The sequence below is a fragment of the Alligator mississippiensis genome, chromosome 8 (assembly GCF_030867095.1).
Source record: "Alligator mississippiensis isolate rAllMis1 chromosome 8, rAllMis1, whole genome shotgun sequence".
Taxonomy (NCBI): Eukaryota; Metazoa; Chordata; order Crocodylia; family Alligatoridae; genus Alligator; species Alligator mississippiensis.
This window is the reverse complement of record NC_081831.1, coordinates 47,161,586-47,233,674: the sequence shown is the minus strand read 5'-3', so window position 1 is coordinate 47,233,674 and position 72,089 is coordinate 47,161,586. Positions and strand designations below refer to the sequence as shown.

The window sequence follows — 72,089 nt, the reverse complement described above, 5'->3', positions numbered from 1 at the left end:
ACTGATCAGTAGTGATGTGTACGGGGTGCACATATACCCCCTGAGAGTGCTGATGTAGGATGTCAGGCCACACTCCCAGTTTAGGCAATGGGCAGGGGGGCAGGCGGGAGAGCTTGTGCACCCCCTGTGAGTGCCAGCTGGGGAGTGGGGCTGCCAGCAAAAGTGGCTGCATTGCTTCTGGAAGTGGCTGCAGGACCATGGTGAGTGAGATTGGCCTCAGGGGGACACCCCCCCCCCATCAGCGCAATCAGCCCCCATCAGTGCAATCAGATGCTGGGCCCCCCCCCCAGCATCGCCGACTGGTGTCCCCCCCTCCCCCGACTCGAGGCACCAGTCGCCCATCACACTGGTTGTTGGCTGCAGCCAAGGCAGGGGATTTTTACTGGGGTGTGGCAAGGCTTTTAGCAGGACTTAAACCAAGAGGTTCCTGGATAGAGGGTCTTGCCCCTTTACTCAGGGTCAGACCAACTACTATATTTGGGATCAGGATGGAATTTCACCCCATGGTGAGACTGGGATGGATTGTGGGGATTTTTGGCTTCCTCTGTAGCAGGGGTTGTGGCCATCTTCCTGGGATCTCTCCAGCATAGTTTGCAACCCCCTGCAGCAGCAGGAAATCGGCTATCAAGGTCCTCCGCTTTCCTAGTGGCAGTGTGCTGGCATTATGTCTTGTCATGTCAGTCATGTGGCTAAGAGGTTAGACTATGAATTTGTACAGGATGGTTTGGATAGGGATGATCCTGGCTCAGGCAAAGGGTTGGACTAGAAAACCTCTTGAAATCCTTTCTAATCCTACTTTTCTGTGAATCTGACTCTCTGCTGAGCCTGGCATCAAGGATGCATTCAGCTATGTTGACTGGATTTAGTTATGTGGCTGTTATTCTGAACCTGGAAGAAGTCTCTAACTTTGACAAAGCTGCTTGACATGAGTCAATCCCTTAGCTTGTGGAAACTGAAGTCAATGCTGCTGTGCCAATTTAAATCATCTGATCTTTCCATTCAGTAATTTTAGGCCGTGTTTGATTTTCTGATTCACACTAAAATTAGCAGCCTAAGGATAAAATGCTCGGTAAGATTATATAAATTGCACAGCCACCATGGGTTCACAGCTGTCGGTCTGTGTTGGATAATGGAGGAGGAAAATAGACTGTTCCAAAAGTTTAAAAGTAAATGAATAAAGGAAGATAGAGTGGTGGTGTTTTAGTCATTGGGTTTGAATGCTGAGGCTACAACATCAGTTGAGAAAAAGAAAAGTAAATACGTTTCCCAACCTAATAAGCAGGGCACAAGAGAGCAATAAAGCCTATGGCAGTTGCTTCTATTTCACTTAGATAACGATGGGTTCACATGCCATGTCAACTCATCTGAATGTCATTAGCTCTGTGTTGCTTAAGTAATTGCACCATCAGGTATCCTGTGTGATGCCAGGATTATCTAACATTATTTTTTTTTTCAAGTTTAAATGTGAGAGGTGAGGGCTGTTCTTCCTAAAATAAGCAAATTTTCAGTTGCTCTGAGCTTTAAGGGAGTCTCTCATAGGCTCAAAAATGCCACACTTCTCTAATCCACATTTCCCAAAAGGAAAGAAAATTGCTTTAGTCAAAAACCCAGGGGGAGTTTGGCATATAACAGCATTTAAGATCATTATATCCCTCTGAAGTGGGGAGAGAATTAGCCAAAATCATGGTATTCCTCTGTTTATTCAAGCAAACTGTTGTCCAGTAACACAATCTTTTCAGCCCCAAATGAGGTGATAGGGGAACAGAGGGTCATCATGCAGGACACAAGCTTTGCCAGATTGCTGTCCATTCAGATCTAAACCAGATTAATGTAGATTAAAAGCGGTTGTTGTGCAAGAGCTATTTAGTACTTTATGGGAAAGAAGTAGGTATCTTCAGTCCACGGCTAAGTGGATGGCTACCTACATCATACAGATTGTCCGCAGAACTGTCATTCACTGTTGAGAGCTGAGGACCTGACCTGACCTTCCTCACTGGTAATCTTTGCATCCATTTGCATGCGAGTTGGCTTAGATCTTAAACTAAGGGTGGGCATGTAGTTCTTTTCTCTTACCCTCAAAGCTTCCCTTTCAGGACAAAAAGTAACGTTGGCCTGTGTTTAGATAAGCAATTTCAAGCACCTGACATCTGGTAAATAGCTGTAATCTCTTGAGAAGAACAAGTCCATTAGTTAGGAATGATAATTGAAGCAATAGCTGTGAGCACAAGTTGAACGGGACATTCCTAGGAGTCAAAGCTCTAAATCCTGAGTGTGAGTGTTCACAACTGAAGTCCAGGTCTAAGCATTGTTATTTCCTGAATGGATGATGATTCAATAGTGGGATGAAGATATTGTTTAGAAACCTCAACTGGAGCCCTTTCACTTAGGTATTTTCTTCAAGGATTACATGTACTGGTCCATTGTATTGTGAGAAATGAGAAAACAGGCCTTGTTCCAGAGATACTAAAAAAATTATAATAAGGAGCTACAGACAAAGCATAGACCACAAAGAAACAATGAGATAGTACTGGTCTGCGTGGCCTCAGCACTCCAGTGGCCTAACCACCTTCTATCTTTTTTACATTTATCATGCAAAAAGAGAATCTTTTGGGGGGGTGGAGGTGGAGGGAGGGAGGAAGGTAATAAATTAATTCTGCAGATATTCATAGGGTGCCTCTTCTGAGCATGAGTGGCATGGGAGAACATGTGAAGGTGTTAATTTGAAAACTGAAATAGTGGCTGGTAGGAGCAGGCATCTTTGAATGATCAGAGGTAGTAGTGCAGTAGTATGTAAAAAATGCTATGTCGGGATTATGGCATAGAAAGACCTTAAGAGGGAAGCTATGAAACTTGTTTGTGATGAGAAGGAACTAGCTAAGGAGAGATGCCAAGAGAGTCAAGTGCCAGGCAAGACAAGGGTCTTAGAGTGATCAACCAAGGCATATTTAAAAACAGGGCCTGGAGAAGAATATTAGGAGACCTATTGTGTAGCCATGTTGAGCTTGAGTAGATGCCTAAACAGCTATGAGGAGATGCCAGGGTCAGGATTTTAATGTGGATACAAAGGCACTGGTTGGAAGAAGACGAATAGACCTGTGAGCCATCAGCACAGATGCAGTAATTGAATTTGGTTTGCGGATGAGATGGTCAAGAGAGAATGCCTATCATTTAAGGCATTGCATATGCACATAATCATTGGCAGTGCTTCCCTAAGAAGAGCTTACAGTCTAAATAGATGAAAGAGACTGTGTCCCCATTTCGCAGATAAAGAAATGAGTCAGAGAAAATTTTAACTTGCCGCTACCGACCCTATATAGGAGTCTGTGGCAGATGCACAAACTGAACCCCCATTTCAAGCCCTTTCCACTACCTTCACAAAACCATATGCCCTCATAATCTAGGCATCCATTTTTCAGATGCCATTCTATGGTACTGTGTCCATGTTCTTGATATACAGATCAGGAATTATTCATGGAAAGCTTTCGATGAATTATTTTTGAGAGAGTATCATAATCTGTTCACAGATGGAAAAAAATGCCAACTAAATCATTTTTAATCAAATATTCACTCTTCTGTAACATAAATAATCATTAAAATAAAATAAAAAATGACTTAGCATGGAATGGCCCATTCTTCCAGATGTAATGTACTAACGAGAGGGGAAGTTTAGGGTCGGATTTTTTCAAAGGGAGTGCAGTATCTAACTCCGTAGCCAGGGGTGGACAACCCAACCTTAGCTTTTCTTGAAAATAAATGCATGAAATTACAGCAAGATTCTCGCACTACAATGCACTAATGCATTGTATTAAGTAGCTCATACTCTAAATGAGACTTGTCTATTGTTTCTCCATGCTGGCTTGATATATAGCATTTTAGTTGTTTTTTTTTTTTATTATTATTATTCATAGATGTTGGGGTCAGAAGGGACCTCAATAGATCATCAAGTCCGACCCCCTGCATAAGCAGGAAAGAGTGCTGGGTCTAAATGACCCCAGCTAGATACTCGTCTAACCTCCTCTTGAAGACCCCCAGGGTAGGGGAGAGCACCACCTCCCTTGGGAGCCCGTTCCAGACCTTGGCCACTCGAACTGTGAAGAAGTTCTTCCTAATGTCCAGTCTAAATCTGCTCTCTGCTAGCTTGTGGCCATTGTTTCTTGTAACCCCCGGGGGCGCCTTGGTGAATAAATCCTCACCAATTCCCTTCTGTGCCCCCGTGATGAACTTATAGGCAGCCACAAGGTCGCCTCTCAACCTTCTCTTGCGGAGGCTGAAAAGGTCCAGTTTCTCTAGTCTCTCCTCATAGGGCTTGGTCTGCAGGCCCTTGACCATACGAGTTGCCCTTCGCTGTACCCTCTCCAGGTTATCCGCATCCTTCTTGAAGTGTGGCGCCCAGAATTGGACGCAGTACTCCAACTGCGGTCTGACCAACTCCCTATAGAGGGGAAGTATCACCTCCCTGGACCTATTTGTCATGCATCTGCTGATGCACGATAAAGTGCCATTGGCTTTTCTGATGGCTTCGTCACACTGCCGGCTCATGTTCAACTTGGAGTCCACTAGGACTCCAAGATCCCTTTCCACCTCCGTGCCACCCAGCAGGTCATTCCCTAGGCTGTAGGTGTGCTGGACATTTTTCCTCCCTAGGTGCAGCACTTTGCATTTCTCCTTGTTGAACTGCATCCTGTTGTTTTCTGCCCACTTGTCCAGCCTATCCAGGTCTGCCTGCAGCTGTTCCCTGCCCTCCGGCGTGTCCACTTCTCCCCATAGCTTTGTGTCATCTGCAAACTTGGACAGAGTACATTTCACTCCCACGTCCAAGTTGCTGATGAAGACATTAAAGAGTATCGGTCCAAGGACCGAACCCTGCGGAACCCCACTGCCCACACCCTTCCAGGTCGAGACCGACCCATCTACCACGACTCTTTGGGTGCGACCCTCTAGCCAATTCGCCACCCACCGGACTGTGCAGTCATCCACATCACAGCCTCTTAATTTGTTCACCAGTATGGGGTGGGATACCATATCAAAGGCCTTCCTGAAGTCCAGGTATACGACATCCACCCCTCCTCCTGTGTCCAGGCGTTTCGTAACCTGGTCATAGAAAGAGACTAGGTTGGTCAGGCACGATCTGCCCGCCACAAACCCATGCTGGTTTCCCCTCAGCATAATTTGTCCTGCCGGGCTCTCACAAATGTGAGCCTTGATAATTTTTTCAAATACTTTACCAAGGATGGAGGTGAGACTGACCGGCCTATAGTTGCCCGGGTCCTCCTTCCTCCCCTTTTTGAAAATGGGGACCACGTTAGCCCTTTTCCAGTCCTCCGGGACTTGGCCTGTGCGCCATGAGCATTCGAATATTCCCGCCAGTGGCTCTGCAATGACGTCGGCCAGTGCCTTCAGCACCCTGGGATGGAGCCCATCCGGGCCTGCCGACTTAAAGGCATCCAGTTCTTCCAAGTGACTCTGCACCACCTCAGGATCTACGCATGGAAGTCTGGCACCTTGCTGCTGCCTCTCTACAACCCCAGTGAGAGACTTGTCGTGCCCCTCGCTTAGGAACACTGAGGCAAAGAACTCGTTGAGGAGTTCAGCCTTGTCCCCTCTATCTGTCACCAATTGTTTGTGCCCATTTAGCAGGGGTCCTATTCCTCCCTGGGCCTTCCTTTTACTCCCAATATATCTAAAAAACAATTTCTTGTTGTCTTTTACTTGGGTTGCCATCCTCAGCTCCATGGTAGCTTTGGCCCGCCTAACTGCCTCCCTACAAGCACGAGCAGAGGAGGTATATTCATCTTTAGTGATCTCACCCTGTTTCCACTTTTTATGTGCTCCCCTTTTGGCCCTTAGGCTGCCCTGGATTTCTCTGGTCAGCCATGGAAGCCTCCTGGCCCCTTTCCCTCTTTTGCCTCGCTCGGGGATCGTCTTGCTTTGTGCCCAAAGGATCGTTTCCTTTAGGCACAGCCACCCTTCTTGGGCACCCATCCCATCAAAACTCCTACTCTGCAGTGCTTCCTTGACTAATCGCCTGAGTGCAATGAGATCAGCTTTCCTAAAGTCTAGCACTTTCACCCTACTAGTTACCTTACCCACTCGCCGTCTTATGTTGAATTCTATCATAAGGTGATCACTGTCTCCCAGATAGCTACCGATTTGGAGGTCCCCTATCATGTCATCTCCCGTTGCCAATACCAGATCCAGTATGGCATTCCCCCTAGTGGGACCATACACCTCCTGTGTCAGGTGGAGGTCCTGTACACAAGTTAGAAACCTGCGTGAGCGATGGGACCTTGCTGTCTGCGTCTCCCAGCAGATGTCCGGGTAGTTTAGGTCCCCCATGACTACCGCCTCTTTAGCTTTTATGGTCTCCGAGAGTTGCCTCAGGAGCCCCGCATCTATTTCTTCCCCTTGGTGTGGGGGTCTGTAACAGACCCCTACCACCAAATCCCTTTCTCCTTGCCCCCCATGTAGCCTAACCCACAATCCTTCTACTTCCTCAGCCTCGGATTCTGTCTTGATGAGGGTTGATGTATATTGCTCACTGACATAAAGTACAACCCCCCCCCCCTTTCTTCCCCGACCTGTCCTTTCTGTACAATCTATTCTATGGCATATTACTTATCTAGTAAGTTCCTACACTGAATGGGTTAACACGGGAGCTTCCTGGCCTTGTCTGGGGAATGCTTTTGCTCTGTTTCCTAATTCAGTTTTGCTAATCTAATATCTCCCATAAATCAAGAGATAAGAGCTTGGGTATGGTATGTCTTTTTGATAAATCTACTGTGATTCCATAGAGAAATAGCTCGTATTCCACTTCAGTGTAGTTTTAGAACATCAGTGGTCTGCTCTCTAAATGAGAATGAACAAAATACCTCAGTCCTATGGTTGGGAACATGACTAGTTGTTTAGTTGCTCTAGTAGCTGACACTTAGACACTTATCCCATAACTTGGCAAAATAAACCATTGTCAAAATTGGTGAACTAAATATTTAAAGTCAGGTCATTGGATGGTGTAAATCAGTACTGTTTATATCAGTTTAAACTTGCAGAGGATCTGGTTTCTAGTGCTGGAGTCTTTTCTATCTTGAAATTAGACGTTAAGAGCTTGGGTTTATTTTTGGAAGCACATAGTGGTAGGGTTTACCAGATAAGGGTTTACCCTACCTATGTTTTAATCTCTTGTTTTATGGTGTTTCAAAGTGTGGCTCTACTCTGAATGGCCACACTATGAATTTCCATCAAAAGAGAGTTTGCTCGTTGGTTTCTTTTTTAACATGTATATTACCAAAAAGCCTTCATATAAACCCTTGAAAGGTGCCATTTACATTGCCATTCAAAACTAGAGTGAATTGCATTGATGCAAAATACATTGAACTAAATTGGGAAATCAACACTAGTAACTGGCTGAGGTGGGAGCAAAACTCTGACATAGGTTCATGAGCTGTTTTCTGTATCTAATGGTGCAGTTATTTTCTCCAAGGGAATTTACTTCCATTTTCTCATGGCTTTCATTTAAATAGGTTGTCTTATTCCAACCCTTCTAAAATGTATGCAAGCTGTTGCACCTTGGCAGAAAAAGCATACTCCTCGTGTGTGTTTTTTATTTGAATGCATAAACATGCAGTTATCTTAGCATGTCCTATTATATTGATTCATTTCTCTGAAGCTTGGCCCTGGAAAGTCATCTCTCTGGCAACATAAATATTCACACAAACAAAAGCAGAATATTAAACAGAGTATACACATCTGACACATGTGCATGAGAAATAGGAGCTTCTGTATTGTAGAACGAAGCACGGTTCGGGGGAAGGGGAGATCTTCAAAAGGTCAGAAATCTGCTTTACCAGAGTACAGTCTAAAGGCCCATTCATTGCCGTGTTGTTCAAGCAGAGTGACAGTGAGCGATTTCAATGGTATGATACAGGTATAACAGGGATACAAAGCAGTGAGTCGGGCCAAGATCTGGAATCCGCCCTGGTGTCTTGGGTTTCTGTTTCTCATATATTTTCATTAGCCAGGAAATCACCTGAAATTGTCCAAGCATCTTCCTTGTTCAGGTAGACCAAACATTTCAGATGGCAATGATATGTCTGTATTTATATAGGACAAGGAAGGACTTCAGTATTTCCTGGTACCCAACATGAGGCACTTGAAAACAGTCTGATTCACAGAGGGTAAATGCTTGGTTCTTTTCTGAAAGAATAAAAAAAGGACACTCCTTTAAGGCACATACAGTTGAGGTCCAAAAAACTCCCGAGTCCCCTAGAAATGACATTAGTGACTTATAAATAGTCTGGACCTAGGCTTAAAATTGAACAAAAACAGGCAAAACATCTAGTTTTGCACTAAGAATTGAGCAAGTTTATACCTATATTCAAAGTTTACATTTTTGACTATCACTACTTTTTTATGCATGGGAGAAATAGACATTCTCTTACCCACAGGATTGATTGTCGGACAAAAGGAAAATTTCCTTCCTGCCCAGACAGGGGGTCGGACTTGAAGATCTACAAGGTCCCTTCCGACCCTACTTCTATGATTCTATGATAAACCAGTTTCAGCCATTTTGAAACTGGTTTATGTGCGCTGAACTTCTAGGCTAGGGATAGAAATTGCACACAAATGAGTTTGTGATCAGAATCTGGTTTAAACTTGTACCAGAGCAGATGTTCAGTGTATATAAACCAGTTTCAAAATGGTTGAAACTAGTTTAAAATAAAGCTCGTTGAATTTAGTATCAGACTTAACTGACTTGGGTCAAATTGGTTTATGGAACTTCTGTCCCAGACCCCTTCTTGGTTCAAATCAAATCGGTCCCCCAGCATCCCAGCATGATTTTCAGCCCTGGGCTGGGCCGTGCTGTCTGGTCCAGAGAGTAGAGCTGGCTCTGCCCCTCTGCTCCATAGCTGGAGCAGTGTGGGCTGACTGACAAGGGGGTGGATGAGGCAAGCCCAGCTGAGGATACAATTCAGTCTTGGGGGGAAGGGGGGGAGACTTTCCTCCTCCTCCCTCCAGGGAAACCCTGTCTGGGGACCAGGGAGGGGGAGTTAAACACCCCTTCCCCTGCTTAAACTTACTGCTGGCTGCAACTCTGGACTACAAATCCCAGAGGCATCTGAAAGTAGGAAGAGGAAGTAATGAGCAACACTGCAGAGTCCTGCTGGTGCAACTCTGGAGTTCAAATCCCAGAGACCTTGGGGACAGCAAGAAGAGTGAACACACAGCCAGAGAGCTGTGTTCTAGTGTCCCCGGCTTCTGGCCTGACCCACTGCTGGCACATGGCTGCATTTCCTGAATCAAAAGGGAAATGTCTGTTCACTTCCATTTCAATTTAATCTGCATAGTTTAGACTAACCCACAGACTGCATCTATTCAGTCTCAGGCTTTTTGACTGTTTGTACTTAGCCCTATTCTGTTGCAGGTTTAAACCCACTGCTGATCACTTAAACTGGTTTATGTGTAACTCCTGTCACTAGCCAGTGAGTTTTCATAGGCTTGTAGCTGTTAGAGGCTGGAAGGGACCTTACAGATCACTGGACCAGGATCACAGCTCCTCTGCACTCAGGAAGGAAAAACTGCTGGGATCAGATGTCTGTAAAATATAATATGCTGTTATTTTCTTGCAGAAAAATATATATTTTTTAAAGACAGTTATTGTTTTCAGTAAAGTGTGATAACAACAAATGAATTCAATACATTTTCCAATTAAGAGAAATGGGGGGAAGCCTCTTCCCCTTGACAAACTAAGGTGTTGAAACTGCACTTGCCCTGTGCTCACCAGGTTATTTCAAATGTCTGATCATTTGCATTGTGATAACAGCTGGAAACCCTAATCATAGAGCAGCATAAATCAAATGCTAATACTTTGGTTTGTTCAGGATGGTTTTTGGTGTTTAGTGACAGTAAACACCAAAGTGAGAGTAAGGGTACTGGCTCTGTTCCATAGTTTACCATTGTCTCCTTTGCAAAGAGAATAGCAACAAGAAACAATCCCATAATGCCCTATCTGGCCTTCTAGTTAAGTTCAAACCCTAGATTGAAACTAGTAAGACCTCTGGTCAGGGCTCTGTGTGTCCTGACATTCTGGATGACACAAAGTCCCAGCAGCATCTATCATTTCAACAGCAACTCAGTCACTTAAGTGCCTAGCACACCTTTGCTTGTCTTGGATGCATCCCCTCAACCACAGGTACAGACAGGACGTGATCGATCTGAGCAAGACAAAGCAATCCTCTTTGCCCTATAAAATTTGCTCTTTCTACTGCAGTTCATACCTGTCATGGTGACAGCTATTCTTTGCTTTGGAATAGGCTGACAGCGTTACTCTCATTATAGCTGAGGTTTAGACCAGTGTTTCCCAACCTTTTTCACCATACGGCACACTTACTTGGCCTCTCTCCCAAGGGTGTGGAGCAGGTGGTGCAGCACCTGAATTACTGGCTGGAGCCATGCTCCCCACCTGGCTGGCTGGGGGCATGGCGGGGGGCTTGGCTTCAACCCAAAATGATGCAGCACACTTGGACATGCCTAGCAGATGGTATACCCGTGTGCCGCAGCACAGCAGTTGGGAAACATTGGTTTAGACATTGCTTTTAGGTCTGATTCAGCAAGATAGGTAGGCTTCCACCTATTTTTAGCAATCCCACTAAAATTAATAGGACTATCCATGCATTTTATGTCAGATAAATGTTTAAATACATTGGTGAATTGGACTGTTATCAATGAGACTGAAAACACAGCATGCTTGTGATAAACATAATTTTCCTCACTTATTAAGGCCCAGGTTGGCCAGGGGGTTTGCTAAAGGTCAGAACAAGAATCGGTGGCAACACTGGAAAACAAACTTGTCTTGCTGTTCTTCTGTCAGTGTTTAAAATTGTTGATTGTGCTACCGAACCACGTTATAACGCATCTGCTCTCATGAAGATATATGGCTCCATTTCTAAATGCCATCAATCCTATATGACATGACATTATAGCTCTCCATAAAAAGCAGCTTATTCCTCATCTAGTGCATTCAGCTTGTGTTTCACTCTTCCAAATACACCCAATGTGGAATGACATCCAGAATATTTCACCATCCAGGAATAGAGAAGTGCACTTGCCTAATCATAATATTGAAATATGGACAAATGCATTCCTTTGGGGTAACTATTTATAAATAAAAGAATTTCCAGCTTCTAGCTGAGTAAATGAATGGAAATACTGCTGTTACACTTATGCCTTGTAGTTATTATGACTAGTTCTTTTTTTCTGTATAATGGTTGTAATCATGCTAATGACAGCAAGTGTTACCCAGAGCATCTCAAGTGCTCCAGCGCTTCCTACTGATAAGTCAATTCCCTTAACAGTTGGTGTAGGAGAACTGTATAGATCTAAACCTGCTAAATCAGAGTTGAATAGCAAGTATTTTGAGCTGTGTTATGTTTAGGGACCTGCATAAATAGCAGTGAGACAAAGGGTTTGTCACAGCTTGCAGCACACCGAGCTAACTTTGTGGGCATTTTGCAACAGCCCTGCCCCTCACTGCTCATTGGCAGAGGGGCCTTGGTGACCCCACCCCTCACCACTAATTGGTGGTGGTTGCTTGGTTGCATCTCCTTGATGTGACCATCTTGGTTCAGGGTGAAAATTACTTGCATCTTGTTGGGGTATCCTAAGATGAAAATGTCATCTGGCCAGCACTTCTTCTTGGTTACATCTCCTTGTCAAGGAGATGTAACCAATGTGGTTGGTTACATCAATAATCTACAGGTATTTGGGGGGGGGGGGGTGGAGGAGGCTAATTTTGCAGGAAACCACAACCAATACCAGATTTCCTGGCAATTGTGGACTTTTTTTTGCAGTTTCTGCAAAATCTGTGAAACTGTGATTTAGGTAGGTCCCTGGCTACATATGATGGTGCACAGTGATTGCCAGCATCTTATATCTAGCTTGTGGGATAAATTTGCATTCGAGTAATATTCAGTCTCTTCTATTTAGAATAAAATTGAAACAATAGTGCCTGATGAGACTGTTGGGGCAAAAGCCCTCAGTCTTGCCCAGATCTAACATAATTCAGGAGGAGAATGCAAAACCAGCAGAAAGTTCAGTTTCACATTTTTATTTCCTGAGCTGGCTAGGTACCAAGCCTAGTCCCCAGCAGGCTGCTCTAATTTATATTAGCTGTCACTGGCCATCGTTATTTTAACTGCCAAAACTGACTAGTGTACAAGATTACGTTCATTCAGGATTCTGCCCTTTTCTGCATTTGAAGCCTGCAAGTGGGAATGGCATAATCTTTGTGAAACATAGGTGGAGATTGACATAGTGAAATACATCAGAATAATGATTTCCGACCACCAAGACCTGAATAACATATAAATAATTTAAGAAAGCCCATTAGCCCAACTGGGATCTACTGATTATCTAGAAATTGTTACATGATCTCTCTCTTCTAGATACTACAGCAAGCAGCAAAATCCATGAAGATCCTGAAATGAGTTCCTGCAGACACAGAGGCAGTGCCACTAACTCTTGATTTTAATGCGAGTGTCATAATCTCCAGGGATTCTGCTTTTCACTGTTTAAAAGTTGCAAACTCTCTGATAAAAATAGCAAATTCTCCAATTAAAAACCTAAAATTTCAGCTTTCCCATGATTTAAATGACCACCATTATATTTGTATATGCATATGTGTAGCCGTGTGTGTGTGTTTGTGCGTGTGCGCACGTGCATGTGTGTGTATATCACTTGAACACAATGTTTTATTGATATATTTACAATTTTAAAGCAATTTGGAAGCCTACCAGTTTCTCAATCACTATAACAAACTAAATTCTAAATGCCTATAAATTTTAGCATTTGATTTTGGGTTTCTTATCTTGGAAAATCAGAGCTTCCCCTGTCCCTTTCGTTCACCAGAATGCAGGTTCAGCTGCAGCTGTCCTCCCCAGCTGCTTTGTGGCAGTGAGCAGCCCTGATAGGCTGGTACCCAGCTCATGCCATTAACCCTCACTCCCCACCCACAGCCCCTGCACCCCACAGCCCTGCGAGGGCGGGACGCAAGCTGCCAGGGCTATGGGGCTGGGAACCCAGGTCTGAAGCCTTCTGCCCCCCACCAACAGTGCCTGAGCACTGGCTGCCAACCATGGGAGGCAGGGGCTGCTGCAGCCTGAACAGAGCGCGGAGCCCAGCTCCCCCTCCCCATGAGTGGCACCAATGGAGCAGAGCCCATGAGGGCATGCAGATGCAGGCTGGCGGCTGTAGGCTCAGAGCTTCCCGCTCTGCTGACCTCCCCCTGGGGGCCTCCTTGGTCCTGTGGGCGGGATCTGGCAGGGTGGGCTAGAAGGCTTGGTGCCACTGCCATGAGCCCCACACCACCATGGCAAAGTTCTCCCTGGCACCAGTGCGGGACACAACATGATGCTGCCACCCCTGCTGCTGCCAGGCAGGCAGGGGGTGCCTCACCATGGTGGCATGGGGCTCACTGGGCTTCCTCACCCTGCTCTGCCAGGTCCTGCCCTTAAAATGAGAAAATCTGTGTTTTTCTGCACTGAACAGAAAACTAGGATCCCTGGTGAACTGTCGTGTTCCTTTAAAGCCAGGATGCCTGGAATCATGTTTGTATGGGAGAACACCCTTCCTGGTTGTTGTTAAGAAAAGCTGACAATATGACCCACATATACCCTATCAGCTGAAAAAAACTGGAGGCCAATAAAAAAAAGTAATAATAATTTGTAAATCGCATGAGTTTGAACCATCCATGTTGGCAATGCTGCAAACATCTCTATGTATGGAACTCAGCTCAGGGTCAGGCCCAATGCTGGAGAAAATAGTGAGACACTCTTAGCACAAACCATTTCAAGAAAGTAATTCCCAATTTGAGTAGCAAACTCTTACTCAACTATTAGAATGGTGATGTAATGCATGCTTGCAAACACATTCGATCCCCTAATTCATGCCTGAGGAAATGTCTGGAAAAAGGAAAAATCTAGTAACTGATCCTAGGTAAAAGAAAAATCAGGTGACTGGGCAAGAGAAGGAAAAGCATTTCCACAGAACAGAGAGATTCTTTGAGTGCTGGATATCTTAATGCGAATTAATAGGGAAGTTGTGGTTTCTGTGTTTCCAGACTTACTGCAACTGGAAGCACAAAGGCTGTAAACACCAGACTGACTTTGAACTTGGATATTCAGCTCGGTGTTGCAAGCCAGAGTGGGACAGAACTTGTGATCCAGAGAGGGAGTGGAAATGGTGCTCCGATATCAGGTAAGCAGGAACCACATGCTTAGTTCCTGGGATATATATCCCATTTCACACCGCCCCAAAGTGAAATAGGTAGAGCTGAATGAAATTTCTAATGTAAAAGAAATGTGCTTTGCAACACAAAAGACAAATGTTTGGGCCTGACAACCAAAGCTCTTTATGTTTTGTATAGAATTAAGGTGTTGGGTTTTGTGAATATGTTATTTATGTGTATGTGTATGCATGGTCATCCTGCATGTTAATGCAACACTGCTTCTGAAAAGATCTCCTGTTCTGAATGCTGTCTGTTGGGCCACATCTGTCCTCATCTGTACTCCTGTTAAATTAGGTGCAACTCCAACTTGAAACCAGTACCCTGGAATTATTGTGGATTTACACAGATGTAAGAAGGAATTGGCCTTCCAACTTTTATAGTTAGTGTTGATAAGAACAGCAAACTTTCACTGCTACCTTTTACTGCTTTGTCCTCTTGTTTCACTGTAACAAAGATTTATTTTGTCATCTTGGACTAGAAATTGTGACTAAACTTGAGGTGGTGTGGTGCTTACCCTAGTATCAGTCAGCTGACTGTGTTGGGTCCCTTGTGCCAACAAACTAGCAAAAGCAATGCAACTTGATAAGCAGGACAGAAAAGCAGCTGTTTCTATGTTGTGTGCTGCTGCACATTTTATGCATGGTAAAAGTTTAAGAGGAAGGAAAACTTTGGACTTGGAGGATGTGCAAAGTACTTGCACCAAAAGGTAATTCTTGAAGTGGAAATTAAAATTAAGCTAGAGGAACTTAAGAAGCATTTGCACAAGTGCCTTAAAAAGGGGAGAACAGTGGTGTAAGGATTTTTATTTATATATATACTGAAAAACAAGAAGTTGAAGAAGGGTACTTCAATATTAGCTACAAATACAAGCTAACTATGGCATGGAATCCAGCTGGGCTTTGTACTGCTTGAAGATGAACAATTAGAGATTTCAGTTTGTGATTTGCATCTTGGTTCTTAGACAGTTTGGTTGTATAGCGATTTTGAGGTTAGATAAAGCCCTATTACCTGCTTGGACAGCAAGTATAGCAAAAGTATGCAGCATACAAATTAGAAGGCAAAATAATGCAAGACGCAAGGATTTTTGTCAGTGATCTTTATCCCAGCCATGGAGTTGGTCCAGTAAAGTTAGACAAATTTTTCAATGAAAAACATTTTTCATCAGGTCACTGAAGAGTCCCTCTCAGCACTACCAAGGCAAAATAACACATCTGTCTTGCCTTTCGAGTTATCTGGTACAAGGCCGTCCCTGTTTATCCATCCAAGGGCTCTACTGTTGATGAAGAATGTTTCTGTATTTATAGGCAAGTTTTGCTTGAGAATTTCAAATAGGATCATGGAAAAGTGTCACTGGAAGAGGCCTCCAGAGGCTTCTTCAGTGCGCCCCTCTTCCACACTCATAATTAGTTTTGGTATGAAGCCTGTTAGTTCTACTCCAAGTCAGGCATTAGGACCGGGTATGGCCTGTGCTGAGAATTTCGGTTAGTTCCCATTTACTCCAGTAGGAGCTGGACTGGGGCTAGGTGGGATTGGAAACATGAGGTTTAGAATGTGCAAGGGCATGCAATGACCCTGTGGCAGAGTAAATGCCTGGTCTGAACATGGGAGCCCCAATCCAGAAATGATGCAAGTCTTGCTTAATGTTGATAGACCATTACAAGCTACAACTTGCTGTAAAAGTATGCTAAAGCAGAGCTCGTTGGTTGCCTCAATCCCATTTCTGTAACTCAACATTTCCTTCCTTAACAAAAGATAGGACAGGAAATGTAACACTGCGTTTCGGCCATTATTCCCAGTGTGTCTTGAACCATACCTTTTATCCAAGTTTCCTAAAGGTTTAAGGGACTTAGGAACTAGATCCAGATGTCATGCCTTACCTGTTACCTCTTGCCTTTTGTGGCCCAGATTTTTAAGGGATCCTACAGTTATCTTCTCAGTTTCTCAGAGCCCACATGCGGGAATCTACTTTCCCAAGCAGTCAGCACCCAACCATTCTCATTGTGACAATGATAGACAGATTTGCTAACGAGCGAATCTCTTTTAAAAAGCTAGTCACAAATAGTACGTGAAGATATTAGCCACACCTGATCCATGATAATGTGACTTAATTGAAGCTGTGTGATTGTAGTTCAGGTGTAGCTTGTGCACATGTTCACCAGTGCTGGGAGATATGTTGGGAATCCCAATCTAAGTAATTTGGGGTTGGTGGGATCATTGAAGGTGCTGGTGGATCTGTACGGAGTAGGGTTTGGTGGGTTTGCTGTTGCCCATCCAGGAGTGGGGGAGTCTGGGGGCTGAAAATAGCCCAGTCAGGGTTGTGAGGGTCAAAGGAGTGTGGCCGCAGAGCTGGGGCTAGTGGCCGGGCTTTTCCAGCCTCAGGACTGTGCTCTGAACTTGTGCAGATGTTCAGCAGATTGGGCTTAAACCATTCCTGATCTGACATAATTTGCTGCCTTGGGTGAACTAATTAAGATCTGTCTGGCCAGTTTTTTTTGCCAGAACTAACCTCCCTGAATGTCTGTAAAGATCAACAGTTAGATTGACCTAACGAGGGCTAGGTTGATTTAAGTGTGACATCTGCACTTACCCATAAAGGTAGTGAAAATCCTACTAACTTCTACGGAGCATGATCATCAAGGCTTCATTTAAGAGGCTTCTACTGGCAGTAGACAATTCTGGTCCAATATGTTTCTGTACATTAAAATGAAGCGCCAGTACAAGCACAAATATTTCTTGCATAAAATACTCAACACTCGGTATTAAATATTTCAGAACAACCACAAATTTCTATCAGTTACTTTAATTGGCATAGGCTTCTTCTGTTCTGTTCTGTTTTGTTTTGTTTTTTTTAATTAATACTTTTCATTTTCATAAAGGGGAAAAATAAAACAAGCAAAAAAACCCATGAATGTTTTTCCTGCATTCCATTTCTTAGCAGTTACTTTGTCTTGGAGTTGCTCTTTGTCTCGTGGCCTGGAGTGAAAACTCCACTAACTGTTTGCCCATAGTTTATTAGTCTTACAACCTCTTATTCCTTCAGTGGCTTTTTCCCCACTGATAATTCACACTTCAATAATACAAGAGCTCTCTCTTCCTTCAGATCTTCCCAAGATTCCCACTATTCTGTGATAAGAATAATTAGCAATAGCATTTCAAGTCACGTGGATGCTGTAGGAGGTTAGTTAAGAAACAGATCCATCTGGTTTGTTACAATGCTTTGGGTCCCATAAAGCCTAAATAGGTCTCAATCTTGCAATTGTAGATCCATAAATGTGGGTCCTTGTGCCTCTGAAGATTGCCATTGATTTCACTAGAGATGGATCTAGTTGCAGCTTGAGGCCTGTATGCTCTGTTTATTAGTAGAGATAAGATTGAGTTCATTTCTGATCTGAACAAATCAGTTACCTGTTATCTTTGAAGCTCTCCACTGAAAAAATTGATCTTTGTTTTGTTTGGCATTTGTGCCTAGCACAAAAGGGCTTGAGTCTCTAGGTCTTTCCACAATGCAAGTAACAAAATTTGACAAATGGTCATGTGAGCCGTGTGTGTGAAGATATGAAGCCCACCATGTCCAGTTGAACAAGGGATTAATCCAGGTAAACTGTCCTTTTCCTTTGCAAAATTGCTTGGGGAAGAATTGTCTGGGGACCTGTGGAAGGTTCATACCACATTGGAAGACTGTTCTGGGTTGCACCTCAAACTGAAGAGTCTTTCCATTCACTTGTATTAATCTGTTTTGCTTTCATGATGTATTAACTATCCATCCTTGAGGATAAGGGGCATGCTTCCTGCCATTGTGTCTTGCCATAAGTTTCTTTGCCTTCACCTGAAGCCCTGTCTTGGGGGAGCCCTCCTAATTTTTGGCTGTAGATAGTAAATACACTGAGCAGTGGTGGCTGATTTATAATGATGATGATGTCTTTGCAGAGAAGCATACAGCTCATAAGTAATTTATTACTACTATTGTGATAACAACCATCAGGACCCTATCATACCAGGCATTGTGTAAACAGGACAACAGCCCATGCCCCATAGAGCTCACAACGTAGACTTCAGACAATATCTAACAGGTGGATAAGCCATAAAAGTGAAACCTAGATGGAGAGGAAAGGGAGAAGAGGGATAAGCAGTCAGATAAATTACTACTCAGTGAGCAGTATGATAAATTAATACTCAGATATTGGACAGTGCAAGTACTTGGCCCTGATCAACACCAAGTGGTAGTGATTTGCAAGCTGCTATCTTAAAATGTAGGTTAAAAGGAGGCATTTAAGACAAAGTAATGACTCAGCTAATTTTTAAGTAAAAGAATTAATACAGTACTTGAATTAAAGGATCAGTTTGAACACATCCTAAGTCAGCTCTGAGCTAGACAAGTTACATTAGAATGCCAAGCTACATATTGTTACCAAAGCAAACCAGAATATTAGCTTGGATACAGTTTATATTAAAGTGTATTCATATTCTTTCAAAATCTAGAGACTTTCACAAACAGTTGGTTTTAAAATTATAGAACTATAACCTCAAATCCAAAGAAGAAAAGAAAATTATAACCAAAAGTCAAGCACTTACTAAAACCATTTCAACAAAGGGAGACTCAAACAGAAAATGTTAACCGAAGTATTTTAGTCATTTAGGAAGACAGAGCACTCTACTTGTATTGTGTGAAATAAGGTTAAAGCATATGCTATACCACATAATACTTCTGTTTCATTTGCTATTAACAGCTGTATACCATGTCCATCATGTTATCCTCTATTTTGGAAGGTGGGGCTGTTCAGGGGAGAGAGCAAACAATGCCAGAATACAGCTCCTAGTATAGCCTATTCTCTCTCTCTCTTTGTTATATTAATAACATAAAGATAATCAAGTTGCTGAGCTTTCCCTTAGTAGTAGACATCGAAGCGGAAGGAAGGTGAGTACTGAGATCCCACTGTGAGGAGGGGAAACTAACAAAGGAAGTTCTTTTTTAACAAGTGTGTAATTCATGTGTGGAACTCACTGTCAGCTTGCATAGCATCTTGTGGCAGTTTAGCCGCATTTAAATAGGGATGAGACAAATTCTTGGAGGTGCATCCATAGCTATTGAGCACAGGAGTTTGGGGTACAGCCTCTGAATCAGAACTTGCTAGACCTTAAATGCTGGAGGCTGCAAGTGAGAGAAGAACAATGGGAAAAACCCTGGTCATACCCTGTTCACTCTCCCTTTCAGTATGCACTCTGCCACTGTCTGGGAGAGTATACTGGGTAAGATGGACCTATGACCCAGTAAATGGCAGCTCTTCCATTCTTAACTGAGGCACAGAGAAGGGAGGCAACACAACTAAGGCCACTCAATTGGTGGCACAGCCTGGAATAGAAGTGCAAGTCTCCAAAGTCCCAACTCCAGGACTACATCCTTTAGTCCAGCCGTTCCCAAACTCTGACAGATTGCGCACCACCAATTTAAAAATGATATGACCTTAAGTACAACCAGCAAATTTCTCAGTCCACCCTTAAGTACCACCAGCAAATTGTTGTCATATAATTATAATAAGGCTGTTAACACGTACCACTGACAGGTTGTCTGCATACCACTGGTGGTATGCATGCCACAGACTGGGAACCACTGTTCTAGTTTGCAGCACTTTGATACAATATAAGCTTTTGTTGCATTCGTGTAAAGAAAAACACACGATAGGTCCTGGAAATAAGTAACAATGCACACAGTACATAGTTCAGACTCACTCTGTCTGTACCTGCGTCTCCTGTCTCACACCTGCTCCTGTGGCTATGAGATGTTTCGGCTGCAGTAATGTCTACCAAAGGTCACAGCACTAAACGAGCATTTCTCAAGTAATTGGGGATCAACACAGTTTAATGAGCATGGGGTGACTGGTTCCCTTTATCCCAGGTTGTTTATACCATGGTACATTACTAAATACTTTGCCATACATTATGTAAGCATCAATATTCCTTGAATGCAACATTAAACGTTCCCTGTATTTAATATTTCACACTAACCTTAAATTCCACCAGATACTTGAATTGCAGGGAGACTCCTGGGTGTTTTGGGGGTTTTTTTGTTTGTTTGGTTTTGTTTTTTGTTACTTTTTTTGCTCAGAATAATAAAAAATCTTTTTAATCTTGTAGGTTCAGCTGAGTGTTCTTTATTGGTGGTGATAAATTGGATTGGTGACATTGCTGCTGCTTCTAATAGTCCCTGCACATAAATGACTGTCACCTATTCCCTAAGTCTAAAATGTTCTAATAACAGTTACTCTGTTTTCCCTCCAACCCAATGAAACAAGCAATCGGCTTCAGTTCTTCCACATTCAACTTCAGTTAGGTTTGGCAAAAGTGAAGTGTGTGTGTGTGTACATTTGTGCACACCTTAAGTGGGAATTTATTCTCAACAATGGTCACATAATTTGTCCGAATTCTTCAGCATAGCCATTTCATTTTCAGCTGTCTGGGGCTGGAGTTCATTTTCAATGTCTAGAGAAGCACAGTAACGTACCTCTGGGGCAAGAATAATTAAGCTACTCTCCTTACTCCTAAAACATTGCTTCTTGACTTAAGGCATTTGTTTCCAAACTCCGGTTGAAGTTGATTTATGTTGATCAACTTCGGTCTGTACTTTATGCAGGTCCTAATATTGAACTCTTCACTTGGGCAAAAAGCTCAGCAGAGTCCACGAGCGTCTTTCCTGAGCAAAGATTTCACAATTTCTCCCCTCTCCTTTTCCAGGATCGATTCCATGCCATTTCTCTTATTTTGGCATCTGAATGTCTGGCCGTGTTAAAAAGTCAATGGGAGATTTGAGTTCAGAGTGGCCAGGAGGATTTCATTCATGATGCCTGCTAGGGTGTCAAACAGGTTTCTTGAGAGCAATGCACTTTTTATCCCTGTTGTTTCCAGTATCACCGACCTTCCTCCTTCTCCTCAAAAACCCATACATGCACAATTCAGCTTGGAGAAGCTGGGAAATAACCACATCCTCTAGTGTATCCCAAAGTGTTTCTTTTTCCTTATCAGCCCCATAATGATAGTGCAGTGATGGCAGCTTAATATGAGCTGCCCCAGTGATGCCATTCACTGCAACGGAGGTGAAGGTTGCACATTTATTTGGGGAAATAATGATGCAGTTAATGATAGCACTTGACTTTTGTCTTTCTCTTCCTAATGGGGAAGCTGTGGGTAGACCCTTTTATTCAATGCAGTAGAAGAAATGCAGAAGCCCTGTATACTGTTGAAATCTGCACAAGCCACAAAGAGCATGTGGCATTGATGTCAATTGTTTTGAGTCACTGTTCATTTGTCGTGCACAAACACAACACATTTTCCATTGCTCCATTTCATCCTGTCTAGCAGTAGAAGTTGAATGTAAAGTCTGATCTCTGGCATCAAAATTCAGGCTATGTTACAAATAACACACTTTTCTAACTGTCCTGTGACTCCTTTCTCATCTGTGTCTGTTAACAGCAGGTAGAGGAAGCCATTTGCAGGGCACAGCATCTTTTTTTGGTCCAATAAAACCAGCAGCTGTTCTCTACATTCTTAAGTGCTGCCTATTGGAACTTTTTTTTTTTTTTTTTATTGGCTGTTTGCATATGTGCAGCGACCCAGCATATGATCATGCTTTGGGTAACTAAATGGGAGGGAGACAAAATGACCACACAGATGCTTTTCCTGGCCTGGGATTGATCAGTCACCAGTCTTCTCTAACTACTATCAGTCAGAGTTACCCCAAGGGAATTGTTCTGTTAGATAAGTGCTCCCCTCTCCCTGTAGCATCCTTCCCACAGAGTACCCAAGGAAGATGATATGGAAACCTCAGTGACGAAAACCTCAGCTACTACATTTGAAGGATTTTTCTGGCCACTTAGTATCGTTCTGACCAGCACAATGGACCACAGTGGTGACCTATTACCTGGTCCTTATTCTTATTCTTATTTATATTACAGTGGCACCTTGAAGATGGAGGAGGAGGGAGGCCCCGTTGTGCTGGATACCGTCCAAATGTATAGTAATACAAAGTTCCTTCTCAATGGAGTATACATAAGGGCAAACAAGCCCGGGAGGGGAAAAGTCCTTGAAAGGAGAAGTGACTTGGCCAAAGTCATATAACATTAAATGCAGATCACAAATCCAGATCCTGTGATCCTGCCTACATCCTGCACTGCTGTTATGGCTTTCCATTAAAATACCATTATTTTTTAACACAAAATCTTCCCTTATTTTACAATGAAAGAAAGTGAAGAACTAAAATACTTCTCAAGAAAAAAAAAAAAAAAAAGGTTGGTCATTCTGAATTCCTATTAATATAATAAATAAAAAAAACAAACAAACAAATTACAATGATGCACCCTATTTGATGGATGAAAACTCTTGTTGATTTCATCCAAATTCTTTGGCAAGGCAAAGTAGCGATTTTTTTTTTTGCTTACAATTTTGTGGTGCATGTCTACACTAGCATGTCTATACTTTTATAAAATTCCATTCAAGCTCTATTTAATATGCACCAGAATTATTGTACTTGCTATATATCAACTTTAAATCTGTTTCAATACAACCTTAAATGCCTTTCTTGCAGTATATCACTTCATCAGTCTAGCTTAACTAGAGCTGCTTTGTCATTTTTTTTATTGCCCCCATAAAATCTAGGAATGGAACACTTTGATTTTTCTAGCAGTAATTTTTATTACTTAGGCTTTTTTTAAAGTACTTGTCAATGAAATACAGTACTTGCACAGAGTATATTTTTCAGCTCTGCATTATATTTTTATTTCAATTTATTTTAGATGGAATGAGTAACATTCATCTAATACCTATGGTATTCCAAATGAGTGTATTATGAATATAATTAGAATGGATATAAACCTACTTTGTCCATCAAGATTCCTATATTTTGTTGCCTGCATCTAAGTGTATGGCATCTTTCAAGTAAGCCTTTAAATGATAACTCACATTGTGCTTTTAATGCTGCACATAAAATCAATCACAATGTAGGGGAGGGAGGGAAATTAGTTTCTTGTAATTTTTAATGTTTTAATTTCAATTTTTTAGAGCTGTCTAGATTTTTCCTTGGAGTGAGTTGTACCAGAACTTTTTATTCCCCCCCACAACCTTAGACATATAGAAATTGCCATATTAGATCAAGCCGGTGATCTATCTAGTCTAGTAGTCTGCCTGTTTCTTAGACTCGTAAGAGGAAAATGTAAAATATGATGCTACATGTTATGGAAATGTCTGTTCACTGGGAGAGATTCTTCCTAACCTGCTTCAGTTTTAGTTTAGTGTGTGCCCTGTAGCATGAAGATTTATAGCCTTCTCAAAAAAATGAAGATACAAGTGTTTAATTCTCCCCTTCCCTTCCCTCATTGGAGATATCGGTTCTAGTTCAGGTCCTACCGCCTTTCTTGACTTTCCTCAGACAAGTCATTTCATCTTTCTGTTCCTTGATTTCCTCTTCTGTCATTATCCTGACCTTAGGTTAAAGCCTTGAGGACCTACAAATCAAATATACAATTTAAGATCTAGACAGTATTGGATTTAAAACATATTTTAATTCTTAATATTGTAACTGCAGATGTTCACACCATCCATCTAAATGTCCAGTTCTTTCATAATGCTGAACATCTCTTGGCCCCAGTGATGTATTGTGGCTCTATGTTCCACACTCTAATTGTATACTATGTAAGAATTATTTTTTTATTTTTAATCAGTGAAAGTGAACTGTTACTTTCCAGAAATCTTAGGGATTGAAGGTGGCACGGGGTAGGGAGGCAGCTTTGCATTTCAACTGATGGGTGAAATTGTGTGTTTACAGTTAGTATTTGCATTAAAACATCCAATTAGCTTTTGAACTGTTTCCATTAGTAGTGCTAAATGTGAACTTATGTACATGAGAAATTAATGTTTCTGTAAGAAAAAGAAAACTGTAACCAGATATGTCTAAACAGCCCTCCTCAGCTATGTCATAAATACTCCCTCGTTATTCTCATTTTGTTGAATGAATATTAATAATACATTTTAAATAATACCTATCATAATATAGCATGAGTGGAGAATAGGAACATCTCTCTAACTAATTAGAGCTGTTGAATTACATTGGGAAAGGGTTCTGGGTTAAATCACTGTTCCTTGGATGGGATTGAATTAGCATAGATTTAATGCCAGTGATAATTCTATGCAATTGTGAGATCCGTAGTTTAATGCATCTGGCAGAGAGACAGGGATTTTCTTTCTCTTACAGCACTGAATAAACCCCTATAATCCTTTTCCTTTAGCGCTGATGTCTATCCAGGCTACAATTTAATAAAAGGCCAAAGAAATCAGGATTCTGCTGAGCTTCTGTGGCTCAAACACAGAGAGAATGAGATGTTATCTCAGGGTGGTTGTGATTCAGAATCATTAAAAAGACTAATGGGTGGATTGGAGGGCTATGTATATATTTCCAATTGCTTGTATACTGCAGAAGACACCCTCCTTAACAGTTAAGTGTATATGCTTTCTTTAATCCAGTAGCCCAAGAACTAAAAGGACAAAAGAGAGCCTGGAGCAATCACTACTTTGTAGTTTTATTTTTACAACATTTTGTATATGTTTGTATTAATTTGTATTAGAACTGGACCAAATCTGAAAAAAACTCCATTCATTTTTAGCCAGGGCAGGGTAGGAGCAGTTGAAAACTTCCTGAGGGTTGTCCTTTCTAGTGCAGTACAGGTTTTACTGATCCTACAAACCCCAGGAATTAGGCTACATTTCCCTGAGCACCATCCACAGATACTTTATTTTTTAACTACCTACCTATAGGAAAAAAGAGGTAGTTAGCTTTGTATTTTTAACTGGTCAGCCTACAAGGTGCCATCCTGCCCTGCCTTCTGCCTAACTATTCACAGGTAGAAACTGAGCACTGCTGGAGTTAGATGGATGGATGTTTGTGTCTGTATACAGTTCTTTCTTTATAGATGCCCCTACATGAACAGGCTCATATAGTTGTGATCTTCTTGGTTTATTGAATATAGTAAAACCTATTTGCGTGACTTTTCCACAGACCTGGTCTTTTGTCTCTGAAGTAGCCGTGAACCTGACCTTGAACAATAACCTCATCCAGAGTGGAATTCTTCTTGGCCCATTTTCTGCTTTAAATGTGGAATATATCTGGTTCTGTCTTTACTTATTGCCAGCCAACTGAGGTCTGAATGGAGCCCAAAGTGTAAATGGGTTTAGAGAGTGTTTTTGATATCTGTACTGGGTGCTGAGCCAGTAAATTGGCATGTAAGGCCAAATCCTCAAAGGATCACAAGTTCCACTTACACACCAAAATAAGCAGTTAGTTTCTCCAAAGACCTGCCAATAGCTGCTGAGCTGTTCTGAAACCACGGCCATAAATGTTTCAAGGGAAGCTGGAAGAGGCCAGCCTCTTGTACTTGCTTGCGTCATTCTGTTTCTGGTACCCAACCTGAGGAAGAGTTGCACAGATGCAGAACACCTCGCTGCAGCTGATCTGTGAATATCAAATGAGAATTTTTTCGCAGCTTTGTTCTCCATTTTTGGCAGACTAATATATCACTATAACCAGAAAGCATTTCCTGTTAAAAGCATGAATGCAATTGGATTCTGAGTTTCACTACCTGTCTGAAATGATCATAGGGACCTAGGAGATTCCTGATTGGATTGGACTCAAAATTGAGTCCAGCATCCCGTCTCTCTACCAGGTGTTTCATTGGTAGATATAAACATGACGCTGTAAACAAATAAAGAATAATACGTCTCCCCTTAGTTCTCATACTGGTGTGACAGACTTACCCAACTGAGCTCCAGTGTGTCCTGGGGCTCAATAATCTTTACTTCCTGGAGCCAGTCCACCAATCAGGAACAAGCTGAGGAAAGTGGGCACTGCCCCTTTCCCGAAGGGAGGGGGCGAGGAGCTCTCTGACCTAATTGCAGACTGCAGCATGGCTGGTCTGCTGGACTTCAGGAGCGGAGCCCCTGAAGTGTACAAAAGGAGAGCATGTTCAGCATGCAGAGCAGATGCAGCAAGGGACTCAAGAACAGCAGAGCCAAGAAAAGCTGGGGAGAGCTGCCTCAGTGGGTGATAGCCCTGGGCTCCTGAAGACATTGCTGGAGGAGCCACCACCAGAGCCTCAACCCTGGGAGCAGGGATAGCCTGCTGGGGCCCCCCACATGATGCACAGCCTGGTGCATGGGGCCAACCCTAGTTGCTGCAGGAAGCAGCTTGGGTCCCGGGATACTTGGTGCACATAGCAGTGCATGGGGACACCAGACCCTGGGAGCTGCACGTGGCGGCTCGGGTCTGCTACCCTCAGCATGTGGCTGAGAACCCCAGTGCACCTGGAGGTGCATGGAGGTCACCAGACCCTGGGATTTGCACATGGTGGCTCAGGTCTGCTACCCTCAACATGTGGCCGAGGACTTGGCGTATGCAGTGGTTCATGGTGCCCTAAGCCATGGGAGTGGTGCCATGCCACTTGGGTTTGCACCCCCTTCCCTGGCATGAGGCCAGGCATCCAGGAGGCACCAGTGGGGTGCAGCGGAGGTCCGGCGGTCCAGATTTCAGGACCCGCATGAGGTGGCCCAAGCCCCAGCCCAAGGCAGGAGGTAAGGCCTGGGCACTGGGACCCGCACGAGGAGGCCTGAGCTGCAGTAGAGGACAGAAGGCAGGGCCCCAGGCGGCCCCTACAAAGCACCCACGGCTCTGTGAACAGCTCCCAGCCTGATACCCAGATCTGTGAGTACGCAGGGAATGGGTCCTCCTCCCCAGGGGGGAGGCCCTGAAAGGGGAATCTGGCAAGATCAGGGGCCAGGTAGACCCATCTAGGGTTGAGGAAGTACTGGGACCCTCCTCCCCCAAAGGGGGTGCCAGGATTGCTACCCTAGGGGAACAGTAAATAGTCTGTGCTACAAGGGGGAGGGGGGGGGGTGGGAAGATTGCACTGCCCATGTTGTAAATAGTTTATCTATCTATTTATCTATCTATCTATCTATCATGTTGTCATTATTTTAATGTGGCCTGGGTTATGTCAGCAGGTTGAGGTTTGATTGTGTTATTGTTCTTGCTTGAACTTATCTGTGGATACCTGTGTTTATTTGCCTAGCTATGTTTGCCTGTGGTTATTGTACACATTTAGCTGTGTTTTTATAAATCTGTAAATATTGATATTAGCTGTATATTAATAGCTATTTCTTTTTTTTAAGGATTTTGGTAAACAGTAATAAATGTGTATATAGTTAAGTGCTTTGTCCCAGACTGGCTCTATAGAGACAGGAGGAAACTGCTCCCTGGTGGCAGACCCCTCATAGCGCTCTTGCTTGACCACCCCATCCCTTCCACTTGCAGACAGAGCACACCCCTGGTTGTACCCAGGCTACACTGGTTTCTGATAGTGGGACTACTTTAAGACCAGAAGTACAAGGTTTAATCTCCTTTTCCAAATAGGTCATCATTAATTATGGTAACTGTATGTAAACAGACCCTTTCTTAAGATTCTTGCCTCAATGCTTTTCTGTGGCAGCAAGTTCTGTGGATTAATTGCAGATTTTTTTTTTTAATTCATCAGGAATGATGGATAAAAGCATAGTGTTAGTCTTCTGTTAACTTTAAGAACAGGTGCTTAAGACTGAAGGGGCATTAAAAAATGGTGTCTTTCTTTTTCCCCTTCTTTTTCTGTTTCCTGGCTAAAGTGGAAGATTGGCAGAGAAGGAGAATAGCTTAGACTCAAATGAAACATTTTGACCACTTTCATTTGATGCTTTCACCAAAAAAGGAAGCAAACGCAGAGAAAATAAAACAAATTTGACTTGATTTCACAAAAAAAAAAATAAATTTGCAAACAGGTATTCAGGGGCTTAAAAAAAATATCAAAAACATTTTTCTGAGCTTCATTAGAATCCTTAGAAATGTCTCCATGAGTTCAGTTAGAGAAGTGCATAACTGTTAGGCCTGTTCAAAGTGGCTAGTATTCACTTTGGATTCAGATTTGGCCAATTTGAGGGATAGTGGTTAGATTCAGGGATTCAAATCACTGTCCTGAATCCATTCAGCCAAATCGGATTCAGAGACTCGGCCGCTGCTGAATCGGCCGAATCCCCGAATTGGACAGGCCCCATCCCCCACCCACTCTTCCAGACCCATCAATGGCTGCCCCACCCGCCCCAGCTCCTGGATATTTAAAAAAAAAAAAAACCAAAAAAAAATGCCCCAGACTCGCTGGCTCCTGCCAGGTGAGGGGAGGGGCTGATCCCTGCTGCCCACCTCTGCCCTGCATTGCATGGCAGGGGGGCTCTGCCAGAAGCCCTGAGGCTGCTGCAGCAGCCAATGAGTGGGGGCTTTTTTTTTTTTTTTTAATGAGCTGGGAGCTGGGGCTGGATGGGGCAGCCATGGGGTGATGGGGTGGGGCTGGGACAGCGGGCAGAGACTGGGGACATTCAGGGGACCTGGGGGAGCAGGCAGGGGATGGGGTTTGGTAGGGATCCCCCCATGGTCCCCTCCCCCCTCCTCTAGCCTCCCCTCCCCTGCCCCCTACTTACCAGCACAAAGTCCGGGTCCAGCTCCCTGTGGCAGTGAGCAGGGACTGCCCAAATCTCTGAATCTTTTCCAAATCAATTTGGAGAACTTTGAATTGATTTGAACCTTTTTATTGGTCTCCTGTTTTGATTCGGATTTGGAGAGCCGGCCACCGAATTGGGCTGAATCTCCTCTGAATCAAATCAGCACCTGAAGCTTTGCACAGCCGTAATAACCATTTATCAGACTGATAAGTCATAATAGCATAAAAAGCCATATGTGTGTTTAGTTAAGATCAGTGGAAATTATGCACATGCTTCAATGGGGAGAACAAGGTTTTAATGTAATCTGAGGTTTTATGTTGGGACTTCAATATTGTATTTCTGTTCAGCACGTAGACAAATGTAATGGTCTTGGTCTCTTAACATTTAGTCAACTGGGTTCCAGTGTATTGCTCATAAATTGTAGCCTAAGGATGATGCTGACAAAATAGCAGACAGCAAGTCATAAAAGTGTCAGGTTAATTTAAATTAATTTTAGAACTATTGTTTTATGGTCTTGGTTGGCTGAAATTTTAATTCAGGGTGAATTTAAAATAAAGTTTTGACTGGGATGGTGACTATGAAGATATGCATATAAATTGGGTGTATTATTTCTCTTCTGTTCATTCCAATGGGCGTGTGCTGTGGTGCATACTGGGAATAAACTGTTGCTCCTGAAAGTTTCCATAATACAAATCTGACACAGATCAGGCACTAAGACATGTAAAGCATAGCAAATGTCTAATTAATGATGGAGGCAAGAATTTTCAAGTGAGTCTAAATATTTAGTGGCCAGGTGAGCAAAGCTCTTTGAATGCCTAAAAAGAAAGCTGGGCACCTACTGGGATCTATAGGGCTAGGGGCAGACATTACACATAAGCCAGTTTAAGTGATCAGAAACTGGTTTAAACCTGTAACAGAACAGATGTTCAGTGCACATAAGCCAGTTTGAAAATGGTTGAAACCAGTTTGGGAGAAACGTGGTTGAATGTCGTATTAGACTTAACTGATTTGGCTCAAATTGGTTTATGCAATGTCTTTCCAAGATCCTGTCCTTGTTTAAGTTAAACCAGACTCCCCCAGCATCCTGGTATACTCTCTGGGCTGGGCTGGGTGGGGCTCTCTGCTCCACAGCAGGGCTGGCCTCACCCCTCTGCTCCCTGGGTGGAGCTCAGCAGAGACTGTAGGCATCTGCCTGGCTTCCCCCTGCCCCCACTCTCTCCTCCCCACTCCGTGCTAAGCACGGATTTCCCATTCCCCTCTGCTTTACAAAGACACCTCTCAATGTTAGCTAGCAGACCACATGCTGGCTACGGTCCATGCTGTGGAAGATGAGGCAGACAGGACAGTATGCTACTTAAAGATTTTTGGAGCTAATCAACAGGTCAGCTGGTAATGAAGAAGAGCTTGAACTAATGCCAGAGGCTGTTGTTTTTTGATTGGGGTGGGGAGGTGATAAATGCTGATAACAGAGCTGATAAATGCTCCGTTATCAAGGGGGGGGGGCGGGGGGAACCCCTTCGTAATCAAAGCATCCTGCCAGGGCCTGGCCATGCCCCGCCTTATCTCATCACTGTGGAAGGAAAGGAAGGGCTGCTCTAATGCCCCCCAGCTTCTAGCCTGAGCCACTGCAGGCAGGTGCCTGTGTTTCTAGAATGTCTGTAAGGTTACAAACTGATTTAGTATTAGACTGACCTGCACAGATTAAATCAATTCAGGCTAGGGCTTTTTGAATGTCTGCCCCTAGCCCAGAAGTGCCTATGCAGGGAGAGAGCTAAAAATCCATTTTGTTTTCATTTGGTCACTTGGTGCCCAAATTGTAACCCAAGTCAGTGAAAATAAGGGAAATACCCCCACCTCTCATGTCCTAGATTCTGATGCTCAAATGTACAGGTTCACTGCAAATGACTGAAAGCTAGGCCTCTATAAGTGTTGCTAGTAATTCCAGAATGTGTTAATTAGTACTAATCAGGCTTGGCCCTGAGAGGTCTACCAAGTCATTTCATATTCCATTGTTTGAAGCTGGATGAAAAAAGTTGAAATCTTAACACAGTTGAAATCCTTTTCTGTGAAAAATGTTTTCCTTTTATTTTTCATTGCAACTTTTTTACTGTCTCGACTCTCTTCTGAGTTTATCCCCCTACCTAGATAAAGCTAGAAAATGGTTTACTCAGCCTTGAACTCTGGCTGTAAGCTTTTGCTGCGTTTTAATGTTCAAAGGGTTGGGCTTCAAACTTAGCGTCAGCCGTAACTTCTTTAATGCATAGAGGAAATCTGTAATTGTGGCCTGACTTGTAAGGGGGTGTCATGCTCATTCCCACGCTGCATCTCTTTGTTTTTGGTAAATTAATTGAATTCAGTTTCTTTCCTTACTGTGCTGTGCCTTTGTCCAATAACTATTGTGGTCATGAAAGAACACTGCTACGAGAATTTTCTCTTTCCCCCATCACCCTGTGCAATCAACCAGCATTTGAGGATTTAAGTTGTGCAGCACTCAGAGTTAAAGTTGTTGGGTCCTTCCCACACTTGTGAGCTTGAATGTCTGGCAATAATCATGCATGAAAACAGACCCAAAATAGCCAAGATTATTCAAAAGCTGAATTGTTAGGCAGAGGCTTGAATTTAGGAATGAGATTATCATCTTAGAAAAAATCATTTGCTTCATTTAGGTACAACCATTACATATTGAACAGCACACAAGCTGCATGTGCAGGAGACTTGGGTACACTGTAATTACTGAAAGACATGGCAGAATTTTTTCAGCCGTTTTGAAAAATCTTAACTTTATCTCCCATTTTGACTGGGGAAGGGTGAGGGAGGGATTCCATGATGACAGGACTGCTGTGCTAGAAATGTCAGTCAAATTTTTCAACATGAGCCAGGAGGAGCTGAAAACAGGATTCAGGATTGAAACAGTACCAGATGGGGACTCAGGAGAGAAATAATTGTCCTAGTCACTGCAAACACTTTAGTACTGGGGCAGCCTCTGACTGCATGTGTGAAATTCAAATGAGTATTAATTTTAAAAATAGTACCTAATGTTTTTCATCAGAAAATCAGTATCATTGTAACAGTTGTACAGAACAGTAAACCAAGAAGGGAGGTGAGATGACTTGACCAGTGTCACCCAGCAAGTCAGCGGTAGCACAGATCTTTAATGCCCCCATCCTGTAGCCTAATCCCTGGACTGGGTTGACATTTTAGGAGTAACAATATTTCTAAAAGTTGTGGATATTTTTTTGCAAAGACAAGTTTTATGTTTGAGGTCTTTATTTCCCAATAAAACCTGAAATCTCTCCTCTCATCATGTAAATAATATAACACGGGTTTTTAAGACTCAGGAATAAAAGCTCTTTCGAAGCCATTGAATCCCTTGTTAGCTGCTAGTACGGAGGACGAGCTTTTATGATTACTTTAGACTTAAGAGGTTTGTCATTGCTTGTTTAGCCCCACTCTGGTATCAAAGGAGCTTGTTCACAAGTTGTTTTGTTTATTTACAAAGATTATATTTGTTAACTGGCAGTTTAATAGGAATTATAGTTAAATAGGACCACAGCATTTATATTGTAGCATTATGGAGAATATTAAATGCTGACCTTGGATTAAATTGAAGACCTTCCTTTTCTATTCCTTTTACCCATGAGTTTGGAGGACAGAGGTAAGTTGAAACACCTTGGTATAAATAATGCAAGGCCCTGCATTTGTTGTGGCTAGAACTCCCACTGAAACAAAAGCTTTTCTGAGGGTGATCCTGTACTACTGATGGCACTGGGGCTAGGGACAGAAGTTTATATATAACTGGTTTAAGTGGTCAGCAACTGGTTTAAACCTGCAACACAGCAGAAGCTCAGTGCACATAAACCAGTTTTAAAATAGCTGAAACTGGTTTAAGATAAACCTGGTTGAATGTAGTAACAGACTTAGCCGATTTGGGTCAAACTAGTTGATGAAACTTCTGTCTCAGACCCCTCCCTGGTTCAAGTTAAAAAGAGAATCCCTCACCATCCAAGCATGCTTTCCAGCCCTGGGCTGGGCTGGGCAGGCTGACAAGGTGGGGAGGAGGAGGCAAGCCTGGCTGGGGATGCAGCCCAGTCCACAGAGGTGACTGCCCACCCCCCGGGAAACCTGTCTGGGGCCAGGGAGCAGGGTTAAATACCCTTTTCCCCAGTCAAACTTACTGTGGACTACAAATCCCAGAGGTGCTTGGAAGCAGGAAGAGGAAGTGATGAGCCATGCTGCAGAGCCCTGCTGCTGTAATTGTGGACTGCAAATCCCAGAGACCTTTGGGGCAGCAGGAAGAGGAAATAAGCACACAGCCAGAGAGCTCTGCATTAGTACCTCCTGCCCTCCCCGGCTTCTGGTCTGAGCCATTGGAGGCACGTGGCTGCATTTTCTGAATCAAAAGTAAATGTCTGTTCACTTCTTTCTCAGTTTAATCTGTGCAGTTTAGACTAAGCTTCAAAGACTGAATCCATTCAGCCTCAGGGCTTTTTGACTGTCTGTACCTAGCCTGGGTGTTCTGCCTTTGATATCAATATGAGCAGGATCAGGGTTTTTGTGTGCAAGAAAGGATAAAGTAGTCCCTTGTATTGTTTTTTGCCTGCTACAGCCAAAGTCAACAAAAGTTCTACCATTAACTTAAACAGAAGTAGCATGAAGCCTTCTCCAATCTAGTATATAAGTGTGTAGCTAGGACGCAGACGTGCGATTTAAAATGCAAGGCTGTGGTTGGGTTGCAGGAGTTTGGCACACGATTTAAATATTAGTTCTCAGTCAGTGTGAGAGATGGTATGGAAAAAATGGCAAGGACTTAATCTGAAGTTCAGTGACATGGGAACAGGGCCTAAAAAGCCAGAATGACACTGGGCTTGGACTAAAGGGCAATGGAGAGAGGCACAGAGAAGCAAACAGACAAAAAGAAACCTTCATTCTTACTATGCAATCTGAGGGGAAGATCAACATGTTCAATCACCATTTAGTTGTTTTGAAACCTCATAGTGCCCTGATTTTTTTTTCTATGCTGTCTCCATAAATTAACGCACTGTGTGACCTTATATATTTATATCTACTTCTTGCAGAAGGGCAGTAGAAATGAATCATTTTAAAGGCAAATTGTATAGCTGGATACATCCTCATCATGCTCACCAATGTCAAAAGTTTTGGGTTGTTGAGAAATCCATGCTGAAAAGTTTCCCTGAACTCATTTAATATTTCTGAATTGAAATATTAGAATTTTTAAAAAGTTAACTTTTTGTCCTGGTTCAGGGTGAAAATTACTTGTATTGTGTTGGGGTATCTGAAGATGAAAATGTCATTTGGTCAGCTCTTCTTGGCTAGATTGATTACATCTCCTTGCCACACTAGTATTGCAGTAGAAAGTTGCAGTAGGAAACACTGTGTGAAAGAAAATACTGCTAGAGGGAACATGGCATGAAACCAGTGTGCTACAAAAGCACACTAAAGCTGGCAGATTTTTGGGTCTCTGATGCTTTTTTAAATTATGTGGGGGGGGGGGGGGAAATTCCATGAAAGCACTTTCTGATATAGGTCTGCCTTGGCTTCACCAATACCAAAAAAAGTCTTTTTTTTTTTTTTTCCTTTTTCTTCTTTAAAAATAATGACTGAAGAAAAATGGGGCCTTTTCAAACTCAGATTGAAAGCCAATAGGACTTGTTACACTAACTCAGTTGGCAGCTCTTGAAAGCTCACCTTTTGGTGTCTCTTTTTTGTTGGCCCCAGAAAATTACTCAGCTACTTAGTCTGTTCAGATACGCCCAGCATGCATGCCCTTTAACTTATGGGACTCAGGGTTATGTCTGCTACATCCCATGGTGTTCTTTATCATCTCAACTATCTGCCTATTAAGTGAAGGGTTTGTTTTGTTTTGGGGTCCCTCCCCAGTCTAAAATCTGTATTTTCAAAAGGCTTTGCAGTGACTTTAAATGCATCTTGATTACTTGTGGTATGCTCTGGGAGAAGATAACAGTAGAAAGAGTCTGTAGCAATTAGTGATGGAGTGATGGCCATCCAGTGCTAACATTGAGTAACTTCTGCTGGTAACTATAACATCTTACTGGAGTGGTTTTGTCTGTATGTCTGTCTATGTCTGTTTGTATGACTAGTGTGTCCAAGCTTATGAATCTGCTTCATGTAATCAATAAACGTGGCATTTTTTCTTATCCTCCTTTATGAGGTCTTACTCTTGATTTGAGCAATTGGCAATTTAAAGTAACAGTAGGAAACTACTGAACAACGTTGTACCTTAAGCAAAGGGTCCCGCATGTCAGAATTTAAAACTTTCTGCATGTTCCCAGCATTGTCAACCCTTGTATGTGTTGTAGAGGTTGTCTTAAGTCTTGGCCAGTGGACTTTCAGTTATTTGAAGTTGCACTGCTACTAAAAATTAAGTTTCTGTCCCTTAAAAAAGAAAGCTTAAAAATAGGTGTGACAATAAATCATAAATCAACTTCCTTCCCCTCCCCCTTGCCATTTCTCCGCTCCATACTGTATGAGTTTTATATTCAGAGAAGTTTCCCTAAAGATTGATTCTCCAGGCAATGTTTTAAATTATCATTAACTTGAGATGTTTCCATCTTTTAACCAAACTACAAACTTGGGCTTCAAATTTGTAGGTGGAAATAAAAGTATGAATGTTGAAACAGAGTAAAGCTGCTAGTCGCACAGTACATTGGTTGCATGGGAAGTTCCTGAAGTATTGATAATCTTCAGAGGACCAAATTATATCAATATAATCTACTGTTCATTGAATTAGCTTCCCCCTTCCTGCCTGGGCAATGCAGGATGAGACTTCTTTATAGTTCCCACTGTATGGTACTTTAAGCCTTTAGTTTAAGCTGCAGGGATTTATACCTTCAGCTCTGGAGGTCCCAGTTCAATTCTGCCATAATGGAAAAGGTTATTAGTCATGCAAACCCTATAGGTTGAGAGCATTCATAAAGGCACCCAAGCAGGTATCTGCTTGTCCAAACCAAGCAGAACAACCAGAAGAGTGAGGTTCAATACACCTCCCAGTTCTGAAAATGTGATGGTGCTTGTTGAGGAATGCTTTGACTTTTAGTCATTTTTATCTACATTTGTTTGGTTAAATTGTGTTGGTGCTGAAACTCTTATTTATAAGTCCTCACAGAGACCATTCAATCAGAAGCCTAAACAAATTTAGCTCTTTGGTAAATTTAAGGTGTTAATTTCAGTAAATCCTCATCTTGGATGGTTTAGGTTTAAGACAGGTGTCGCAGACTCGTTACATTATTACTCTGACATCATGAACTTTATCTTGGGATATCCCTTCTACTTACCTAAAGCTATGTTGCCAGAATGGCAATAAATAGCTTATTCATTTGTTTGCACAGGAGACAATTTATTCTAAAAGGAAATATTCTACTTCTTTGAGGTTTTTGCTGGTTGATGGGCAATTTTTATTTTTATGTGGAGGCTTTTCATAGATTTCATAGACATCAGGGTTGGAAGGGACCTCGGAAGATCATTGAGTCCAGCTCCCTGCCCAAGGGGTAGGAAGTCAGCTGGGGTCAAAGGATCCCAGCAAGATAGGTGTCCAAATGTGTGTGTGTGTGTGTGTGTGTGTGTGTGTGTGTGTGTGTGTGTGCGCGTGTGTGTGTGTGTATTTACCACACCTTTTGTTGTGTTAGTGTGATTGGTAGTGATTTCTGAAAGTAATTACTTCCTTAGAAACTTCATGGGTTGTCTCGGCGTGTCTCATTGTAAAGTTCCAGTTTATTAGAATGTGGTCCATAGGTGTGATGCAGCACAGCAATTCCTGTTTTTCTTTTGAAAGAAAACTTTGTAAACCTAGCAATGTATCTGAAAGTGACTTAATGGGTAACATTGAAGAAATCAATAGCAGTTCTGTACACCAAAGGCTTGTGATAACAGATTTTACTATATTACAATAGATATTTTATTATCTGGTACTTCACCAACCAGATTACGTTATTAATCAGAATTTCGGTGCCATGCCCCTGCCATGCTGCTGGAAGTGGCAGGATGCACACAGCGATGCACCACACCGCTTTGCCCCCTGCCATGATGCTGAAAGTGGCGGGACGCACACGGTGCTACGCCACGCCGCTTTGCTCCTGCTGTTCCACGCTGTGCCACATTGTCTCTTCCTGTGCTGCTGAAAGCAGCAGGACATGCACAGAGCCACACTACTTTGCCCCTTGTTGCACCATGCCACGCAGCTTTGCCCCCTGCTCTGCCACTGAAATCAGCAGGATGCACATGGTGCCATACTGTGGCGGTTTGACCCCTGCTGTGCCACACTGCTTTCCCGGGGGGGGGGGGTGCCCCCAGAGAGACTGGGAGACAGGGCATGTACCCCAGTTCTGGGTTGCAAGGGATGGGAGAATGGGAGCCAGGGCTGCATGTGGCTCTTCTGTAATCTTCTGATGAAAGAATTCAATGTTAGATCATCAATGATATACGAAATCAAGGCTCAAAAGGAACAATTGCTCAAATTTGTCTCTAGCTCTGAGACAAGTAAAGCTGTTGAATAAAGGCTGTACTCTACATAAGCCTAAATTAGAGCAACTTGATAGTGTTTTATATGAATGGCTTTCATTAAAATGATCAGAGGGTGCCCCTGTCTCTGGCCCAATGCTTGTTGAAAAGGCAAAAGATTTCTAGAAGCAAATGGATTTGACTGAACCCTGCACATTTTTGGCTGGATGGCTTACATGTTTTTAAACTTTGTCATGGCATTAGAAGGCTAGATGTGTCTGGTGAAAGAAAATCAGCTGACTGTGAAGCTGCTGAAAGATATTGTGGATTTTTTAACAAATTAGTTGCAGAGTATGATCTATCCCTTGACCAAATCTACGACACAGATGAAGCTGGCCTATGTTTGCTGAATTCTAACTTTGCTGGTACAGGTGAATCTAGTGCTGCTGGTTTGAAGCAGAATAAAGACCGAATAACTGTGCTTATGTGCGCTAATGCAGGAGGCACACACAAAGTGAAGCTCTTCGTGGTTGGAAAATGTAATTGTCCTAGAGCTTTTAAGGGTATTACACATTTCTCTATTGTTTACAAAGCCCAAAGTAATGCATGGATGGACTGGTTTCATCATGTTTTTGTACCCTCAGTGAAAGAACAGTTTAGAAAAATAGGAAAACCTCAAGACAGTAAAGCTATTCTGTTATTAAACAATTGTCGAGCTCACCCTCCTGAATGTCAGTTAGTGTCAGGTGATATTTTTACCATCTTCCTGCCTGCCAGTGTTACCTTGCTGTTCCAACCAGTGGACCGGGGCATTATCCAGCATATGAAGTGTTATTACAGAAGAGATTTTCTGAGAAAGTTAATCAATCATGAAGGCACTATCCAGGACTTTCACTCTTTTTATAACATAAAAGATGCAATTTTAATGTGGTTCATGCCTGGAATTCTATTAAAAAAAAACAAAACAAAAAAACAAAACAAACAAACAAAAAACATTAAGGAGTGCTTGGAGAAAATTGTGGCCTAGTAGTTTGTTTGCAGAAGGGTCTTCTGCTGAAGAAGCCTTTTAAGGTTTTAATGTGAGACAAAGAAAAAATAAAATAGCTCAAGTTCTTGAAGTGGTGAAGGATGCTCCTTCTACAAACCCAGTCAACCAACTTAAAGTAAGTGAGATCAAAGAGTGGGTTGAAGCTGACAAGGAAGTTGAACATCTTTTTAGTGATGCAGAAATAACAGAGAGGGTTGTGAATCCTGAAAAGTCTAAGGTCACTGAAAAAGACTGAAGAAGACAACTTTAACGAAGAGGAGAAAATCTCTTGGGCTAGTGCTGCTTTGTAATGGACAACTTCATTACATTTGCTGAAAGGCAGAGCTGTTATTCTGCACAGGAGGTTAGGCAGTTGGACATTATTCATTCTGATTTCATGCAAAAAATGCATGCAGCAAGTAGAGAATCTGATATCAGGGATGTCTTTAAAAAAGCTCCAGTGCTTGTCATAAAGCCAGTACAGAATCAGCCCCATCACCATCACCTTCTACATCTACAATTGATGTTGATGACCCTGAGGCACTACAAGGTCCCCAAGTGCCTCTTGAATCTCCAAAGAGGCAGTAAATTATGTACAGTAGTGTAAATAGTTTGTTATAAATGTCAAGTATAAATCGTTTTAGTTATAAGTTGCATCACTGCCTCTGGATTTCTCTTCACTCCAGTGCTGCTTTACTACTACTTGATTGGTGAGTACCGGCATATGATTTTCTTCTTTATACAGTATGTTATACTGTAATGTATTGTACACTAATTCTTTGAAAATTTGCAGTATGCGTATGGCGCTGTATAATGCTCAGATAACTGCAATTTTTAGATACCTGCCATCCCGCATTACCAACTCATGACAGATAACAGAGGTTTTACTGTATTAGGGGATTTCTTCCATAAGGACAACCTTTTCGTCTACATTGCATAGCTGGAACAGTGGTTGGGATTTTGGTCCATGACTGGGAATCCTAGCTGGTCCCTTAATTGAGAAAATGCATACTAATTAGGGGTGCAGTGATAGAGATTTTGGGGGCTGGTACCGATAGCTGATTTTTAAGGAGGCATATCAGCCGATACCAATCTGATTTTCGATAGGAGCCCGGTAGTTTGTCTGGTGTTGTGGAAGGAGATGGGGGTTGGCAGATCAGGGTCCCCACGGTGAGGGAGGAGTGGGACTAGGGCAGAGTCTGGGATGTGGGATGGACCCACAGTTCATCTGAGGGGTGCGGGCAGGAGGGGGTGGCTCCCGCCACTGTGCGCTGCTCATCCAGAAACAGTTGGTCTGGTGCTTGCCTGCTCATCCGGTGGCTCCCAGCACTTCTCCCACTGTTCATCCGGGAGGGCGTGGGGGTGGGGCACATGCCCTAGGATCTGTGCAGGGTGGGGTGGATTGGGGATGGGCCTGCTTGGGGCTCTTCCTGGCCCACCCTGGCCCACGCAGATCCACATGCGTGCCCTCCATGCCCTCCCGGACAAGTGGCAGGAGCTGTCAGACCAGCGGGCAAGTGTGAGACCAGTGACTCCCGGACGAGTGGCACACTGTGGTGTGAGCCACCCTCCCGCCTGCCCCTTCTGGATGAGCCATGGCTCCATCCCGTGCCTGCCCCACCCCGCTGGGCAGCACTTGCCCCAGCCCCACTCCTCCCTTTGTCTGCACCCCCACCACACCACACCAGACTTCCACCACACCAGACTTACCAGTTGCACACAGCTCTCCAAGCTGCCGGGAAGTGCTCCTCGCTGCCTACGTGCTATGCTGCTGCTACGCACGTGCACGGCCATTTATTGGCTAAATTATCGAACACATCAAGCCAATTTCTGATACAATCGATTTTCTTAATATTGGTGACAATCTAATAATGGACACCTCTAATTGGTACACCTCTAATACTAATAATAAATCTTAAAATATTTTACAAAAAGATGGTATATATCATTAGTTCTGCTTTGTGGATGGGGGGAAATGAAATGGTTGTATGCTTTTTTCATTAAGATAAGTTTTGAGAATTCAAAGTTCTTGTCAATTTTTTTAGTCAAAGCATTCAGTTTAGGATGTTTTATTTAGCTACTGCTTGTCTTTGGTAGGCAAAAAACTCATTTAGTTCTTTTTATTATTTATTTAATAAAAGCATGCTATATTGGTGGAAAACAGGGTGTTTAACAATGTTAACAAATCTTCTGAAAAGTTTTTTTTTTTTTGTCGGGGGGGGAGAGGTGGAAGAGGAGACCACTTTTAACTTAAAATATTCATTAAGAAAAATAAATGAATAAATAAATAATTAAACCTTCCCTGAGGGGAAACTGGATTTCCTTGGTTAGCTGTCATGGCAAATTTTTGTACCTTTGAGGTGAAGTATCCAAAAGGTCTGGGCCTGTTGACATTGTTTTCCTTTTGTACACGCCAAACAAGTTTTACGGGCTCAATGCATAAGTAGTTCACTATTATTTTAAATGCCAAATGGATACAAATGTGTATTATAATTATAATAATAGTAATAATAATAATAGCATCTTTCAAGTAGAGACCTTATGTGTCATTCTGGAGTATGGAACAAATTTTTATTGCTGTAGTATAAGCTGTTCAGAATAGGGGTTCATAAAGGAAGGCCTGACAGTTTATGATAATGCATTTAATTCAATGGGGCACTGATGTAATTAAAGGTTTTGAGTTATCAATGCCTCACTATGGCAAACATTTAGTAACCTTTACTATGAGTGGTAAAGCCCTTAGTAAAAATAGGTGGATGTGGCTTGCTAGATAGCAAATGGTGGCAGAAACTGTATTAACATGTTTATTGATACAGTTCTGTCAGAGAAGCAGCACATTAAAAAATACTTAGTATAAATAATACCTAGTCTAAACACAGGGATAAAGATATAGAGGGTATGTTCGATAGCAATGAGTAACATGAATGCGAAGAGCATGTGACGTTGAAATCAATGAGAGAGTATTTTCTCGGTGGAGGAACTGAGACTGAATTCTTAGGGCCTGATTCAAAGCCTGTTGGAGTCTATGGACAGTCTTTTCATAGATGACAGCAAGCTTTCAAACAGGCCCAGTCTAATTAACCTGGCTTTCAAACATCTTACAAGATGCTTTAAACTGTTCTGTTGTCAACGCAGAGATGGACATGGTGGCTTGAATACTGTGACGAGTCTGTTGGATGCATCAGGCTTGAAATCAGACAGTTACAGTAAACTGTCTGGCTTTTTCTAATCCAGTTGGACCAGTTGTCCAGAATGAAACATTAGTAAGAACATCCTCTACCCAGTGGCAGGTACCGTGTCTTTCCCCATCCAGCAATTCCTAAAGCACACACATTACAGTAGTTGGCTTTAGGAATAATGCATCACTGTGTGTACATAAATGTAAAAATAGCAGCTGGGTTCATAGTTAGCATATTTCTTGTGTGTTAGGACTTGGTCAGGATCTTGGCAGTCTCAGCTTTTAAGAAATAGGACTCGTATACTAACGTTACTTGTGATACATGACTTTCCAAGCGCTTTGCAAGAGAGATCAGCCTCCTCATTGTCAGACGATGAAGAATACAACCAAACTGGATTGTGACGTTATTCTTCTAGGTGTTTCTCATTGTAACCAATGCATATTCTGTAGCTAGACTCTTTCTTACTTGGTAAGTCGAATACAGTGTTGGGATTTGGGATGAAAATTTCATCTCTTGGTGCCCTTAAGAGGGAAGAGGGGTTGTGCCCCTTCAGCTAAGGGGAAATCCTTTGGTTGCCTGCACACTCAGGGTGCTTATAGACATGGGGAAAAAACCTGGCACTTTACTTTCAGCTCAGCACACCCACACCTTGAGCGCACCCACACCCCAGAAGAGAAATCATGTCAGTTTGACCCAGCTTGCCCAGCTTGTCTGTATAGCTCACATGCTTCAGCATGGCTTCTTGGCACTTTTCTCTAATAGCTGATTCAATCAGTCATCAGATAAAAGCGCCAAAAAGCCCCACTGAAGCACGCGAGCGAGCTATAAAGACATTAGGGAGCAGGGTCAAACTGACTTGATTCCTTTTCTGGTAAAGCACTTCTTTTTTTTTTTTTTCCAAGTCTATCAGCACCCACAATCTTTTATCATGCCAGTGGACCAGCGACAACAGGGCAGTATCACTTATTAACTGATACACCAATAACTTTAAACTGAAATACATTCAAGTTGCCCTTCAACAACACAAGGACTAAGAAAAAGTGGTCAAGGTAGTGAAATAACATCATCAGTGCTGCATAGCACACACCTCTAAAAATGCCCTTAGAGAGTACAAAGTTGCAAAAGAAATGGTTATTTTCCTTCCCAGTCAAAAGGCTTAACAGGGTTTGTGTTTATTATGTCTTTAAATAGGTGTTTCCTGGTAGAAGGCAGGAGGGGGGGGGGGGATGGAAATGATCTGAGTTACTCTGTTACTTTTTAATCTTCGCTTCGTGATTTTATCAACCTGACGAGATCCGGTACTGCAGCGATCTCCATTTAAATGCAAAGTTTAGGCTTGTTCTGACATATATTGATTTTTCTCAATGAAAAGAGGTCTTCTCTCTTTGAATGCAAATGAGCTTGTTGATTCCCAAACATGATTTTTGCATTACTTTCATAGCACTGGGGTTTATCTTTCAAAAGGGATTAGAAAGAAAAATACCGTTGGTGCCTGGAAAGTGCATAAAAGTTCACAGGAGGGGTTTTTAAGAGTACTTCAGGAACCTTTTAAATAGATAAAGGTTTCAACCTTCTCCTCTCTATGCTGGCAGTATCTCTTCCATGTATAACACTCTCTGAGGCTGTTGATAAAGTGTCTGGATCCAAGACCTGGATTAACAGAGCAAGAGCCTCTATCACATGAACTGAAGAAGCAATTTCACTCGTGTGCAGCTGTAGTATATTATTAAGGATTCTTGGGGAGACTGCTGTATAAGCATGATGTAACTGCATTTAACTTTGGAAGAATGTCCTTTGGCCTGCTCTGCACCCTTTCCTTCCCTCTCCAGTGCACAAGGACTCAGAAGGATTTAGTTCCTCAAATCCTATGGAATTTCAATGGAAAGGTATACACCTCTTGGATCCAAGCCTGTAAGCTTTCTCCCCACACTTTAATGAGGTTTTAAATTCCTTTCCAAGTTTGAGAGCTTGCAAAATTCATTTCAAGTGCCTAAGTGTCAGTCCAGTTACGTGGATTTGGAATTGGGCGTGTTAACATAGGAAAACCCATTTAAAGGCCAGATCTAGGATGGGAAGACACTGAGGCCCCAAATGTGCCCGATGTTTTATTTTATTTTTTTTTCCCTTGGATACTTTTGCAAAGTCCAGATAATTACCAATTATCATGCGTTCAGTGCTCTTAGTATTGCAGGCAACTCTTCAGTGAAAACTAATGTGTTCTTGTGGGAGTGGAAAAATCTGACATGGTAGCCTCAGTGTATTCGTAAGAGCAGGTAAAATTTTCCAAGTATGAAATTTTTAATTAAAACTTAAAAAAAAAAAATTCCACAATATTACGCAAAAATTCTCAGTATAATTCAGTGGTGGTCAAGGGGCTATAGGTTTGAGGAACTACTGATTTGCTGGAGGTTTTGCACTGAAGGAAAAAAAATCTTTTTTTTTTTTTTTTTTTAAAGCACACATGAAAATCATTTCACATGCGTGTTTTCGGTAACTATTTTTGGCTGGGTCTAGTCGCAGCCTGTGTTCTGAGAGAATTGAGACGGGTGCTCCGTTTTATTACATTAATCATGTTTGTAGTCTCATTTAGTTTAGACAGGTTAGGAGCAAATATGCTGCTGAATGCAGTAATAGTGTGTGCATACTTAAAATTAAGTGCAATGATTTTTTTCCACCCTGGGGCCTTGAAATATAAGCAGTTTTGGGGAGGGGTACTTAATAGGGTTTTTTTTTTATCTTGTTCAGCACAAAAAAACCTTGGGATGTAACTACAGATATACTGCAAAAAATATGACAGGAATGGAGCCACACTCTATGTAAAAATACTGCTTTGCCTTCTGGAAAAAAAAAAAAAAACAAACTTTTTTTATTTACTTATACTTTAATTAGTTCCTGAAAAAGTCCCATTATGTTAGTTACTGTATGTACATGTAGTAAAAGCCTGCATTTGCCCTAAACAGCCTGCGATCTAAATGCAAAACGCATTAAGGAAACGGTGTGTTAACTTTATTTTAGAGGCAAGAAGCTTGATTCCGGAAGGGAATCGGTGTTTTTTGCAAATCCTACATGAAATCTGTGGCAGACCTGGGAGCTGAACTCAGTTCCACTCATTACTTGGTCCTAACTGCTAGATCATCCTTCTTCCCTTCTTTTGTCCTCAATTCTGTCCTGGGCTCCTGATGGAATATCAGATCTTGTTCTGTCCTACTTTAATTATTATTGAGCATTACTTTGTAACTTCAGCACCAGCTCAAATGTGATAATCCCTTGGGATCTTCAGCATCAGCAGTTCTCCCTTTCATGTCCACATTGATTTGATATATATATGTGTGTGTGTGTGTGTGTGTGTGTGTGTGTGTGTATGTGTGTGTATATATATATATATATATATATATATATATATATATATATATATATATATATATATAATATCAGGAGATCCTGAGGATGTAGCAGCAGTGTTAAGGGGATTAGAAATGGCAGAATTAGGGATGTGCTACTTACACAACTCTCTTCTACACCCATGCCTGGTTTTCAGGTACCATGAAAGGGGAGATACTGTTTGGGAGTTAATATTGTGTGCTTTCCAACCCTTTTCTGGGTTTGTATAAGACATTAAAGTTTGTATAAGATGCTAAAGTTGCATTGATGGAGTAATACATGAATAAAGGTTCTAATAATTAACTGATTGTAGATTAATCAAATTCCGGAGGCAAAAAAATGATTATAGTTGTAGCTTATAACTTTCTCCCTTTCTTTCTAGTGTTTATAATCCTCTTCAAACACATGCTTACAACAAGAGTTGGGGAAAAAATATTATTAGGTGAATAACGAGTGGTCTAAAATTGTGTTTTCAATCAGTTAAGAAATTAGAGTCAAATTTGATGTTGTGGCACCCCAGAAATCGGGTCTAGACATTTATTCCAAAAGCCCAGTGGTTACAGCATTGTGCCCCAAATGAGTGCAGTTTGAAGTTTTCATCTGATGGGAAAACAATGTGACGTTCCTAATGCACTGAGTAAATCTTCAGCCAAGGTGCCTCTGTTTCTGTAATAGCAATGCTGCTGTCACTGCTAGTTTGTAGGTAGACAATTATGGGTGCAGCCGCAAGAGGGAACAAATATTGAGGTCTTGACATAGACTTGGAAATGCAGCATGTGTTTCAGCTCAGCTAATCAGGCTGTCTGAGATCTCAGTCCTGTTACTTGCATCAGCCACCAAAAATGTCAGACAAAACATGAATAACAAGTGAGACACGTTTGGAAACCTGGTGCAACGTGTCAAATTGAAGTGAAGCTTGCACAACTCTAGAAGGGGTTATTATTTTATACAGGGAGATGATATGGGCTTTGATTTATGAGACCTCCCTTGATTCAGAAAGAGAGGCACATGTGAGATCCAAATTCATTCTGTTAGTGATCACAATACCCAATGCACCCAATTTTAATTTGTATTGACTTGGTGTTAAGGTTAAATCTGTGTCACCATGTTCTCTTTCTCAGGAGAGCAGCACTTCCAGCCAGCACTTTAAGGATGTAGGTTTGGTTCTCAGTGAGCAATGTCTAGCAGGTGAAAGGAATATGTGAGATGCAGAACGATAACTGGAAACTAGCTAGAATGCTAGAATCCATTTAATCAGCTTAGTACTGTATATTACTGTATAGTACTGCATGCTGTGCAGGGAAAAGGTCAAGCAGTCTCCACTAAGCATAAAGATGAATATGCAAATCAGAGGATGGATGAAACACCCCAAATTATCATGTATGTCAAGCTAATGCAAGGAAGATTGGTATGATGGCCAAGTAAGAGTCTCTAACAGCCCTATCAAGGAAAATAAGAATCTGCTCAGCATCTTTTTCCTGACTTGTAAAATGAAAAGCACCATTAAAATCAAAGCAAGACCCAATCTTTTTCTTAAGCACTGAAATAACATAATCAATATGTTCCTTTAAATTGTAATGAAGGATCTAAAAGAGGCCAACATTTGTAACACTTGTTCCATTTTGCAGTGTTTTATTATTTGCTGTCTCTGTTTGATGGCAAATGCAATTTTTGCCAGAGATTTATATTTATTCAGTGGGCTGCTAATGTAAACTGCTTTTTTTCTTGGCAGCCTAAAAACCAGAAATACCCACTGCACGAAGGCCCTTTTCCAGGAACTGTTCATCTGATGTGTGATTGTCTAAACCGAATCACCTTGGAGGGATGTTTTAATTTTTCACTCTGGAGAGGAGGGGGTGCTAGCAGGCCTTGTATGAGGGGAGAAAACTGGCTATCTATGAACAACTGCATAATATAATGGCACACTTGCTATACTGAAATGCCATAAAATGTAGGATGTAATCCCATTCATCACTTCAAAAAGGAAAATTGGGAAAATGAGAAATAAAAAGCCTCCTGCATTTACATGCACTGAGTTTCCCTATTGCAGGGGTGTCAAGGAATGTCACAAGTAAATCCATAGAAATCAGTGGAGTATATTGCCGATCAATTAGCCAGATTTCCTTTACACTTAAAGCCATTTTACTGGGCTCTTGCAATTACATTTGCATCCAGTTTAAAGCCACTTACTTTACATTGTCAAAGCAGTTTAAAACAAGTATCGTGGGAAGGTGAGTTGCCCATGTATGAAGGGCTTAATCTTAACAAGGTGAGATTTGACTTCCTATCACTGCCAAACTCTTCATGTTCTTATGTTGTCCTGTCACTCTGCCTGGCTACTCCCATTTGCCCTTTTCACCACTTGTAACTTGCCTGACTTCTGAGCTGCAAGCACTCTGGGGCAGGGACTATCATTTTTGTTATTTTTATACAGCTCCAAGCATAACAAGGTTTGAAACTGGATTTCGATATTGCTTTTAATATGCTGCAGAGGCTCAGGCTGAAAGTTTTAGCAACTAGCTTCTGCATGACCTAGTCATTTTCACATGATAGTTGAAGGAAACAGAGGTTTTATTCCCAGATCATGGCATTATACAAAGATTTTTATCAATTCTGCAGCCCTGCTGCTGTATGAAAATCTCATTACGTATTTCAAAAAGTATGCAAGCAATGTGATTTTCAGGAAGTATAATTGCATTTAGAACTGAAGAGTATGTTTTCTTACAACATTTGACCTTTCTAATAGGCTAGGCAGGACATCTAGTGGATGCTTATGCTTTAATGGTCTTAGGGAAATGAGCAAAAGCTGACCTTTGAATGGGGATCCTACTTAGTGATTGCACCAAGAATATATTTGGCACAGGCAAATGTATAATGGAAATCTAGCCTTTTTTTTTTTCCTTTCCATTAAAAATCTGCACTAAAATAACCAGAGAGATGCATGGTGGCTGTTTTCCAGCTGGCTGCATGAGGAAACCCAGGCTTTATGGGATGAACACCCAAGACTTGAACCAAAGAAATGAATAGCAATCTTAATAGTAAAAATCAGTGTGTGTTAGATTGGGCCTGCAGGATAAATGCAGTCACTTCTCCAGGGCCTATGTGGGCAGGTGATTAGGCATAACAGCCTAGTCTAAGGTTCCATCTCTGCTGTAGAGTCCCATTGTGAAATCTGGGGGTGGAGCAAAATTCATTGCAGGTTAGAAATTATCCAAAGCAGGTAATTTAGTTACTGTGAAAAAATTGGCAAAGCTGGAAGCTTCCTAGTTTCCCAATAAGATGTTGCTTCTGCTCTGTAGACAGCAGTCAGCTTACTATGGCACTGCATGAAGAGTGAACTGTGCTATAGGCCCCCCTCGACATGTTATATTTATACTGTAATTAACATATTAATCATGGCAGAAGTGGCAAGGGTGGTACGTGTGCACTCAATTGCCATAACATGGCAAACCAGCCATAACAATGTTTTATGTATAATGTAGAACAGTGTTATAGCTGGTTTGTATGGTGCCTTAAATGGAATGTGTAGCAGGTACAGGCCAAGGCCAACAATCAGCTGATTATAGGTCCAACCTAGCCCATGCTGGGACTGATTCAAGACCCCATTGCAGTCCTTTCCTGGAGCCAACAATTCACTGGTTGTTGGCCCCAAGCCTGGATGTGTGAGCAACTACTTTGATCTTGCTGATATAGGGGAAGCCTGGGATTATGATCCCAGGCTCCCCCAGAAATGGCAAGTATCAAGTATGTGATTGGGATCTGACCCACATGTGACATGGCAGGAGAAACAATTGTTGGGATTGGGGATGATCCAACTGCATCTTTAAATGAATGTTTGCCAGGGCCCACATTATGGCACATCATTGTCTGGACAAGCTTACAGTCAAAAGAAAGCCAAATTTTGCGCTGACTTAAACTCTGTTATTTTAATGAATTATTCATAAACAGGAAGAGTTTTATATAGCTTCCTATATCAGGCCATTACCATGGCAATTGAGCACCTATATTTCTATTGCATTGTAACTGAAATGCATCATGCTGTGCAATCTGGCAAAGAAAAAATAGCAAATGTTAGATTGTTGTTAGACCTTTTGGACTTGAACCCTCCTCAGAATGAGAGGACTATACACACCCAATTCAGCATTGTAGTGAAATGGAAAAAAATCTATTTGATATGTGAATTCATTCCTTAAGAGCTACAGGATATAGACACTACACTCCATAGATACCAGCTACTGAACTGATGCTGACCTCTCCATGTACATTCACAATCCCTAATCCATTCTATTTGGAGAGGACAGGGACATTTAAAAACTTAACTTTGAAAATATGGCTTTGAAGCCACTAGATCAATCTCTCAAAACCTTGGCAGAACTGGGAAACAGTCTCTCTGTGTGTGTCTCTAGTTTCCCATGCTTAAAATAGACGTGATCATTCTTTTGCTCTGTTTGTCTTGGGTCCACCTATGTTACAAGCTCTTCAAGACAGGGACTCATTGAAGGAAGGTTGGTCCAGGAGTAAGGACATGATTTACAGGGTGTGGGTTCAAGTTCTAGATAAGCTGTGAGCCTGGACAGGTCCCTTAGGACATGCACATGCCACTTCCATTATCCTACAGGTGCTCCCAAGAAGGCTGTACTTACTCCTAAACACTGCACTCTTGGTTCTACTCCGCTTTGCCAAAGCCTGGAAATTCGTGAACATGGCCAATTCGAAGTGCATGAGACAGCGTATCATGGTCCTGAGTGTGTATCAAGTGGCATGCCTGAAAGGGATGTTAAGTACTTGCTGATTAAGTTGCTAAACTGAATCTACTGCCTAATTTGGGGGCTTTGATATGTGTAAGCAGGAGTGAGTGGATGTGTCATGATCTTTTGTGGTACCTCCTATATGTTGTACAGAGGCAATGTAAAGATGCCTTGACTTTCTCTGCCTCTGATCCTAGTCTGTAAAGCAGGGATGGGCAAGATGTGGTCCACCAGGCCATTCTCGCTGGCCCGCAGGGCCCCTAAAGAATTTACAAAATTAATATTTAGCTGCCTTAGGCTGCCAATCATATGGCCCTCGATGGCTTGCTAAAACTCAGTAAGCGGCCCTCTGCCCAAAATAATTGCCCGGCCCTGCTATAGAGCAAGGACAGTGTCACTTCTCTCTCTCTCTCAACTGTCCGCTGTGAGGATAAATTTATTAAAAGTTGGCAGGTACTTGAAGTACTGTGATACCAAAGGGCTGCATAGTATAGCATAGCATAGCATGGATGGATATGTATAACAATTAGTACACTGAGTACTCTTGGCATTACTGTAACAAAAATAACTACTGAAGACCAAGTGAAGTAAGGTGTTCATTTTCATTGCCATTACTGCCAAAGCAACAGCAACTCCTAAAAAAAAAATAAAATAAAAATAAAAAACACTCTTTGGAGTATTAGCAGGCATAGGCAGCTTGAGGCTTCAGATTTACTAATATAAGCAAGCTTCCCACGTACGGAAAGTACAAGCACTTGGAGATGTATCGTATGCCACACAATAGAGAGATTACTTGACAAGTATTTTATTTTTAAAATGTCACTAGAGCTGAAAATTAATCAGACGTATAATGCATGTTTGAATTCATTTATATTGCTGTTGAAGGTAATATCTCAAGAGCCTCAGACTGATGTGTGAAATTGTTTAGCAGGCAGAGCTCTCTCAGTGGATTAGAAAATGTTTCGCCTCCTCCCGCTCAGCAAACTTTTCTTGTTTTTCTGTTCTTGACCTTCCTGCATAAACTGCAGGTTTCCATATGCAAATAGTCACACTGCTGGACACCCTCCTGGACTTCAGCTAAATTAGCTGCACTTGGGTTGTTTCCACGGATACTGTGTGTGGCCTGCTTGATCGCTCGGGAGCATTGGATTTTCGAGGCTAACTTTGCTTTGGCTTTAAAACCTGTACTCCATCTCCTAAAATAAACCTAAATATAGCGACAGACTGGAGCTATCACTTTGTTTGCCCATTTCTGCTTTACTAAGGCTCAGCCATCATTAAAAGCAAATTGGGAAATGTAAATTCAACTGTTTTGAGTTTGCCAGGACAACAAACATAAATCAAATGTATTTATTCAGGTTGACAACGCAGTTCTTACTCTCTACAACAAGATGCCATTAAAGATCCAAGTTGTACTGATTGTGGAGTACATACTTATTTCCTACAGTAAATTTTCTGCTTGCATTAATGCAGATTTTACTAGTTGAATCCTTACTTACTTTGCTGTCCACGCTGCTTAATTTTAATGTCTTGATGCTTTTTATGCTTAATTTTTTTAGGCTGCACATTTTCCCAATCCAATTGCCTCTCACTTACACTTGAGTCTTTGCTGGTCAGGCTGCATTATCATACAAAACATCAGTTACGGTACATGTGGCATGACATCCATGTTTTATTATAGCAAGGTGTTGATTATTCCGATTGATGTGACGTTTGCTCAGTCTCCTGTTTTCATTGCCTAACAGGATTACTCTGGTAAATTAATTTTTGATGCATTTTCAGTTGAACAATAGACTTGACTGATTGGTCCATAGATTTTACAGCTGCAACTGCAAAGCTGAGAAGCTAACAAGCTGTACGGAAGGAGAAGCTCCTTTGTGTAGGGAAGGGAACACCAAATGTATAGGCCTGGAGTTTTATTCCCAGCTCTGTCACCGACTTGGGCTTTTGTTTGCTGTAGTTCAGCAACTTCCACTGCTGTCGCACTCAGCATATTCTGATTTTTGCTTGCTTGCTGCATTACGTTAGTGTTCTTGTTTCTTAGATTGCAACCTTTCCTGAACAAGAATTATGGGTTTATGTAATCCTACAGGACTTCCTATCACTGGGTTTTGCTTCTCATTTAGGCCTTTGGGCTAGACTGTAATGTAAATATTTAGTAACACTGTTACATGAGTTTAGAAGTAAGCAAATACATAGGTGCTTTGGAAAATTGAAGAGGAAGGTCACAGGAAAGATGGAAGTGTGATGGAGCTCTTAGTCAAACATAATAATAATAATAATAAAAAAAATCTATCTTATGCTTTCTTAGGCAAAACATGATGATTTCCCAAATGGTGCTAAATCTTGTGCTGAGGATCTAGATGCACATGGGAGTTTGTTTGATGCACTTGACTAACTTGGACACTTGGATTTTTTCCCCTTTCAAAAGATGTAGAACAGACTTAGAGAAAACAGCGAGTGCTTAAACCCTTGCTGTCTCTCATATGGTAAAAGCAGTGGATGGGTCATCCCTTGGGCATCAGGGTTATGTAGCAGAGCCTGAGACCAAGATAACTGGATCTGCGGCAGCCTTTATCCGCCTTCATAGCCATTGAGAATTTAACATTTTCTTCAACCTGCCCTTCCATTGAGGACTTGTAGACGCATGGCTGGAGCCCGGGTAGGCTTATTATAGTAGCAACCTATACTCGCCATGTCATGGCACTGTCAAATGATATATGTGGCTTTATAGAAAGGGAAAGCATTGCCATCTGCTGTCCTCACCACATCATGGAGGTACTGTCGCTGCTTGGTCTATGACTGCTTATTCATCTGCTTCCCTGAAGGTTGTTCCAGTATCCACCACCCGTGGACATGGTGAGTAGCAGTTCAGCCCTGCCCCATAGCCTGTGCATGAAGGTCTAATCTAAGAGTAAATTTAGAGCCTTTAGTCCTAAAAATGTCAACTTTTGCTGCTTAAGCTGCAGGACTTAAAGTTACTAGTTGTACCAGGCTGTTATCTTCTGATTGTGTTCAGTCAGTAGAAGAGGACAAAGGCCTGTGTTATCCTAACCTCCAAAACAAGGTCCAGGTTCAGACATGTAACAAAATGCAGAGCCGTTTAGAATGGAGTGCTCAGTGCAAGCCCACCTCTTGTACCCAAACTGAAAAAAAAAAACATGCAGTTTTTTCTGTGCTAAAGTCTCATGAAGCTATTAATAGTCTGGGGACTGATTTTTATGAACTGGCATATGCAGGATGAATGGTTTGGGAGATGAGTTCTGGCGGCCAGCTTGACTCGTACTGGAAGGAGTGAGAAATTAGTGGTCAAGACATTCAGCGAAACCCCAAGATTCCTATGAAAAATACAGCTCCCAGTCAGTGATCATGAGTTAAGCCATCATTTCAGCAATGCTGTGCAAAAGCCTGGATTTGGGAGGAGACTGAAGTGGTTATATGCTTCCCTTAATTGTTTGCCTATCCCATTAAATGGTAGAGCAAAATTTGGCTCATTTCCTTCTCCTAGTTTTGTCTCCTGTATGTTGCTTATCTTGCTGGCAAGACTGGTTCTGTGAAGAGACTTGTTCTGCTTTCTCCCTGTTTGCAGGGTGACCGTGATGCTAGAAACAAGAGCAGGCATTTATACAGACACTACCCTAAAATAGGTGTCGCCAGGTATGTTGTTTTCTTCTCTTTTTGGTGCTCATCTCTTTCTTGCTTGTCAGATTTCTTCTGCAGCCCAGGCAATGTACCTGAGCTCTGACTTGGAATAACTTTGTCGTTCTAGTCCTTGACTGTTTCTTGAGTAGAGATCGATAGTCATGAAAATGGTTGGTCAATGGGCAGATATCTGTAAGTCTAGAGCCCCCTACAGAGAGCACTGATCCTGCCTTGTTTGTGAACTAAGTTTTCAACATTAACCTCCAGCTGAGAGAGAGGCAGTTGCATCCTTTGAAGATTTTCTTTCAGTTGAGCTGTACCAGGAATTCTTTCAGCCCCTTTTGGTCATAATCTGGTATCTCTGAATATGAACTTGTTTTTTGTTAATTTAATTTCATTGGGGCAGAGCCTCAGATGATGTAAAATAGGATGGAGTTCAATAGAGTTAGGCGGACTCATGGTACCTGGTGGGATGGTCAGTAGCTCTGCCTTAATTTGTCAGAGGAAAATTTGAGACACCATTTCCTAATGAATCAAAGGCCTCTGGTGATGTTGGACAGCAGACTGCTGTGGATTTTCCATTGTTACGGGTCTCTTTTTCCTTCCCCTAGACCAGGGGTTGTCAACCGGGGGTACGTGTACCCCTGGGGGTTCTTAGGAAAGCTCTAGGGGGTATGCAGCTTCAGCATGGAGTATCAGGGGATGGGGCTGCCAACACTTTGCACCACTTATACCCCGTGTGCTGCTGGTGCTTTTGTTTTCACCACTGCCGTGCGCTGCTGATACTTCACCGCGGTTTTGAACACCCCTGCCCCTCTTGTCGATCAGCCACTGAGTGACTCCCCACTGCTCGACTGCCTGCCGGGGGTACACCGACCAAAAAAGGTTGAAAACCCCTGCCCTAGACCATAGGTCACCAAGAGATCATTTTGGTTGTCATTTCTCATTTTGAGCAGTACCTTACTCCAGCAGAACCTGGCACCAAATCTGAATGGCAGAAAACAACCATGGGTGTTCTATGTCACTGGGGAGAGGACAGTGTGTATCTCTTCAAAGTTTTATGTTTTACAAGAACACCCAGGTTTCGTGTGTATGTAAGTGGTGAGCAGAAAAGGCATAACTAGGTTGCACGAAGTGACCCGGGTTTTGCAGGATCAAGAACACTTTTCATAGATTTCATAGACATTATGGCTGGAAGGGATCTCGGAAGATCGAGTCCAGCCCCCTGCCCGAAGGGCAGGAAGTCAGCTGGGGTCATAGGATTCCAGCAAGATAAGCATCCAGTTTGCTCTTGAAGGTGTTCAATGTAGGCGCTTGAACCACCTCCGGTGGCAGGCTGTTCCAGACCTTGGGGGCTCGGACAGTAAAGAAAGTCTTCCTTATGTCCTGCCTGAAACAGTCTTGAAGTAGTTTATGAACGTTCGACCTAGTTGTCATCCCTTGGGGCACTCTGGTGAACAAACATTCCCCCAGATACTGGTGGTCACCCCTGATAAGCTTATAGGTGGCCATCAGATCACCCCTGAGCCTGCGCTTTTCCAGGATAAAGAGCCCCAAGGCTCTCAGCCTGTCATTGTAGGGTCTGCTTCCCTGACCTCTGATCATGCGCGTGGCTCTTCTCTGGACTCTCTCAAGCTTCTCCACATCCTTTTTGAATTGTGGAGCCCAAAACTGGACGCAGTACTCCAGCTGTGACCTCACTAAGGCCGAGTACAAGGGGAGAATGACGTCCCGGGATTTGCTTGAGAAGCATCTACGGATGCAAGCCAGCGTTTTGGTCGCTTTACTAGCTGCAGCATCGCACTGCAGGCTCATGTTCATCTTGTGGTCATTGATGACCCCCAAGTCTCTTTCTTGCTTAGTGTTAGCCAACATAGCACTGCCGAGCCTATAAGGATGCTGTGGGTTTTTCTTCCCAAGGTGGAGAACCTTGCATTTATCGGTGTTGAACACCATCAGATTCTTGTCTGCCCACTTGCTGATCCTGTCCAGGTCAGCCTGGATCACCTGCCTGTCTTCTGGTGTGGATGCTTTGCCCCAAAGTTTGGTGTCATCAGCGAACTTGGCCAGTCTGCTTCTGACTCCAGTGTCCACATCATTAATGATTTTGAACAGTATGAGTCCAAAGACAGAGCCTTGGGGGACCCCACTGGTCACAGGACACCATGATGAGTGACTTCCATCAATTACTACACTTTGGGTCTGACCCCTGGAGCCAATTTTCCAGCCAGTGGATCGTGGAGGACCTAAGGCAACAATTGGCCAGTTTCTCCAAGAGGCGATCATGGGAAACCAGATGGAAGGCTTTTTTGAAGTCAAGATATATGATATCAATCTCTTCTCCCTTGTCCAGGTGATAGGTCACCTGGTCGTAGAAGGAAATGAGATTGGTCAAGCAAGACCTACCCGCAACAAACCCGTGCTGGCTATCCGTTAAGGTGTTGGCGTCGGCCAGTCCATTAAGGATGGCCTCTTTAATAAACTTTTCTAAGATCTTCCCTGGGATAGAAGTCAGGCTAATGGGCCTATAGTTAGCCGGATCCACTTTCCTCCCTTTCTTGAAGATAGGCACCACATTGGCCTTCTTCCAGTCTTCGGGCACTACGCCAGAGCACCAAGAGTTTTCACAGATCCGTGCTAGAGGCTGGGCTATGATGCTCGCCAGCCCCTTGAGTACCCTGGTGTGAAGATTGTCAGGGCCGGCTGACTTGAAGGTATCCAGCTTTTCAAGATGTTCCTTCACAAAGTCAGCATCAATGGAGGGCAGGAGATCACCCTCGCCCGGACTGCCCTGTCCCGTAGCGGGCATGGGTGTCCCATGGGACTGATGAAAGACCAACGCAAAGTACCTATTTAATAGGTTGGCTTTTTCCTGGGTGTCATTTGTCAGTTGCCCCATCTGGTTCAGCAGGGGTCCAATGTTGCCCCTGCTTTTCCTCCGGCTCCCCACATATCTGAAAAAAGGACTTTTTATTGTCCTTTATGCTCAAAGCTAGTTGGAGTTCAGTTGCAGCCTTGGCTTTCCTGGTCTGCTCCCTACAGGACCAGACCAGTGCAGAGTAATCTTCCTTGGAGGTGACTCCCATCCTCCACCCTTTGTAGGCCTTTCTTTTTAGCCTCAGGAGGTCTGCCATGTCCCTGGAGAGCCAGGGGGGCTGCTGTGCCCTCTTGCTGCCTTTCCTCCGAGATGGAATAGACTTAGTTTGTGCTTTGAGGATTGTTCCCTTGAGGAGCAACCACTCTTCTTGAACTCCCCTCTCCCTGTGGTCATGGTCCCTTAGGGCCTCACTGACAAGCCTCCTGAGCTTGTCAAAGTTGGCTTTCCTGAAGTCAAGGACTTCTGTGTTGCTAACTGACTTGCCAGCTTTTCGGTGGATGGTGAAGGTGATCAGCTCGTGTTCTCTGTCACCCAGCTTCCCATCGATCACTAGGTCGCCGACCAGGTCATCCCCAGTAGCCAGTACCAGGTCAAGCAGCACTTTGCCTCTCGTTGGCCCATAGACTTCTTGAGTCAGGTAGAGGTCATCCACGCATGAGAGGAAGCTTTGCGACCACGCCTTATGCACTAGTGTCTGGCCCAGCTACACTTATGAAAACCCCAAACTCCAGTGGCCAGTATTGGGATTCCTCAGTGTAAATAAATTAAGGTACCTCAAGGGGTTCCTAGAGGAACCCCATCCCCGACAAATGGATTATTGGTATCCCAAATTGGGAAATAAATGGAGATAATCATGAAAGAGAAAGTTTACAATTAGCTAGGCAAACCTTGTTGGAAAGAATAAACAGGGCAGGACGCAAAACTACTGACTAAACCAAGGTAACTTCTGTAGTACAAGGTCCGAACAAGCATCCGCAAAATTTCTACAGCAGGCTGCTGAAAGCCATTGCAATCCATGGAGGAAGTTTCAACATACAGGCTCTGCAAAATCAAACCATTGTAACATCCACTTTTGTAGGGGGTTGTGTAACAGATATTAAAAAAAAAATACATAGTCAAATATAACCATGATTGGAACACGAAAACTATACAACAATTAGTAGATTTACCTAATCACGCCTTTGATCAGAGACCGGAAGTTAAAAAAAGCTGAAAAAAAATTAAAAATGAAACAATAAGAAGTTAAATTTTTGGCTGCTGCTCTCAGCTCTCAGTTCCAGTCAAAGAAAAGAGGAAGAGGCAGAGGAAGTTATAGGGAGGCCTAATACCCCAAGGGAACTGGCCCCCGATGATATGTGTAATTATTGCAAACAATTAGGGCATTAGAAACGAGAGTACCCGAACAGCCCTAGGGGACCCCCCCCTTACGGAGGGAAAAAAAAGGGGGGAACCCAGGGAAATAACCGGGCTGCAAGCACCGATCCTACAAACCCCTGGATCCAAGGCTTGCAACAGGACATAGATGACTCCCAATGAAATGATGGGGGGGGGGCTCTTCCACATGATATATCTGGGGGAATCTTCTAGTGCTGAGCCTGGGGGTGCAGTGGGCTGATGGGGGAGTAGGCCTCAGACTGATGGGTGCCAACCTCAGCAGCAGTTGGACAGGGAGAGGAAGGTCCCAGGTACTGCCCTCTATGCAGCTGTGTGCCTCGCTGGCATTATCACCCATGAGGGTATGGATGCTTATAATGAATGGAGCAAGTCAGGATCCAAAGTATAAGGGTCCACCCTGGGGGTATTAGCTGTGGCACAGAGGGTGGGGATGCCAGCTCGGGTGCCCACAGCCTGCAGTCTGGATGCATGGGTAACACTACCACAATGAGCTGTGTTAGCCCCCAGCTTCCCCACAAGTACTTCTGCTTTGGTTGAGGAGTCTGAAGTCCTAGCTGTTTTTTTCATTCATGCTGTGTTGAAAAAACAGTGTGCAGTGGTAAAGGGCTGTAGTCCTGCCTGCATGCCCCAGGTGCTGAGGGACGGGCAGGCTCGACCTCAGCTGCCTGAAGTTTATTTTCTTCTCCCTTTTGTTAGTGGGATAAGGGAGGTTCTGTAAATAGAGTGTCACATACAGGAAGGGGGTTCTGTTAATAAGCAGCCTGGCTGGAAGCCCTCTAGAGCTCTATCCGGCTTGGCCGGCATGGGGAGCGAGCAGGGCTGAAGAAATGTGCTGTCTCACATGCTGCTGGGGGCTCCTCAGCCTGCAACCCTTGGAGCTGCTGTTGCTCACCTCTGCCAAGGGGGCCTGGGAGCACAGGGCTATTGCTGCCCGGCCAGGAGCATGGAGACAGCCTAGAAGTCTCCAGAGGGGCAGGGGGTTCCATACACACAAGAGTTGAACCCGAAGTGTCATGGGGGAATGGAAGCTCAAAGGGAGATGCCAGCCTCTATCAAGCCAAAGATGTTGGTAACCTTAACATTGGGACTGTGTATGGTAGTACAGTGCTGTGCTTGGCATCATGGCAGCTCACCCCTGACAGATGTCAGCAGCAGCTCTCTGGTAATGGGTCCCTGGGGTGGCAAGATCCCTAAGGAGCTATGGTACTCTCTGCTGCTGTCAAAGCTAGATCCAGGACAACCTTCATCTTGTGCACCTGCCACTGGTGAGGGAAGGAGCTAGGTATACTGGCCACCCACAAGCCCAGGGCCACCCAGAGCTATTCACATACACTGTAAGAGCACTATTCCTAGTGTGTTGCCCCCCTCAGCAGCAGCGGGTTTTTGGGGCTCCTCACACTCCTCCCTGCAGCCCTATACCCTGGCTTGCCCCTGCTCTGTAACCTACAGAAAGGGCCTCTGGTTGTCGCACTCTTTCCTGACTATGCAGGGGGACGGACTCGATGATCTGTTGAGGTCCCTTCTGACCTTAACATCTATGAATCTATAAATCTTTTGAGTATACCTGTGCCCCTTCATCCCCTTATGCCCCACTTCTAGTAGCCGGAAAAAATTGTGTCTTATAGATGCGGGAGCAGATTTATCCTCACTGGGAGAATCTCCAAAAAGGGCAGGAACTGCAGTCTCAGGAACTGAAAAAATTATGGGAGTAACTGGGAAATCTATGCAAATGCCCCGTGGCGCTGAGACGCAAGTGCAAATAGGACCCTTTACCTTATTCATTCATGAGAATCGAGGCATTGCTTCATGTGTCTTAACTCAGCCGTGGGAAATTTCCAACCGTCCCATAGCATACTATGCTCAGCTAGATCCTGTAGCGAGGGCAGCAGTTCTGTCTCAGAGTGTTAGGACACCCTCTTGTGGTTCAAGTGCCTCATGTGATAAAAGCTCTCCTACTACAACACAACGCCCAACATTTTTCTAACCAGCGTCTGAACAGATATGTAGTACTGCTGTTAGCAGCAGAAAATGTAGAACTTCAGTGATGTACAGTTCTAAATCCAGCCACTTTGCTTCCGAATCCTGAGGATGGGGACCCTCATCATGACTGCTGTCAGTTGGTAGAGGCCCAAGAGAAACCTCATTCTGATTTATTAGACGTCCCCTTAAGTAATCCTGATTATGTGCTTTTCACTGATGGCTTTTCATTCGTTCGAGAAGGAATTCGGCATGCAGGATATGCAGTTGTTACCCATCATTGGGTATGGATAGCACAACCTCTGCTGGCAGGGACTAGCACCCAGGCCGCTAAGCTAGTGGCACTCCGATCTGCATGCGAATTGGCCACAGCCTCCCGGGTCACTATCTATACCGACTCTAAATATGTTTTTGGGATCTGTCATGCAATAGGACAGTTGTGGCGACAAAGAGGTTTTATCACGTCCTCCGGTCATGCAATCAGTAATGCTACTGAAGTCCAAGAACTACTAAAGGCTATCATGTTACCAGCTGAAATAGCGGTAATACACTCTCCCGGACATTCCAGAGAGGACTCCAAAATTGCTAAAGGAAACCATCTTGCAGATGCTGCCACTAGAGCCACTGCACTACAGACTAAAGAAATCCTCCTCGCATCTCAAGTTGTTCTTCCACCCTTGTCCGTTGTTTATGACAAAATCCCAGCAGATGAAATTTGCACATGGACCCAAAAGTGGCAAGCTGTGCAAGGAAAAGATGGAGTGTGGCATGTGCCAGATGGCAGATCAATTGCTCCTTGCACCTTGCTCTGAACTCTGGCTCAAGATGCCCACAGATACAGCCACTTGGGAAAAGGAAAAATAGCAGAACAGGTCCTATCCACCTGGTTTGCCCCAGGTATACATTTAGAAGCTGCTCAAATAACTTTGCAATGTTCGGAGTGCAGAGCCTTCAACAAGTACGGAGGGCACAAAAAACTACAAGGGGCCCGACCGTGGGCATGTTTACCCTTTGAAAAATGGCAAATTGACTACATGGATTTGCCCAAGGCTGGCAATTTCAAGTACTGTCTAATGGTAGATCAACTAACAGAATGGCCAGAAGCTTCCCCCACTCGAAAAGCAGATTCAGTGGCAGTAGTTAAACACTTATTAAAAGAGATAATTCCACTTTTGGCATTCCAGAAGAGAGAAACTCTGACCAAGGAACTCACTTTACGGAAACTGTTTTAAAAGAAGTCTACAGAGTTCTTGAAATAGCAGTGCACTTCCACACACCCTATCACCCCCAGTCCTTGGGTCAGTTAGAGCGTATGAATCGGAGTATAAAATCCCTTTTAGGAAAGATCTGCTCCCAAACCAAATTAAAGTGGCCAGATGCTTTACCAATAGGGTTGTTCGCTATAAGAACCAAGCCCAAGCGACCTCTCAACCTTTCCCCCTATGAGTTATTGTTTGGTCATGCTCCTATTACATATAAAACAATGGGAAAATCCGCATGTTAGTCTACTCAGCGGAGATGAAGCTTTAACTAGTTATGTTTTATCCTTACAGGAGTCTCTCCAGTGTTTACACAGGTCAGTTTCTTTAGCTCAGCCAGTACCTTTAAACTATAATCTTCACCCCTATCAACCAGGAAGCTAAGTTTGAGTAAAACAACATCAGTGAAAAAAACAACAATACGCCTTGGCTCCAGTCTGGGAAGGTCCATATCAAGTTCTCCTTACTACACGCACTGCTGTGAAAATTGCCGAGGAAAAAAAGCTGGATTCATCACAGTCACCTCAAACCTGGCACCGAACCCAGTTCTGAAAACGAGACATTGGCAAGTCACGACCAACCGACCTCTGTTCCGCCCCTGTGGCTAAAAAAAATCAGAGAATCGTGGACTGTCCAGACTCCTTAATAGGAATGCAAGAACATTTAATATATGTGTTTTTAGGATTGCTTTGTATTACCTTTCTTGTCATATTTTGTGTTTGTATTTCACTGTAAAAGCAGGGGAAATTATAAACTAATAATGGCATTTCAGTAGGTTATCCTGACAGGATTATTGGTTGTGGCACATAGGAAAGAAACTTCTCTAGTCCAGAATGAGCTGATACAGATAGGATTAGAGTGAGTACCTGGCAAAGTAACCCTTACTTTAAAGAAGTAGTGCTCTCAGATGCCATGTTATCGGCCCAAGTGTGTTGGGAAAATCCTTGTAGAAGAGGAAAGAGATTTTCAGAATGGCAGCCAGGTTGTAAACTAACCATTAACACCACACACCTAATATGGCCAAATAATACTGCGGTAGGGGCCAAGAAAGCTGAAAGAAAAGGGTACCTCCCTTGGAATGTCTCTGGCCCCTGCAGCTCCTTACAGCTTCCTTATGTATGGCAGTTTATGGAAGGTTCTATAAGATGCTCCACTTCTAATAAAACTTGGGCGTGGAGCCATAACTGATCCCTATCTTGCATACATGGCCCTTCCATAAAAACAGGATTAGAATAGCTTTTGGCAAGGTGCAGCCCATTTCACAAGTGTCTCGGCTCCTTTCTTTGGAAATTTCTATTTAAATCAGTCAACTAGCACATGCATTGGAGCTTGTTGCCAATAGCACAGCAGAGAGCATTGAATTATTGCAAAGACAGGCTTCTGCCAACTGTGCTATGACTTTAGAAAATCGCCTAGCATTAGATTATTTGTTAGCTAGAGAAAGAGGGGTATATGCTTTAATCACAGGAGGACCCACAGGCTTCACCTACATTCCTGACCACACTGACAATATAACTGCCTTAGTAAAAACAATTCGAGACACAGCACAATGGGTAAACTCTTTGGGAAGTTGGTCAGTAATGGAATGGATCGCCTCAAGTCTAGGAATGTGGGGAAGGTATAACTTAAAATACATTTTGTGGGGATTAGGAATTTTCTTAGTTATTATTTTAGTAATTGCTGTAATTAAAGCATGTGTAGTTCACGTTACCCAAAAAGTAATTAATCTCAATGTCATGCAAACCTGGGAAATGGCCAGCAGGCCATAGGCCTTTGGCCATAAGGGGAGATTGTTAGAAATTGTGCGCAGAGAAAGGGGTTTCCTTTGGCAATACGGGAAGCACAGCCTGTACCTTCAGGGACCCACAACTTCCCCCATAGTAACTAAGCATGATAGACAAGCTTAACGGCAGACCTGTGCCTTATTTGGTCTTACCCTGCAGGTTGAAGAAGAGTCATGCAATACTAGTAATTTTCCGCTAAAGCTTTGCGCATGTGAAATATCATGTAACCAGAGAATATAAATACATGTGTGAGAGTGCAACCGGGGCCCCTCTGCCTTTCTAAGGTCGGGGGACCTTCAGTCGAATAAACTGGAAAGACCACACCCTCGTCTCCTGCTTATTTGAGTCTCAGCTGGGAAACGAGCCCCATTGGGGTCAGGAGTATTCGCAGGTGTTCCCTTTCCAGGTTGGGAGATTAAGTGAATAATTTCTTCATCATGAGGCAGAGCGAGTGCTGCTTCCTGGGGCTCCGCTGCAGCCACTGCACAGTGGGCTACTTTGCTGCAGATAGAGGGATTTTGTGGAGACCTGGCTGACTAAGCGTATATACCTGTTATAAGTTGCCTGAGTGGTAAAGTTGATAACATAACTGCTTTTGTTAGATGATGAGTATTTGCTTCATCTGCTGGTATAAATCATTATTGAACTTATTGAAAACAGATCAATAATGAGCTATCATTAATAGCTCAATAGCCCACACAAGTTAATAATTCAATAGGTTGCACAAGTAATATAGCTATAATGGTTCAAGAATGAACAATAGTTTGTTATTTATGGGATGTTGAATTTGTCAGTCTCTCAGTTATTATTTGTCAATCTCTGAGTTGTTGTTATTGTAAATAATAAATGATGGTAAATAGTTACTTAGTGTGTGGTCTGGTGCGGGGAGCACCGCTAGAGTGCACTCCAGTGAGTGGTGCTCCCAGCCTGTAGACAGAGTGGGAGTAGACCAAGACCTATTGGCACCCCAGGATCCCAAAAACTTGGACATAACTGCAGGTAGTGTGAACTGTGTATATTAATGAAGGCATCCTTGTGATATCGGGGTCCCCTACATCTGCTACACAATATAGATGCACATGTATGCTTTATGATAGTGTTTGTGTATGGGTGTTTACAGTGCATGGTTTTGGTTTTTGTTTTCCACTTGAAAAAGATCCCTCAATGCTGGTTAGAAAGGTTTTCATCTACTCTTTTATTTTGCAATAAAGGTATGTTTTAAATGCAGGTCAAACTTTATTATATGTCAGCTGCTCACTGTAGCTCCTTTTTATACTCATTTGTGGGGGAGGGGTGCAGGCTGGAAAAGATTTACAAGCAGCTGGGTTTATTAAGAAATATTTTACTTCTTGTTGAACTACCAAAGCAGGGGTTGAGTTTCCTATTGAACCCTGCGGTGAGTTCAGAACCGTGACTTGACATACATTTATTGTTAAAACCTCAGCATCCAGTGATAAGGATATATCTGCTACACAGTGTGCTGATGAACATGAGATCAAGAGAAGAGCAGACAGGCTCTTGGCCCAGCTTTGGGGTCATAAATCACACGCAAGTAATTGAATAACCACGGTGGTGGTGTGGGTGAGGGGGGGAGAGGGAGGCTAGGAAGTGAAATGATAACAGTCATTTATATATCAAACAATGCAGGAAGAGACAAGCAGGTTGTCTCCAAATCCACTGGACCTCCAATGCCTCATAGAAGCCCTGCTGACATAAGTAATCTCCTGGTGATTTATTTTAATAGTTTTACAATGCACATTTGTCTTCTTTTTAATAATATTGCAGGTTTCCATTTAATGAAGCAGCTGAGAGGCATGAGTGTGGTGTTAGTGCTACTTCCCACGGTGCTGTCTGGTATGGTCATTGTGGCTCAGTGTGCTTGCCCCAGGAACTGCAGTTGTGATGGCAAAATTGTGTACTGCGAATCTCACACATTCAGAGAGATCCCTTGGAATATTTCTGGAGGATCTCAAGGCTTATCGCTGCAGTACAACAGCATCCAGAAGCTTAAATCAAATCAGTTTGGGGGCTTGAATCAGCTCATCTGGCTTTATCTTGACCATAATTACATCAGATCCGTGGCTGAGGATGCATTTCAGGGGATCCGAAGGCTGAAGGAACTAATTCTAAGCTCCACCAAAATTACTCATCTGCACAACAAAACATTTCACCTGGTCTCCACTCTCTGCAAACTGGACCTTTCTTACAACAAGCTGCAGGTGTTAGAGTCAGAGCAGTTTAAGGGCCTTCGCAAACTCTTGATCTTGCACTTGTGGTCCAACTCGCTGAAAATGGTACCGGTCCAAGTTTTTTCAAGATTGCTGGAACCTTGATTTTCTGGATTTGGGCTACAACCATCTGCGGAGTCTATCCCACAATGCTTTTTTTGGCCTCCTGCAGTTAACAGAGCTCCATGTAGAACACAGCCAGTTTTCTAAGATCTGCTTGGCCCATTTTCCACACCTCTTCAACCTTCGATGCATTTATTTGCAGTGGAATAGGATCTGGTCTGTTAGCCCAGGGTTAATGTGGACTTGGAGCTCCTTGCACAACTTGGATTTATCAGGGAACGACATGACGGGAATAGAGCCCAGGACGTTCCGACGCCTGCCCAACCTGCACAAGCTGAACCTGGATGCCAACAAACTCACCAGTGTCTCTCAGGAGACCATCGATACATGGCTTTCACTAATATCAATCTCTCTGTCCAGAAATCTGTGGGAATGTACTCAAACCATTTGCCCTCTGTTTACTTGGCTTAAGGATTTCAAGGGGAATAAAGAAAGCACTATGATATGTGCAGGCCCTAAGCACATGCAGGGTGAGAAGGTGAACAATGCTGTGGAAATGTATAATATCTGTGCTGAAATCCAGGTGGTGGTTACTGAAAGATCATACCAGGCACCTAAAATGCCCCGGAAGCCACTTTTTATTCCCAAACCTAACCTTTCTAAACTGGAAAGTAATCAGCCAACCTCCGTTATGCCAAGTCCTTCTCCAGACCTGCCAGCACCTGGAGCAGAACCGGAGTACGAGCGTGTTTCCTTTCACAAAATCATTGCTGGGAGCATGGCCCTCTTTCTTTCAGTGGCTATGATTTTGTTGGTTATCTATGTGTCGTGGAAGTGCTACCCAGCCGGTGTGAAACAACTCCAGCAGCACTCTCTTGTGAAGAGGTGCAGAAAAAAGGCCAGAGAGTCTGAAAGGCAAATGAACTCCCCTTTACAGGAGTATTATGTGGACTACAAGCCAACCATGGGTGTATCCATTAATGGATCTGGACCGTGCACGTACACTATCTCTGGCTCCAGGGAAAGTGAGGTATGAACCCCGATCCTCCTAAAACCATTTCAGCAGCTGGGAAGGAGAGGTAAATGTCTGAAGCTTTTGCCGTGTCTCTAATCACTAGAAAGATTTTGCCTTTGTGCTTTTGGGTGTGCTCAGTGTGAATGGTCATTTAATTAAATGACAAGTCAGGGAAGTGCCAGTGGTTATTTTCAACAGTGCAGACTTGAAAGAGGTTCATCCAAGGATGAGATTAAGTTGGAATAAATAGCCATGTTAAATGCATCTAGAGCCTGAATTTCCTCTTGCCGGGACCCATTTTACACCAGTTGCTTTACGGGCAGTGCCCAGTTATGACATGCTGAGGCCCTAAACTATGTCCATCTTAAGAGGCCGCATACGATGAAAATAATCCAGTGTATGTATACTTTTGTCACATAAGGACGAAAGTGTCCATATTTAGAGAGTCATTTTCCCATATTTCGTTTATCTCCTTTATTTACAAGCTGCTTATTATAAAACTTGACATTGAGTCAGTTTTCTTTTTCTTATTTAGAGGCCCCTCATATTGTGAGGCCCTAAATTGTAGTTTAAGTAGTTTAAGCCTAAATCCAGGACTGTTTATGGGAGTCACTAACAATGTGCACTGGTGTAACTGGGAGCTGATTAGGCACCTGCTGGTCTAGGGAACACGGAGTAAAATGCTTGGGGGAGTGGAGGGAGTCTGTATAGTAGGGTCAGTATTACATCTGCTGGCTTCTCCAACCTATTTGACAGGGGGTTAAAAAAGATGATGCCATTTCTCTTTTCCATATTCAGTCTGCAGTTCAGGGATATAATTGAGCACAATGAGACTTAAGCACTGGCTTAACTCACTTGAGTGCTCTGCTGAATCAGGATGGATGGGAGCTCTTGTTCATGGACTTGCCTGAAGTTGGGTCCTAAAGTAGGGCAAAAGTCAAAAGTAATATTTGCAAATGCCTGGTTTGGTGTGTTTTGCTGTAAAGTTTCAACTGAGAGACCAAGAGATGTCAGAAGGGGATGTAGCTCAGAGTTCCCCCCTTTTACGTGAGGGGTCGTTTTGGCTCTGTAAGTATAGGTAAAAAATTGGCAGTCATTGGGGAGCGCGCGCGCGTGTGTGTGTGTGTGTGTGTGTGTGTGTGTGTGTGTGTGTGTGTTGAGCATATACATGTGTATATGTTGAGTTGTAATTTTGTAATAATTAGGACATTAATAAATAAGAAAGAGTTGTACTTCAGATCCCCATGGCCCATTTATACGTGGTAAGATGGATTTTTGTTATGCCGTTTCAACAAAGACTTCTTTGGGTAACTGACTTTCTGCTTATGTGACATTGTGCATCTCCTGCTGTGGTGTTAAAGCAAGGTTAGACTTGGCTTTCTTATCACTGTAAGCATCCTAATGGGAAACATGAATGGCCTGTTGTGGCTTCTTCCCATCCCTGGAATTCTCAATGACTTCCGCAGGTTGGGTTTAAACCAGGTTAGGACTTGGACAGTGTCTTTGACGTTCAGATATGCTAAAATGTAAGGTCAAGATTGTTGAAGTGTAACAACTGATTCTGAGTGACTAACTGGAGATCCTTTCCCAGGACCTGATCTTTTGAGCACTTTTCTGAAAATCCCTTTTCTTTCCCATTAAGATATATGAATTTGGGCACCCAAAAGCACCAGTCACTTCTGCAACATGTTTGCTCTAATGAGCCTGATTAAAAAGTAGAAGTCTGTGCTTTGTGTTTAACTTGCTTAAAGCAATATCCCTGCTGAAATCAAGGGACCTTGCATATTCTCATCATTGCCACCAGAAGTAGTGTGAATTAACATATAGTATCACTGTCAGCAGTGGTACAGAAAAAAAAACAACAAAAAAACAACTCATTGGAATTACTCTGGGTTTGCCTTGGTATCAGTGCAACCCCCAAGACTTCCTTTTCTTGTCACTCCTGGGCTTGGTTTGGTTTTTAAATCCAGTGTAGCTCCTTTAGCTTCAATGAGATTCCCTTTGATTTACACCAGCACAGCTCAGAGGAGAATCGCATCTCTAAAGAATGAGTCAAAATCCAGTGTCTGAGTGGAATGACCACTAAGAGACACAGAAGATGCTACGTGTCTAAAGTGATTTAAGGTTTGAAAATATCTCTAATTGGTGTGTGATCATGGCAATTGAATAAAAAGGTATGTGTTTTACCATGGGGTAGTAAACAAGGGGGGTTAAATTGCATACTTTCTCCAGGCCTATATTGATCTTAATCTGAGACTAACGATAACGAGACTTCAGGCCATGGTGATGCTGCCGTAAAGGTCATCTGCTGGGAAGACATTGTCTGAGCATGTGTTTATGACTGATTGCCTTCAAAGAAAGATTGTTCAAGTAAGGTTTTAAGACCATTTGTACAAGTGCAAGATGGCCTTTAACAGTAAACGTTCAAGTCTTTCTTGTGGATTTAGAAAGCTGGGGTAGCTGAATATTAGTGTGCTCACAAATGATACTAGTTCAGATGTAAGTAGTAAAGAGCACAATAAGGGAAATATAATATAAAGGTGTTTGATCCGAAATTGGCATTTAAATGGATTCTGATGCAATCTTAAGAAGGACAGGGCAATCCGTATTATTAGCTAAATTGCTAGTTCCAAGTCACCACAGTTCCATTACCTGGATTTAGTATGTCTGTGTACCTGAGCTAAGATATGGCCCTGTAATTCCTACAAATTACGTGTGTCACCTCCGTTCCTGGAAAGGTCTTTGAAAAGATTATGAAGGATTATATTTGTGGGAGCCCAGTGGGAAAATCAATGCAGCAGGGAAAGCAGCATGGATTTGTAGCAGGTAGATGATGCCTGACCAATCTGGTTTCGTTTTATGACAGGGTCACAAAATGCTTAGACACAGGAGTACAGGTGAATTTCATTTTCTTGAATTTTAGCAAGGCCTTTGATACGGTATCATTGTCATAAATAAATTAAGAGGCTGTGACATAGATGTTTACATGGTCCAGTGGGTGACAAATTGGCTTAGCAGTCACACCCAGAGTGGTAGTAGACAGGTTGCTATCGACTTAGAAGGATGTGGGTAGTGGGGTCCCACAGGGTTCAGTCCTTGCACCTGTACTCTTCAGTGTCTTAATCAGTGACTTGGATGTGGGTGTGAAGTGTACTCTGTCCAAGTTTGGGGACAATTCTAAATTGTGGGGTGAAGCGCACACTCCAGAGGGTAGGGAACGATTGCAGGCAGATCTGGACAGGTTGGATAAGTGGGCAGTACACAATAGGATGCAGTACAACAAGGACAAATGCAGAGTGCTGCACCTAGGGTGCAAAAATACCCAGCACATATACTGGTTGGGAAGTGACCCTCTCAGCAGCACAGAAGTGGAGAGAGCTCTCGGAGTCTCAGTGGATCCAAGATGAACACAAGTCGTCAGTGTGATGAAATCACCAGGAAAGCTAACCGCACTTTATCATGCACCAGCAGATGCATGACAAATAGATCCAAGGAGGTGATACTTCTCCTCTATGCAGCATTGGTGAGACCGCACTAGGAGCACCGCATCCAGTTTTGGTCACCACACTTTAAGAAGGATGTGGATAACCTCGAGAGGGTCCAGAGGAGGCCACTTGTATGGTTAGGGGCTTACAGGCCAAGCCCTATGAGGAGAGACTGAGGGACCTGGACCTCTTCAGCCTCTGCAAGAGGAGGCTGAGAGGTGATCTTCTGGCCGCCTACAAGGGGGACACAGCAAGGGATCAGAGATGCTCTGTTCCTCAGGGCGCTTCTTGGGGTACCAAGGAACAATGGTCACAAACTGACAGAGAGCAGATTTAGGCTGGACATCAGAAAAAACTTCTTCACAGTAAGGGGGGGGCAAAATCTGGAATGGGCTTCCAAGGGAGGTGGTGCTGTCCCCTACCTTGGGGATCTTTAAGACAAGGCTGGATGGGCATCTGGCTGGGGGCATCTGGGATTGAACTCGATTCTTTGAGGTCCCATCCGACCCTAGCATCTAGGACTCTATGAATTTCATTGGTGCATTGGAGAAGTGCACATGTATGGATCTGTCCTGTAGTCTTAACTTTGGATAAGTGCTTAGATAGAATTTACCGGATTAGACTCCTTAGGGAAGTCTCCTCCCTCCCACCGCTCTGAACCTAGAGTAACTTTGCCGACATCAGTGCAGCTATTCTAGGTTTGTAGTAGGGGAAGAATCTTGGTTTTTTTTTTTTGTTTTTTTTTTTCTTTCAACAATTGAAGGGACCGACCGACTCCACATGATCACCATGGGTCACACATTTGCAGGCATGTATGGTCAAGTTAATTTTATTTACTCAAACAGCTGCCTTCTCAGATTTCTCCATAAAACTCCCATCTCCCCAGTGTCTACTGAATGCATGAGCATGGCTACTGGCTGGTGTTCTGTCACCTCCACTTTTCATGCTGAGGATTATTTCCCCTATTTCCCTCTGTTTCCTAGCATGTTGTCTGCCAGTTGATAATTGATTGGTAAATTGTTGGGGGAAGGACCTGCCTTTCCATAACTGCTTGTACAGCACCTAGCACAGTGCAGCATTGATGTCTCCAGCCCCTACTGTAATGCAAGATTAAACAATAAGCATTTGCTTCAGTGTGTCTATTCATGTGAATAAAGTTAAGCCCGTGTATAAATATCTGCTGGATTGAGGCCACAGGTTGTCTATGCATCTGCTGGAAAGTTGACCCTGTATTTCCATGATGATTTAATATACCTTGGCTATTAGTAGAGAAGACTAGAAAAGACATTAAAGCACCTGATTGCTGAAGACTCATGTAACATCCATAAGCACCTACTATCTTCAGCTTGGATTTATCATTTTTCATTCCTACAGCTACTAGGTTCAAATTGTAAAAGGACAGACATGCTCTGTACAGCACTTATCAACTGGAAAAGAATCTTCCTAAGTATCTTCAGCAATAAAAAGTTTCATAACTGGGGAAAAGGGGAAATGGAACATAACATTATTAATAATTGATGCGCTCAGACAGACATAGTCCGAGAGGACTCATATTTGTGAGAGAGAGACATAACTCAGGGCCATCTTTAGCAGTCCTGACTGGCTCATTGATTGTTCCCATGCTCAGCTTTCACACACAAGAAAGATTTAGAGGCAAAGTAAGGTCAGAGTCTCAATTTTTTTTTTTAAGGACACACTGAAGTGGCTCAAGTTTTTATTGATTCCACTTTGTCTTTTTGTAACTCATTGCCTGTCTTCAAAAATCCTTCCTATTATTTTTTCAGAGGCAAAAGAGACCATCTCATGGTTTGAAAAATGTGTGCACAGCAGAAAAGGAAAGATTATTTAACTCGCCTTTCCATTTATAACCAGTGGAAGGTTCCTGAATGTTTTATCAATGGAAATTGGTGATAGTTGATGATTCCTAAGGGCTGTGTAGGATCCCCCTATTGTTTTCACAGTGTGGATTTTGTGGTTAAAAGGGCCTGGCTACATTTTATACCTAACCCCCCTGTTTTCTTCTGGCAAACACGAATTGAAGCAGTGCATCTTAGATTCCAGCTCAGCACAGCACTCGATCATATAAGTAGCCCCAAATACTTCAGGGAGACCTGTCACCTGCTTAAAGCAGTGTGTGCATTTAAAGAGCTTCACTGAACCAGGGCATGACCTTGTGGTAAAAATACAGCATAATCTAAACATCCTGCTTTTGCAATTGCTTCTGTACTCAGCATGTTTTTGCAGTTGCTTCTGCACTCAACACTAAGGCACGTAGGCTACTAATGGATTTGTGAGCAGCACTAAATTCTGAAGACAGAACAAAGAACGGTTGCAATAAATAACTCCTTATGAGAGAGAAGCAGAAGATGGACAGGGAAAAATGCTGATGTAAAGAAATCACACCCTGACCGAAGGATAACCGAGAGGGGCTTAAGGATTGCCCCTGGGAGGGGATCTAAAATGTAAATAGGACATGTATGTAAACCTTCATAGAACATGTAACCATTAAACCTGTGATGTAAGACGTAACAGTAAGGAAATGCTAAGGCTGCCAATAATCACACGACACGTTGGAATCTATTGTTTATGTTTAGCTATAAAAAGAAACCTCGGACACAGTTCGAGGTCGACTCTGCTTTGAGCATGATCAAGCTCCTTAGTCGATCTGTTTGCAAACAATAAACTGGAGTTGGACCCAGCCTGAGTGTGTGACTTTCTC

At 42.9% G+C, this 72,089-nt stretch overlaps 1 pseudogene; it reads left to right on the top strand.

Annotated features, from left to right (window-relative positions):
* Nucleotides 1-13,890: 13,890 nt before the first annotated feature.
* On the top strand, nt 13,891-67,100 carry LOC102560295 (leucine-rich repeat transmembrane neuronal protein 4-like; annotated as a pseudogene).
* The last annotated feature ends 4,989 nt before the right edge of the window (nt 67,101-72,089 follow it).